The 72,089-nt window shown below is 52.3% G+C and overlaps 1 protein-coding gene across 1 annotated transcript; it reads right to left on the bottom strand.

Moving 5' to 3' along the window:
• Positions 1–53,311: 53,311 nt before the first annotated feature.
• LOC138249640 (uncharacterized) lies at positions 53,312–54,298 on the bottom strand. Its single transcript, XM_069203584.1, has one exon. The coding sequence runs from the start codon at positions 54,296–54,298 to the stop codon at positions 53,312–53,314; it is 987 nt and encodes a 328-aa protein (XP_069059685.1).
• Positions 54,299–72,089: the final 17,791 nt, after the last annotated feature.

Here is a 72,089-nt window from a genome sequence, read left to right as displayed (position 1 = left end):
GCATGGGCCTCCAACTCCACATCTGACCCAGCTGATGTCTCCAAATCATTCCCTAATAGACAGTCTACAGGTAAATCTGAAGCTACCACAACTTTCTTTGGACCAGTTACCCCCCCCCAGTTGAGATTTACCACAGCCATGGGGTGGCTTTGTGTTATGTTGTGAGCATCGGTAACTTGGTACTGGTGTCCAAGTATGTGTTGTTCAGGGTGCACCAGTTTCTCAATCACCATTGTGACACTGGCACCTGTGTCCCTGTAGGCCTGGACCTCAACACCATTTATTAGGGTTAGTTGCTTGTACTTCTCCAAGTTATGGGGGCAAGCAACCAAAGTGGCTAAATCAATAGCCCCTTCAGAGACTAAAGTAGCCTCTGTGGTCTCCCTAATCAGACCAACCCCAACTAAATTACCAAAAGTGAGCCCAGCTACTCCCTTGGATTGGCTATTAGTAGGTTTGCTCCCAACACCACTGCTATTAGTAGGGACACTAGGTGTAGCAGTAGGGGTTGTAGTGGTAGGAGCTGTGGTGCCTTTCTTTGGACAACTGGGATCTGTTGTCCAATGGCCTTTTATTTTACATAAATAGCACCATGGTTTCTTTTCCTTGTTCTGATTAAAGGAGGATTTGGACCCACCACCCCCACCAGAGTGTTTTTGTGGGCCTGATGAAGACTCATTTTTAGATTTGTCCCCACCCTCGTCAGAAGACTTACCATCCTTCTTTTTGTTGCCATCCTTGTCACCCCCTGTATGAACTTTTCTGTTCACTCTTGTTCTGACCCATTTGTCTGCCTTCTTTCCCAATTCTTGGGGAGAGGTCAGATCAGAGTCCACCAAGTACTGGTGCAACAAATCAGACACACAATTATTAAGAATATGCTCTCTCAGGATTAAGTTATACAGGCTGTCATAATCAGTAACTTTACTGCCATGTAACCACCCCTCCAAGGCCTTCACTGAATGGTCAATAAAATCAACCCAGTCTTGTGAAGACTCCTTTTTGGTCTCTCTGAACTTTATCCTGTACTGTTCAGTGGTTAAGCCATAACCATCCAGGAGTGCATTCTTAAGAACTTGGAAATTATTAGCATCATTTTCTTTCACAGTAAGGAGCCTATCCCTACCTTTTCCACTAAATGATAGCCATAGGATAGCAGCCCACTGCCTTTGAGGGACATCCTGTACAACACAGGCCCTCTCAAGTGCAGCAAACCACTTGTTAATGTCATCCCCCTCCTTATAAGGGGGAACTATCTTGTGCAGATTCCTGGAATCATGCTCTTTTGCAGGATGACTATGGGGAATACTGCTGCTGCCACCATGGGTTTCTAAACCCAACTTCTGTCTTTCCTTCTCTAATTCAAAAGACTGTCTATCCAAATCCAGCTGTTGCTTTTTAAGCTTCAGTCTGGTTTGTTCCACTCTCAACTTATTGAGTTCCCTCTCTAACATTCTGTCATCAAGGTTGGTGGGAGGGACATTTCTAGAAACAGAGCTATGATGGGAATGGACAGAAGGAGACCTGTCCCTTACAGAAGGCACCCTAACAGCTTGGTTTACAGAAACATTACTACCAGTATGGTGAGAATATATGCTTTTGCTATGATGTGAGACAACACTATTTATTTGGTGTGGCTCATCATCATTACCATCTATGCTAGATTGTCTAGTAATGGGCAGGCTAGGAAGTTTCTTTCCTGAATCTTTTCCTGGGGGAGTCCCTGAATCAGATTGGGAACTATTAGGTACTTTTTCAACAGATGGGGCACCTATGGCCTTATCCTGTTCTCTAAGCATGTTAAGTAACAGTTCCAAGGAAGGATTCTTCCCTACACTCAAACCTCTCTCTATACAGAGACTCCTTGCTCTTTTCCAGCTAAGGTTGTCATATGCAAGTTTGGACAGATCAACACTTTGGCCTGTGCCAGACATTTTTAGAGAGAGTTAAAGTGATAGAAAAAGAGAAAAAAGTTTTCAGAACTTTTTGGAAAGACAGAAAAAAACTTTTTAAACTTTTAAGAACTTTTTGAAAGTTTAGAAGTACTTTTCAGCACTTAGAAAAGAGTGAAAAGAGGAAATGCAAAACTTTTTGGCTATGTGTATATACACTGACCTTGTTTTGTATATTTTTCTCTTATGAAAAGTACAATGACAAGAGTGGTAAGTAGTCTCAAGCACTTATCCCACCACTGCACAACCAATGTAGGAGGCTGGACTGGCTTGTAGTGAGTACCAAGGGGTACTTGCACCTTGCACCAGGCCCAGTTATCCCTTATTAGTGTATAGGGTGTCTAGCAGCTTAGGCTGATAGATAATGGTAGCTTAGCAGAGCAGCTTAGGCTGAACTAGGAGACGTGTGAAGCTACTACAGTACCACTTAGTGTCATATGCACAATATCATAAGAAAACACAATACACAGTTATACTAAAAATAAAGGTACTTTATTTTTATGACAATATGCCAAAGTATCTTAGAGTGTACCCTCAGTGAGAGGATAGGAAATATACACAAGATATATATACACAATAGCAAAAATATGCAGTATAGTCTTAGAAAACAGTGCAAACAATGTATAGTTACCATAGGATGCAATGGGGAAACATAGGGATAGGGGCAACACAAACCATATACTCCAAAAGTGGAATGCGAACCACGAATGGACCCCAAACCTATGTGACCTTGTAGAGGGTCGCGGGGACTATTAGAAAATAGTGAGAGTTAGAAAAATAACCCTCCCCAAGACCCTGAAAAGTGAGTGCAAAGTGCACTAAAGTTCCCCTAAGGACAAAGTAGTCGTGTTAGAGGAATAATGCAGGAAAGACACAAACCAGCAATGCAACAACTGTGGATTTCCAATCTAGGGTACCTGTGGAACAAGGGGACCAAGTCCAAAAGTCACAAGCAAGTCGGAGATGGGCAGATGCCCAGGAAATGCCAGCTGCGGGTGCAAAGAAGCTTCGACTGGACAGAAGAAGCTGAGGTTTCTGCAGGAACGAAAAGGGCTAGAGACTTCCCCTTTGGTGGACGGATTTTTCTTGCCTTGGAGAGTCGTGCAGAAGTGTTTTCCCGCCGAAAGGACGCCAACAAGCCTTGCTAGTTGCAAATCGTGCGTTTGGTGTTTTTGGACGCTGCCGGGGCCCAGGAAGGACCAGGAGGTCGTAAATTGGACCTGAAGAGAGAAGGGACGTCGAGCAAGACAAAGAGCCCTCACTGAAGCAGGTAGCACCCGGAGAAGTGCCAGAAACAGGCACTACAAGGATGCGTGAAACGGTGCTCGCCGAAGTTGCACAAGGGAGTCCCACGTCACCAGAGACCAACTTAGAAAGTCGTGCAATGCAGGTTAGAGTGCCGTGGACCCAGGCTTGGCTGTGCACAAAGGATTTCCGCCGGAAGTGCACAGGGGCCGGAGTAGCTGCAAAGTCGCGGTTCCCAGCAATGCAGACCAGCGAGGTGAGGCAAGGACTTACCTCCACCAAACTTGGGCTGAAGAGTCACTGGTCTGTGGGGGTCACTTGGACAGAGTCGCTGGATTCGAGGGACCTCGCTCGTCGTGCTGAGAGGAGACCCAAGGGACCGGTAATGCAGCTTTTTGGTGCCTGCGGTTGCAGGGGGAAGATTCCGTCGACCCACGGGAGATTTCTTCGGAGCTTCTGGTGCAGAGAGGAGGCAGGCTACCCCCACAGCATGCACAAGCAGGAAAACAGTCGAGAAGGCGGCAGGATCAGCGTTACAGAGTTGCAGTAGTCGTCTTTGCTACTATGTTGCAGGTTTGCAGGCTTCCAGCGCGGTCAGCAGTCGATTCCTTATCAGAAGGTGAAGAGAGAGATGCAGAGGAACTCGGATGAGCTCTTGCATTCGTTATCTAAAGTTTCCCCAGAGACAGAGACCCTAAATAGCCAGAAAAGAGGGTTTGGCTACTTAGGAGAGAGGATAGGCTACTAACACCTGAAGGAGCCTATCAGCAGGAGTCTCTGACGTCACCTGGTGGCACTGGCCACTCAGAGCAGTCCAGTGTGCCAGCAGCACCTCTGTTTCCAAGATGGCAGAGGTCTGGAGCACACTGGAGGAGCTCTGGACACCTCCCAGGGGAGGTGCAGGTCAGGGGAGTGGTCACTCCCCTTTCCTTTGTCCAGTTTCGCGCCAGAGCAGGGGCTAAGGGGTCCCTGAACCGGTGTAGACTGGCTTATGCAGAATTGAGCACCTCTGTGCCCAACAAAGCATTTCCAGAGGCTGGGGGAGGCTACTCCTCCCCTGCCTTCACACCATTTTCCAAAGGGAGAGGGTGTCACACCCTCTCTCAGAGGAAGTTCTTTGTTCTGCCATCCTGGGCCAGGCCTGGCTGGACCCCAGGAGGGCAGCTGCCTGTCTGAGGGGTTGGCAGCAGCAGCAGCTGCAGTGAAACCCCAAGAAGGGCAGTTTGGCAGTACCAGGGTCTGTGCTACAGACCCCTGGGATCATGGGATTGTGCCAACTATGCCAGGGTGGCATAGAGGGGGCAATTCCATGATCATAGACATGTTACATGGCCATATTCGGAGTTACCATTGTGAAGCTACATATAGGTAGTGACCTATATGTAGTGCACGCGTGTAATGGTGTCCCCGCACTCACAAAGTTCAGGGAATTGGCTCTGAACAATGTGGGGGCACCTTGGCTAGTGCCAGGGTGCCCTCACACTAAGTAACTTTGCACCTAACCTTTACCAGGTAAAGGTCAGACATATAGGTGACTTATAAGTTACTTAAGTGCAGTGTAAAATGGCTGTGAAATAACGTGGACGTTATTTCACTCAGGCTGCAGTGGCAGGCCTGTGTAAGAATTGTCAGAGCTCCCTATGGGTGGCAAAAGAAATGCTGCAGCCCATAGGGATCTCCTGGAACCCCAATACCCTGGGTACCTCAGTACCATATACTACGGAATTATAAGGGTGTTCCAGTAAGCCAATGTAAATTGGTAAAAATGGTCACTAGCCTGTCAGTGACAATTTGGAAAGAAATGAGAGAGCATAACCACTGAGGTTCTGGTTAGCAGAGCCTCAGTGAGACAGTTAGTCACTACACAGGTAACACATTCAGGCACACTTATGAGCACTGGGGCCCTGGGTTACCAGGGTCCCAGTGACACATACAACTAAAACAACATATATACAGTGAAAAATGGGGGTAACATGCCAGGCAAGATGGTACTTTCCAACACAACCCCCCCCTTCAAACGAAGGACAATAAGACTAGCCATGACCTGATGAGTCTTCATTGTCTAAGTGGAAATATCTGGAGAGTCCATCTGCATTGGAGTGGCTACTCCCAGGTCTATGTTCCACTGTATAGTCCATTCCCTGTAGGGATATGGACCACCTCAACAATTTAGGATTTTCACCTTTCATTTGTTTTAGCCAAAGTAGAGGTTTGTGGTCTGTCTGAACAATGAAGTGAGTGCCAAATAGGTATGGCCTCAACTTCTTCAGAGCCCAGACCACAGCAAAGGCCTCCCTCTCAATGGCAGACCAACGCTTTTCTCTAGGGGTCAACCTTCTACTAATAAAAGCAACAGGTTGATCCTGGCCCTCAGAATTAAGTTGTGATAGGACTGCCCCTACTCCTAATTCAGATGCATCAGTTTGGACATAGAATTTTTTAGAGTAACAAGGGCTTTTCAGGACAGGTGCAGAGCACATGGCCTGCTTCAGCTCCTCAAAAGCTTTCTGACAGTTTGCTGTCCATAATATCTTTTTAGGCATTTTCTTGGATGTGAGGTCATTAAGAGGGGCTGCAATGGAGCCATAGTTCTTAATGAACCTCCTGTAATACCCAGTGAGGCCTAGGAAGGCTCTCACCTGAGTCTGAGTGGTAGGGGGAACCCAATCAATAATAGTTTGGATTTTCCCCTGAAGTGGTGCAATCTGTTCCCCACCAACAAGGTGTCCCAGATAAACCACCTTACCCTGCCCTATCTGGCACTTTGAAGCCTTGATAGTGAGGCCTGCCTTTTGCAGGGCCTCCAAAACTTTCCATAGGTGGACCAGGTGATCATCCCAGCTGGAGCTAAAGACAGCTATATCGTCCAAATATGCTGCACTGAAAGCTTCCAGCCCTTGCAGGACTGTGTTCACCAACCTCTGAAAAGTGGCAGGTGCATTTTTCAAACCAAAAGGCATTACAGTAAACTGGTAATGTCCTCCAATGGTAGAAAATGCAGTCTTAGATTTAGCATCTTCTGATAATTTGATCTGCCAATACCCTGCAGTCAAATCAAAAGTGCTTACATACTTGGCAGATGCCAGTGTATCTATAAGCTCATCTGCCCTGGGTATAGGGTGAGCATCAGTTTTGGTTACCAAGTTGAGACCTCTATAGTCTACACAAAACCGCATTTCCTTCTTTCCATCTTTAGAATTGGGTTTTGGTACCAGTACCACAGGAGAAGCCCATGGACTGTCAGAGTGCTCAACCACTCCTAGTTCCAACATTTTCTGAACTTCTTGCTTTATGCAGTCCCTGACATGGTCAGGCTGCCTATAGATCTTACTTTTGACAGGTAAACTGTCTCCAGTATCTATAGTGTGCTCACACCAAGAAGTGGTGCCTGGCACAGTAGAGAAGAGTTCTGAAAATTGTCCTAGGAGATTTATGCAATTGTCTTTCTGCTCAGCAGTAAGACAATCTGCCAAAACTACACCTTCCACAAGAGCATCTTGTTCTGTGGAAGAGAAGAGATCAGGTAGAGGATCACTGTCTTCCTCCTGTCCCTCATCAGTTGCCATGAGCAGGGTGAGATCAGCCCTGTCATAGTAGGGTTTCAGGCGGTTGACATGGAGCACCCTAAGGGGACTCCTGGCAGTGCCTAAGTCAACTAAATAGGTGACTTCTCCCTTCTTTTCAACAATTGTGTGGGGACCACTCCATTTATCTTGGAGTGCTCTTGGGGCCACAGGCTCCAAGACCCACACTTTCTGCCCTGGTTGGTACTGAACCAAAACAGCCTTCTGATCATGCCATTGCTTCTGGAGCTCTTGGCTGGCCTGAAGGTTTTTACTGGCCTTTTTCATGTACTCAGCCATCCTTGATCTGAGGCCAAGTACATAGTCCACAATATCCTGCTTAGGAGCTTTTAAAGGTTGTTCCCAACCCTCCTTTACAAGTGTGAGTGGACCCTTAACAGGGTGTCCAAAAAGAAGTTCAAAGGGGCTGAAGCCCACTCCTTTCTGGGGTACCTCCCTGTAGGCAAAAAGGAGGCATGGTAGAAGGATGTCCCATCTCCTGCGGAGTTTTTCAGGGAGACCCATAATCATGCCTTTGAGAGTTTTATTAAATCTCTCCACCAGTCCATTTGTTTGTGGATGATAGGGTGTTGTGAACTTGTACGTTACACCACACTCCTTCCACATGGCCTTTAAGTATGCAGACATGAAATTGCTTCCTCTGTCTGATACTACTTCCTTTGGGAAGCCCACCCTGGAAAATATTCCCAGGAGGGCCTTTGCCACTGCAGGTGCTGTAGTGGTCCTTAAAGGAATAGCTTCAGGATATCTTGTGGCATGGTCCACTACCACTAAGATAAACCTATTGCCTGAAGCAGTAGGAGGGTCAAGGGGGCCAACTATGTCAACCCCTACCCTTTCAAAGGGAACCCCAACCACAGGCAGTGGGATAAGGGGTGCCTTTGGAGTGCCACCTGTCTTGCCACTGGCTTGACAGGTTTCACAGGACTTACAAAATTCCTTTGTGTCCTCACACATCCTAGGCCAATGAAACAATGGAACCAATCTGTCCCAAGTTTTCATTTGACCCAGGTGCCCAGCTAGGGGAATGTCATGTGCCAGTGTTAGGAGGAACTTTCTGTACTCCTGAGGAATCACTAATCTCCTGGCAGCTCCAGGTTTAGGATCCCTATGCTCAGTGTACAAGAGGTTGTCCTCCCAGTAAACTCTGTGAGAGTCACTGACATCCCCATTAGCCTGTTTGACAGCTTGCTGTCTGAGACCCTCTAATGTGGGACAGGTTTGCTGTGCCACACTCAGCTCCTCTTTGGCAGGCCCCCCTTCACCCAAAAGCTCGGCAGTGTCTGCTTCCAGCTCCTCTGGTGTAGGTTCTGTACAGGGAGGGAATTCTTCTTCCTCAGAAGTTGAATCCACTGTAGAGGGAGGGGTAGTAGGAAGTGGTTTGCTTCTACTAGCCCTAGCTTTAGGGAGCACTTGGTCCATTGTTCCAGGATCCAAGCTTCCCTGTCCTTTTTGCTTTTTGGCCTGAGCCCTTGTCAAAGCAAAAATATGCCCTGGGATGCCCAGCATTGCTGCATGGGCCTCCAACTCCACATCTGACCCAGCTGATGTCTCCAAATCATTCCCTAATAGACAGTCTACAGGTAAATCTGAAGCTACCACAACTTTCTTTGGACCAGTTACCCCCCCCCAGTTGAGATTTACCACAGCCATGGGGTGGCTTTGTGTTATGTTGTGAGCATCGGTAACTTGGTACTGGTGTCCAAGTATGTGTTGTTCAGGGTGCACCAGTTTCTCAATCACCATTGTGACACTGGCACCTGTGTCCCTGTAGGCCTGGACCTCAACACCATTTATTAGGGTTAGTTGCTTGTACTTCTCCAAGTTATGGGGGCAAGCAACCAAAGTGGCTAAATCAATAGCCCCTTCAGAGACTAAAGTAGCCTCTGTGGTCTCCCTAATCAGACCAACCCCAACTAAATTACCAAAAGTGAGCCCAGCTACTCCCTTGGATTGGCTATTAGTAGGTTTGCTCCCAACACCACTGCTATTAGTAGGGACACTAGGTGTAGCAGTAGGGGTTGTAGTGGTAGGAGCTGTGGTGCCTTTCTTTGGACAACTGGGATCTGTTGTCCAATGGCCTTTTATTTTACATAAATAGCACCATGGTTTCTTTTCCTTGTTCTGATTAAAGGAGGATTTGGACCCACCACCCCCACCAGAGTGTTTTTGTGGGCCTGATGAAGACTCATTTTTAGATTTGTCCCCACCCTCGTCAGAAGACTTACCATCCTTCTTTTTGTTGCCATCCTTGTCACCCCCTGTATGAACTTTTCTGTTCACTCTTGTTCTGACCCATTTGTCTGCCTTCTTTCCCAATTCTTGGGGAGAGGTCAGATCAGAGTCCACCAAGTACTGGTGCAACAAATCAGACACACAATTATTAAGAATATGCTCTCTCAGGATTAAGTTATACAGGCTGTCATAATCAGTAACTTTACTGCCATGTAACCACCCCTCCAAGGCCTTCACTGAATGGTCAATAAAATCAACCCAGTCTTGTGAAGACTCCTTTTTGGTCTCTCTGAACTTTATCCTGTACTGTTCAGTGGTTAAGCCATAACCATCCAGGAGTGCATTCTTAAGAACTTGGAAATTATTAGCATCATTTTCTTTCACAGTAAGGAGCCTATCCCTACCTTTTCCACTAAATGATAGCCATAGGATAGCAGCCCACTGCCTTTGAGGGACATCCTGTACAACACAGGCCCTCTCAAGTGCAGCAAACCACTTGTTAATGTCATCCCCCTCCTTATAAGGGGGAACTATCTTGTGCAGATTCCTGGAATCATGCTCTTTTGCAGGATGACTATGGGGAATACTGCTGCTGCCACCATGGGTTTCTAAACCCAACTTCTGTCTTTCCTTCTCTAATTCAAAAGACTGTCTATCCAAATCCAGCTGTTGCTTTTTAAGCTTCAGTCTGGTTTGTTCCACTCTCAACTTATTGAGTTCCCTCTCTAACATTCTGTCATCAAGGTTGGTGGGAGGGACATTTCTAGAAACAGAGCTATGATGGGAATGGACAGAAGGAGACCTGTCCCTTACAGAAGGCACCCTAACAGCTTGGTTTACAGAAACATTACTACCAGTATGGTGAGAATATATGCTTTTGCTATGATGTGAGACAACACTATTTATTTGGTGTGGCTCATCATCATTACCATCTATGCTAGATTGTCTAGTAATGGGCAGGCTAGGAAGTTTCTTTCCTGAATCTTTTCCTGGGGGAGTCCCTGAATCAGATTGGGAACTATTAGGTACTTTTTCAACAGATGGGGCACCTATGGCCTTATCCTGTTCTCTAAGCATGTTAAGTAACAGTTCCAAGGAAGGATTCTTCCCTACACTCAAACCTCTCTCTATACAGAGACTCCTTGCTCTTTTCCAGCTAAGGTTGTCATATGCAAGTTTGGACAGATCAACACTTTGGCCTGTGCCAGACATTTTTAGAGAGAGTTAAAGTGATAGAAAAAGAGAAAAAAGTTTTCAGAACTTTTTGGAAAGACAGAAAAAAACTTTTTAAACTTTTAAGAACTTTTTGAAAGTTTAGAAGTACTTTTCAGCACTTAGAAAAGAGTGAAAAGAGGAAATGCAAAACTTTTTGGCTATGTGTATATACACTGACCTTGTTTTGTATATTTTTCTCTTATGAAAAGTACAATGACAAGAGTGGTAAGTAGTCTCAAGCACTTATCCCACCACTGCACAACCAATGTAGGAGGCTGGACTGGCTTGTAGTGAGTACCAAGGGGTACTTGCACCTTGCACCAGGCCCAGTTATCCCTTATTAGTGTATAGGGTGTCTAGCAGCTTAGGCTGATAGATAATGGTAGCTTAGCAGAGCAGCTTAGGCTGAACTAGGAGACGTGTGAAGCTACTACAGTACCACTTAGTGTCATATGCACAATATCATAAGAAAACACAATACACAGTTATACTAAAAATAAAGGTACTTTATTTTTATGACAATATGCCAAAGTATCTTAGAGTGTACCCTCAGTGAGAGGATAGGAAATATACACAAGATATATATACACAATAGCAAAAATATGCAGTATAGTCTTAGAAAACAGTGCAAACAATGTATAGTTACCATAGGATGCAATGGGGAAACATAGGGATAGGGGCAACACAAACCATATACTCCAAAAGTGGAATGCGAACCACGAATGGACCCCAAACCTATGTGACCTTGTAGAGGGTCGCGGGGACTATTAGAAAATAGTGAGAGTTAGAAAAATAACCCTCCCCAAGACCCTGAAAAGTGAGTGCAAAGTGCACTAAAGTTCCCCTAAGGACAAAGTAGTCGTGTTAGAGGAATAATGCAGGAAAGACACAAACCAGCAATGCAACAACTGTGGATTTCCAATCTAGGGTACCTGTGGAACAAGGGGACCAAGTCCAAAAGTCACAAGCAAGTCGGAGATGGGCAGATGCCCAGGAAATGCCAGCTGCGGGTGCAAAGAAGCTTCGACTGGACAGAAGAAGCTGAGGTTTCTGCAGGAACGAAAAGGGCTAGAGACTTCCCCTTTGGTGGACGGATTTTTCTTGCCTTGGAGAGTCGTGCAGAAGTGTTTTCCCGCCGAAAGGACGCCAACAAGCCTTGCTAGTTGCAAATCGTGCGTTTGGTGTTTTTGGACGCTGCCGGGGCCCAGGAAGGACCAGGAGGTCGTAAATTGGACCTGAAGAGAGAAGGGACGTCGAGCAAGACAAAGAGCCCTCACTGAAGCAGGTAGCACCCGGAGAAGTGCCAGAAACAGGCACTACAAGGATGCGTGAAACGGTGCTCGCCGAAGTTGCACAAGGGAGTCCCACGTCACCAGAGACCAACTTAGAAAGTCGTGCAATGCAGGTTAGAGTGCCGTGGACCCAGGCTTGGCTGTGCACAAAGGATTTCCGCCGGAAGTGCACAGGGGCCGGAGTAGCTGCAAAGTCGCGGTTCCCAGCAATGCAGACCAGCGAGGTGAGGCAAGGACTTACCTCCACCAAACTTGGGCTGAAGAGTCACTGGTCTGTGGGGGTCACTTGGACAGAGTCGCTGGATTCGAGGGACCTCGCTCGTCGTGCTGAGAGGAGACCCAAGGGACCGGTAATGCAGCTTTTTGGTGCCTGCGGTTGCAGGGGGAAGATTCCGTCGACCCACGGGAGATTTCTTCGGAGCTTCTGGTGCAGAGAGGAGGCAGGCTACCCCCACAGCATGCACAAGCAGGAAAACAGTCGAGAAGGCGGCAGGATCAGCGTTACAGAGTTGCAGTAGTCGTCTTTGCTACTATGTTGCAGGTTTGCAGGCTTCCAGCGCGGTCAGCAGTCGATTCCTTATCAGAAGGTGAAGAGAGAGATGCAGAGGAACTCGGATGAGCTCTTGCATTCGTTATCTAAAGTTTCCCCAGAGACAGAGACCCTAAATAGCCAGAAAAGAGGGTTTGGCTACTTAGGAGAGAGGATAGGCTACTAACACCTGAAGGAGCCTATCAGCAGGAGTCTCTGACGTCACCTGGTGGCACTGGCCACTCAGAGCAGTCCAGTGTGCCAGCAGCACCTCTGTTTCCAAGATGGCAGAGGTCTGGAGCACACTGGAGGAGCTCTGGACACCTCCCAGGGGAGGTGCAGGTCAGGGGAGTGGTCACTCCCCTTTCCTTTGTCCAGTTTCGCACCAGAGCAGGGGCTAAGGGGTCCCTGAACCGGTGTAGACTGGCTTATGCAGAATTGAGCACCTCTGTGCCCAACAAAGCATTTCCAGAGGCTGGGGGAGGCTACTCCTCCCCTGCCTTCACACCATTTTCCAAAGGGAGAGGGTGTCACACCCTCTCTCAGAGGAAGTTCTTTGTTCTGCCATCCTGGGCCAGGCCTGGCTGGACCCCAGGAGGGCAGCTGCCTGTCTGAGGGGTTGGCAGCAGCAGCAGCTGCAGTGAAACCCCAAGAAGGGCAGTTTGGCAGTACCAGGGTCTGTGCTACAGACCCCTGGGATCATGGGATTGTGCCAACTATGCCAGGATGGCATAGAGAGGGCAATTCCATGATCATAGACATGTTACATGGCCATATTCGGAGTTACCATTGTGAAGCTACATATAGGTAGTGACCTATATGTAGTGCACGCGTGTAATGGTGTCCCCGCACTCACAAAGTTCAGGGAATTGGCTCTGAACAATGTGGGGGCACCTTGGCTAGTGCCAGGGTGCCCTCACACTAAGTAACTTTGCACCTAACCTTTACCAGGTAAAGGTTAGACATATAGGTGACTTATAAGTTACTTAAGTGCAGTGTAAAATGGCTGTGAAATAACGTGGACGTTATTTCACTCAGGCTGCAGTGGCAGGCCTGTGTAAGAATTGTCAGAGCTCCCTATGGGTGGCAAAAGAAATGCTGCAGCCCATAGGGATCTCCTGGAACCCCAATACCCTGGGTACCTCAGTACCATATACTAGGGAATTATAAGGGTGTTCCAGTAAGCCAATGTAAATTGGTAAAAATGGTCACTAGCCTGTCAGTGACAATTTGGAAAGAAATGAGAGAGCATAACCACTGAGGTTCTGGTTAGCAGAGCCTCAGTGAGACAGTTAGTCACTACACAGGTAACACATTCAGGCACACTTATGAGCACTGGGGCCCTGGGTTACCAGGGTCCCAGTGACACATACAACTAAAACAACATATATACAGTGAAAAATGGGGGTAACATGCCAGGCAAGATGGTACTTTCCTACACCCCTCCACCCTAAAGGACGGACCGCGCCTGCTTACCAGACAGACCACCATATTTTATACCGGACTGAACATCATACCCTTTACCAAACAGATCACCCTTTTCCTTACCAGAGAGATCACCCTACACCTTACCAAGCAGACCACCCTACACCTTTTCAGATAAAGAAGTACCCTACAGCATGCCAGAGCTAGATTGAATACCCTATCCCTAACCATATGGAACACCTTACACCTTACCAGGCAGAAGACCCTACTCCTTGCCAGATGAACAATCCTATACCTTACCAAACAGATGACCCTACCCCTTACCAGATGTAACACCCTACATTTTAATATACAGAGGAGAATGATAGACCACCCTACCTATTACCAGAGAGACGATGCTACAGCTTACCAAATAGAGCAACCAGTCCCTAACCAGACAGAATGCCCTACCACTTAATACGAGACGGAACACCTTAAAACTTACCGGCAGAACACCTTCACCTTACCAGCTTGGTAGATGGCACATCCTACCCCTAACCATACTGAACACCTTACACGTTACCAGACAGAAAAACCTTCCCTTTACAAGACGAACCGTCCTACACCTTTCCAAACAGAACAACCTACCCTCGTACCAGAGGGAATGCTCTACCCTTTACCAGATGGAACAACCTATCTCTTACCACAAAGAAGACCCTACTCCTTACCAGACAAACCACCCTTATCTCTTACCAGATGGAAAACTCTACCCCTTACCAGATAGATCACCCTACTAGATGGAATTCCCTACCTCTTATTAGACAGACCGTCCTACCCCCTTACCAAACAGACACCCCTACCCTCTACCAGATGGAACACCCTACATCTTATTATACAGAAGACTTTACCGCTTACCACACACACCAACATACAACATATCCGCTAGACCACTTCCTATAGTGAATCATAATGTATCAGGTTGAGCTATTTTTAGGGCCTACTCACCCCTTCTGGCCAGTTGATAAGGATCAGGTGTTCTGCACAGTCTGAAAGTGAAGGAGCAACAAAGAGGCCTTTAAATCTTGTTCTTGTCACAATTGCTTTGTGTTCAGGGGCAGAGGTCAAAGGTCAGTTAGTCTTAAAACTAATTTTCCTTCTCACTGCAGAGTTCCAGGATTTTGTCAGGATTTTCCTAACACGCAACCTTTAAATAGCTAAGTCAGCTGTACAAATATTTCCTAAATATATTTCAGTAGTTGTGAAAGCCCATTTTTGTACTTCTGCGCAATGAGAATAATATTTTAATAGGATGAAAACAAATCAGAACACTTTACTTGGTTATGTGTAAAGAATAAATATGTTTTCTGAAACCTGAGCTTCACAGATTGTTAATACATTATATAGTTTTATCAGTAAACCTGCAAGTTAGTGGGAAGGTTTTTGGACATTTCTTGGAAATGTTCTGTCTATAAATGACAGTGTGTGACCACATCATGCTTTAGTAATATATTTATTAAAAATGAGTATTTATTAAAAATTAGTGTTTAACCAAACTGAGAAACACTCCTGCCCTGATGGCAAAGCTATTAGTAAACTAAAAGGCAAGTAATGGATCATGTGTTTCCTATATGTGGGTTGGATTATTTTGATACATGGAGCAAACATATAGGCCCTCATTCTGACCTTGGCGGGCGGCGGAGGCCGCCCGCCAAAGTCCCGCCGTCAGGTTACCGTTCCGCGGTCGAAAGACCGCGGCGGTAATTCTGACTTTCCCGCTGGGCTGGCGGGCGGTCGCCTTCAGACCGCCAGCCAGCCCAGCGGGAAAGAGGCTTCCACGATGAAGCCGGCTCGGAATCGAGCCGGCGGAGTGGAAGCTGTGCGACGGGTGCAGTTGCACCCGTCGCGTATTTCACTGTCTGCACAGCAGACAGTGAAATACATGTAGGGGCCCTCTTACGGGGGCCCCTGCAATGCCCATGCCAGTGGCATGGGCACTGCAGGGGCCCCCAGGGGCCCCGCGACCCCCCCTACCGCCATCCGGATCTCGGCGGTCCGACCGCCGGGATCTGGATGGCGGTAGGGGGGGTCGGAATCCCCGCGGCGGTGCAGCAAGCTGCGCCGCCGCGGAGGATTCAATGGGGCGGCGGTACACTGGCGGGACCCCGCCAGTGGTGCTGGTCCGACCGCGGCTTTACCGCCGCGGTCGGAATCCCCATTGGAGCACCGCCGGCCTGTCGGCGGTGCTCCCGCGGTCCTCCGCCCTGGCGGTCAAAGACCGCCAGGGTCAGAATGACCACCATAGTCTATTTAACCAAAAAAGAGGTTTTTTGTACAGAAGAAATGCTGAGCTCACATTTTTGATGGGGCACTCATATGTGACAATGAAGAAAAAAGGAGACTCTGTAAACTAAAATATTTGACTGGGATCACAAAATTTGAGACCTGTTTATGAGTCAAGTACATTGCAGTTGGGTCGAGTAGATTATTCAAGATACTCGACCTGCAGGTCTAGTAACATTTTAATGATTTTTTTCAAGGCATGTTATCAGATAGAGCACCCTACAGCATACTAGATGGCACACCCTACCTCTAACCGTACAGAACAACCTTACACATTACCAGACAGAAGACCCATCACCTTGCCAGACAACCCTACACCTTATGAGATCTGCATAGTTTATTAAATCCGTCAATCTGTGATTATCCAAGAAGACACAATAATTTGCATTGGATACACTGCACATTGGACGGTGTTTGTTTAAACTCTCAGGCAAGCAAAACAATTACAAATGGAATCTCAGTGAACATTCCCAGGTGAGCCCTCAACTAAACCCACATAAACAGGTCTTCCCGGCATCCACAACCGGTTAGCTGTGAAATGTAGAAATAACCGAGATGAACCGCTAGAGCCCCCCATTAATTTATTAGTCCTAGAGCCTGTTCTCGCCTCTGGAAGGAGGAGCATAGTCTAGTCTCAGCTTGTTCCTTCATCAGTCCTGGAATCTGACCCCAGCTCTGAAAGCAGGAGTGGTATAGTCTACTCTCAGCAATTTCCACTCCTCTCTGCTCCTGTATGAGCTTTGCTGAAGTTCGGCAGACAAAGTTAGTGGCAGATGGTGCCGAGCCAACCAGCCAGTCACATCTTGATGAGAACCAATAGCATCCAAGTTCATCTCTCAGCGGAGACAGTAAAGTTCAATCATAACTAGGCATCTCATAGCATGTGTCTTAATGCGTGTGGAGGTGGCAACCACCCCTTAGTGCTTGCAGCGGACGTACACTCTTCATAGTATGTGTCTTAAAGCGTGTGGAGGTGGCAACCACCCCTTAGTCCTTGCAGCGGACATACACTCTTCATAGTATGTGTCTTAAAGCGTGTGGAGGTGGCAACCACCCCTTATTGCAGTGGACGTACACTCTTCATAGTATGTGTCTTAAAGCGTGTGGAGGTGGCAACCACCCCTTAGTCCTTGCAGCGGACATACACTCTTCATAGTATGTGTCTTAAAGCGTGTGGAGGTGGCAACCACCCCTTATTGCAGTGGATGTACACTCTTCATAGTATGGGTCTTAAAGCGTGTGGAGGTGGCAACCACCCCTTAGTGCTTGCAGCGGATGTACACTCTTCATAGTATGTGTCTTACAGCGTGTGGTGGTGGCAACCACCCCTTAGTGCATGCAGCGGATGTACACTCTTCATAGTATGGGTCTTAAAGCGTGTGGAGGTGGCAACCACCCCTTAGTGCTTGCAGCGTATGTACACCCTTCATAGTATGGGTCTTAATGCCTGTGGAGGTGGCAACCACCCCTTAGTGCTTGCAGCGGATGTACACTCTTCATAGTATGGGTCTTAAAGCATGTGGTGATGGCAACCACCCCTTATTGCAGTGGATGTACACTCTTCATAGTATGGGTCTTAAAGCGTGTGGAGGTGGCAACCACCCCTTAGTCCTTGCAGCGGACATACACTCTTCATAGTATGTGTCTTAAAGCGTGTGGAGGTGGCAACCACCCCTTAGTCCTTGCAGCGGACATACACTCTTCATAGTATGTGTCTTAAAGCGTGTGGAGGTGGCAACCACCCCTTATTGCAGTGGATGTACACTCTTCATAGTATGGGTCTTAAAGCATGTGGTGATGGCAACCACCCCTTATTGCAGTGGATGTACACTCTTCATAGTATGGGTCTTAAAGCGTGTGGAGGTGGCAACCACCCCTTAGTGCTTGCAGCGTATGTACACCCTTCATAGCATGTGTCTTAATGCATGTGGAGGTGGCAACCACCCCTTAGTGCTTGCAGCGGACATACACTCTTCATAGTATGGGTCTTAAAGCATGTGGTGATGGCAACCACCCCTTATTGCAGTGGATGTACACTCTTCATAGTATGGGTCTTAAAGCGTGTGGAGGTGGCAACCACCCCTTAGTGCTTGCAGCGGATGTACACTCTTCATAGTATGTGTCTTACAGCGTGTGGTGGTGGCAACCACCCCTTAGTGCATGCAGCGGATGTACACTCTTCATAGTATGGGTCTTAAAGCGTGTGGAGGTGGCAACCACCCCTTAGTGCTTGCAGCGTATGTACACCCTTCATAGTATGGGTCTTAATGCCTGTGGAGGTGACAACCACCCCTTAGTGCTTGCAGCGGATGTACACTCTTCATAGTATGGGTCTTAAAGCATGTGGTGATGGCAACCACCCCTTATTGCAGTGGATGTACACTCTTCATAGTATGGGTCTTAAAGCGTGTGGAGGTGGCAACCATCCCTTAGTGCTTGCAGCGGATGTACACTCTTCATAGTATGTGTCTTACAGCGTGTGGTGGTGGCAACCACCCCTTAGTGCATGCAGCGGATGTACACTCTTCATAGTATGGGTCTTAAAGCGTGTGGAGGTGGCAACCATCCCTTAGTGCTTGCAGCGGATGTACACTCTTCATAGTATGTGTCTTACAGCGTGTGGTGGTGGCAACCACCCCTCAGTGCTTGCAGCGGATGTACACTCTTCATAGTATGCGTCTTAAAGCGTGTGGTGGTGGCAACCACCCCTTACTGTATGCGTCTTAAAGCGTGTGGTGGTGGCAACCACCCCTTAGTACTTGCAGCGGATGTACACTCTTCAAAGTATGCATCTTAATGCATGTGGTGGTGGCAACCACCCCTTAGTGCTTGCAGCGTATGTACACCCTTCATAGTATGGGTCTTAATGCCTGTGGAGGTGGCAACCACCCCTTATTGCAGTGGATGTACACTCTTCATAGTATGGGTCTTAAAGCATGTGGTGATGGCAACCACCCCTTATTGCAGTGGATGTACACTCTTCATAGTATGGGTCTTAAAGCATGTGGTGATGGCAACCACCCCTTATTGCAGTGGATGTACACTCTTCATAGTATGGGTCTTAAAGCGTGTGGAGGTGGCAACCATCCCTTAGTGCTTGCAGCGGATGTACACTCTTCATAGTATGTGTCTTACAGCGTGTGGTGGTGGCAACCACCCCTTAGTGCATGCAGCGGATGTACACTCTTCATAGTATGGGTCTTAAAGCGTGTGGAGGTGGCAACCACCCCTTAGTGCTTGCAGCGTATGTACACCCTTCATAGTATGGGTCTTAATGCCTGTGGAGGTGGCAACCACCCCTTAGTGCTTGCAGCGGACATACACTCTTCATAGTATGGGTCTTAAAGCATGTGGTGATGGCAACCACCCCTTATTGCAGTGGATGTACACTCTTCATAGTATGGGTCTTAAAGCGTGTGGAGGTGGCAACCACCCCTTAGTGCTTGCAGCGGATGTACACTCTTCATAGTATGTGTCTTACAGCGTGTGGTGGTGGCAACCACCCCTTAGTGCATGCAGCGGATGTACACTCTTCATAGTATGGGTCTTAAAGCGTGTGGAGGTGGCAACCACCCCTTAGTGCTTGCAGCGTATGTACACCCTTCATAGTATGGGTCTTAATGCCTGTGGAGGTGGCAACCACCCCTTAGTGCTTGCAGCGGATGTACACTCTTCATAGTATGGGTCTTAAAGCATGTGGTGATGGCAACCACCCCTTATTGCAGTGGATGTACACTCTTCATAGTATGGGTCTTAAAGCGTGTGGAGGTGGCAACCATCCCTTAGTGCTTGCAGCGGATGTACACTCTTCATAGTATGTGTCTTACAGCGTGTGGTGGTGGCAACCACCCCTTAGTGCATGCAGCGGATGTACACTCTTCATAGTATGGGTCTTAAAGCGTGTGGAGGTGGCAACCATCCCTTAGTGCTTGCAGCGGATGTACACTCTTCATAGTATGTGTCTTACAGCGTGTGGTGGTGGCAACCACCCCTCAGTGCTTGCAGCGGATGTACACTCTTCATAGTATGCGTCTTAAAGCGTGTGGTGGTGGCAACCACCCCTTACTGTATGCGTCTTAAAGCGTGTGGTGGTGGCAACCACCCCTTAGTACTTGCAGCGGATGTACACTCTTCAAAGTATGCATCTTAATGCATGTGGTGGTGGCAACCACCCCTTAGTGCTTGCAGCGTATGTACACCCTTCATAGTATGGGTCTTAATGCCTGTGGAGGTGGCAACCACCCCTTATTGCAGTGGATGTACACTCTTCATAGTATGGGTCTTAAAGCATGTGGTGATGGCAACCACCCCTTATTGCAGTGGATGTACACTCTTCATAGTATGGGTCTTAAAGCATGTGGTGATGGCAACCACCCCTTATTGCAGTGGATGTACACTCTTCATAGTATGGGTCTTAAAGCGTGTGGAGGTGGCAACCATCCCTTAGTGCTTGCAGCGGATGTACACTCTTCATAGTATGTGTCTTACAGCGTGTGGTGGTGGCAACCACCCCTTAGTGCATGCAGCGGATGTACACTCTTCATAGTATGGGTCTTAAAGCGTGTGGAGGTGGCAACCACCCCTTAGTGCTTGCAGCGTATGTACACCCTTCATAGTATGGGTCTTAATGCCTGTGGAGGTGGCAACCACCCCTTAGTGCTTGCAGCGGATGTACACTCTTCATAGTATGGGTCTTAAAGCATGTGGTGATGGCAACCACCCCTTATTGCAGTGGATGTACACTCTTCATAGTATGGGTCTTAAAGCGTGTGGAGGTGGCAACCATCCCTTAGTGCTTGCAGCGGATGTACACTCTTCATAGTATGTGTCTTACAGCGTGTGGTGGTGGCAACCACCCCTTAGTGCATGCAGCGGATGTACACTCTTCATAGTATGGGTCTTAAAGCGTGTGGAGGTGGCAACCATCCCTTAGTGCTTGCAGCGGATGTACACTCTTCATAGTATGTGTCTTACAGCGTGTGGTGGTGGCAACCACCCCTCAGTGCTTGCAGCGGATGTACACTCTTCATAGTATGCGTCTTAAAGCGTGTGGTGGTGGCAACCACCCCTTACTGTATGCGTCTTAAAGCGTGTGGTGGTGGCAACCACCCCTTAGTACTTGCAGCGGATGTACACTCTTCAAAGTATGCATCTTAATGCATGTGGTGGTGGCAACCACCCCTTAGTGCTTGCAGCGGATGTACACTCTTCATAGTATGTGTCTTAATGCGTGTCGTGGGGGCAACCACCCCTTAGTGCTTGCAACAGAAGTACACTCTTCATAGTATGTGTCTTAATGCGTGTGGAGGTGGCACCCACCCCTTAGTGCTTGCAGCGGATGTACACTCTTCATAGTATGTGTCTTAATGCGTGTGGTGGTGGCAACCGTCCCTTAGTGCTTGCAGCGGATGTACACTCTCCATAGTATGCGTCTTAATACATGCGGTGGTGGCAACCACCCCTTACTGCTTGCAGCGGATGTACACTCTTCATAGTATGTGTCTTAATGCGTGTGGTGGTGGCAACCATCTCCTAGTCCTCGCAGCGGATGTACACTCTTCATAGTATGTGTCCTAAAGTGTGTGGAGGTATCAACCAACCCTTAGTGCTTGCAGCGGATGTACACTCTTCATAGTATCCATCTTAATGCGTGTGGTGGTGATAACTATCCCTTAGTGCTTGCAGCGGATGTACACTCTTCATAGTATGCGTCTTAATAGGTGTGGTGGTGGCAACCGTCCCTTAGTGCTTGCAGCGGATGTACATTCTTTCAAGATGACCAACACCTGTGTTAGGCTGCTGGGTCTTTGGATCTCTTGAAAGACTGAACTCACAGCACGGTATGGGAGCAGGACACATCCTTTGACAAGGGTGAGTGAAGGTGAGGAACACATGCCTGCTTCTTGCAGGCTACAGGCTGACCTGGTTAATACTTCTCAACCCAGTGCTATAAAAACAAAAAAAATATTTTCTCCACTGTAGAGGTTCTGAATCAAAAACAGAAACACAACTACCTGAACCTACGCCAACATGTGCAGGGAGAGAGAAGAGTGTGTAATGTGTGGACTGGGGAATATGTGTACCAGCACGGCATACAACCTTCTTGCACAAATACACATGCACACATGCAAACATGCGTGGATACCCCGCTGAGCGGAGGCAGGAGCAATCAATCAGTATGTTTATACAACTCTTCTTGTCACCCATGAGGGTATCCAGGCCCTGGAAGGGTCTAGTTGATTAGCCGAATAGCCAGGTCTTCAAGGACTTGCAGAACTCTTGAAGAGATGGGGAGGTCTGGAAATGAAAGGGTAGTTTGTTCCATGTCTTCGAGGGTAGGTAGGAGGAAAAGCAACCTCACATCGGCTATGTCAGATGCAGGGGTAAGGTTTAGAGAAACGAAGCAGACTGGAAGTATCTGGTGGGCTGATGGAAGTTCAGGCGGTTGTTCAAGTAGTGCACATTCTGAATCATCCCTGAGGCCACCAGCTTCCCCTTTAGAAGTCGACACAATCCAGTCTGAGGCTCGTCATCTCCATTCTACGTTGGCAAGAGCTCCAATGTCTCTTCTCCCCTCGCCATTTTCCCCAGCTTCTCTGTTCACGTGTGTCGATTGCCAGCACCTGCAGAGAGATTTGGAAAAAAGTCGAGATTAACAGCAAATCCAGGCAGCGAACTAGAAGCTTGAGAGAAAAACTTGGTCATGAGGAGGTCTTTCCTAAAATATTGCAAGCTCCCAAGCAGTCTGTGAAGAAGGTTGCATTGGACATAGTGGATTTCCTAACAGGAGAAGGAACACTCTATGTTTGATGCCTTAGATTGATTTATTCTTGCATTGGCGTGAAGTAGAGTGTTTAAGTGATATTAGCTGTGGAATTGTTTTATGGTTTCAAGAAGTATTTTCCTGAGAGAAGTCCTAACCCTGATGCTGTCAAACAAGCTACAGTTTGTAGCGTAGAGATGGAGAACTTCTTGAGGGAAAATTGCTATGCACATCAAAAGTGTACTTTATACCACCTGCAGTACAACAAGGCCGTTGAAAGAGTCAACAAAACTTTCAAAGAGAGTACACAGCTTTTGAAAAAATGAGGAAGAGATTGGTAGATTATGGGCTGTCTCCACATCAGTGTGTTAACAAAAACTGCTATTTCAGCTAATTAGGGGAAGGAAAACAGATGCCAAGCTGGTTGTGAGGTGGATGAAGTGCCTAAAAGTTTGGGTGGATTTTATTGTGGACAGTGATCAGAGGTCCAGAGAATATAAACTGCAGAACAAAAGGAAAGAACACTATGATGAACAGAATAAGTGTTAAAAGGGGAGATTGGGGGAAAGTGAAGTCACCCAGCAAAACAGAAGCTTTATCAAAGTTCACAACACCCTTGAGGGTGGTAAAATGTTCTTCAATGAAACAAAAACAGACCATGGGATAATCTGAACCTGGAAGAGTGGCTACATGGAGGGTAGGGTGGGTGGGAGAGAGCTGTGCTGCTGTAAAGAATTGAGCTTTTAAGACTGCTGCAGAAATTGGAAAGATGGGAGGGCTTGTGGTGGGAGGAGTGATCGGAGATAATCTGATGAGGACGTTTGGAGCAGAGCGAGCAGAAACGAGGCGCCCTCACTCCGTCCTACTCTCAAGATCTTCACGCTTTCATTCTCAGTGAAAAAGGTGGGTCTGTGAGATCACTTACCCTGTACATTTGGTTTTAGTTTTTTCTGTATTTTTGCCAGTTCTTTTCTCTTATTAAATTTTATTTTTCCCACTCTTTATGTATGAAATCGTTTTTTTCTTGTTTCCCTGTTGGTTGTAAATACATCTTTTATTTTGTTGTAATGCAGGGTGATCGTTATTATTTGAATTATGATGGATGTTTATAAGCTGTGGTTGAGGTGTCTTAATTAATAAAACAACTTGAGAACCCAGATCGGATGATCTCCTGGTCTTTCTCGGAGTTCACAGAGCGCCCAGTGCATTGTGGGAAAGAGAGGCCACCTATCAGCTCACAGGCACCAGGAGCACTTTCATGTTTTTGTATTTTCATAACCTTCCCACCGGCTCTTTTCTCTTCAAAATAAAGGGAAGTTTCTCTTCTGACAGCCTGGGCACCTTGCAGCCGAAGTCCCCTCCTTTTGTTTACATTCTCACGGGGGGAGGGGTGCTGAACTGTGATCTGTGGCGATCAAAGTACAGGAGCTGGTAGCCCAAGGCAAGCGAACTTCACAGCAGGGCTTCCTTGGGGTGAAGTTCTGCGCATTACAAAACCCTCATGCGCACCAACATATCTGTGCTTTTCCGACCCTGCTCCTCGAGAGTACAACCTGACACCCGGAAACGCACTTAATGCAAGTATTCAAAGTCTGGAGCCAGAACAGTGCATGGTCCTGTTCTCAACTATTTGGTCATCTGCCTCGAATCTGCCTTTGAACATAGGACATAGGGCCCAGCTGATGGGAGAGGCCTCTGAGAGCATTCTAATGGGGTCTTGTGGCATGCTGGAGGGGACTGAGGGCACACCAAGGGTCTCTGACGGCACACAAGGGTCTCCCATGGCACACCAAGGGTCACTGAGGGCACACCAAGGGTCTCTGAGGGCACACCAAGGGTCTCTGACGGCACACAAGGGTCTCTGACGGCACACAAGGGTCTCCCATGGCACACCAAGGGTCACTGAGGGCTCACCAAGGGTCTCGGACGGCACCCCAAGGTTCTCTGAGGGAACACCAAGGGTCTCTGAGGGCACACCAAGGGACTCTGAGGGCACACCAATGGTCACTGAGGGCACACCAAGGGTCTCCGACGGCATCCCAAGGTTCTCTAAGGGCACACCAAGGGACTCTGAGGGCACACCAAGGGACTCTGAGGGCACACCAAGGGTCTCCGAGAGAACCCTAACTGTATCTGAAGGCACACCAAGGGTTACCAATGGAACACTAAGGGTCTCTGAGAGCACACCAAGGGTCACTGAGGGCACACCAAGGGTCTCCGACGGCAGTCCAAGGGTCTCCGACGGCAGTCCAAGGGTCTCTGAAGGCACACCAAGGGTCTCTGAGGGCACACCAAGGGTCTCTGAGAGAACCCTAACTGTATCTGAAGGCACACCAAGGGTTAACAATGGAACACTAAGGGTCTCTGAGAGCACACCAAGGGTCACTGAGGGCACACCAAGGATCTCCGACGGCACTCCAAGGGTCTCCGACGGCAGTCCAAGGGTCTCCGAGGGCACACCAAGGGTCTCTGAGGGCACACTAAGGGTCTCTGAGGGCACACCAAGGAACTCTTAGGACAAACCAAGGGTCTCCGAGGGAACCCTTAGGGTCTCTGAAGGCACACCAGGGTCACCAAGGGAACCCTAAGGGTCTCTGAGAGCAGACCAAGGGTCACTGAGGGTACTCCAAGGGTCCCCGATGGCACTCCAAGGGTCTCCCAGCCCAGCATTCCAGCGGGGTCTCAAGGGGGCTGGCAGTCGGTGATAAGACCGCCAGCATGAACACGGCGGGGATTCCCAAGGGCAAACCATGGGTCCCTGAAGGCACACCACGGGTCTCCGAGGGCACACTAGGGGTCTATGAGAGCACAATGGGAGCCTCCTGGGGCACACCAAAGGTCTCCGGGGGCACACCAAGAGTCTCTGAGGGCACGCCAAGGGTCTCCTAGGGCACACAAAGGATCGATGAGAGCACACCAAGAGTCTCCTGGGCACACCAAGGGTCTCTGGGGCACACAAGAGTCTCCAAAGGCACACCAAGGGTCCCTGAGGGCACACTAAGGGTCTCTGAGGATAAACCAAGGGTCTCTGATGGAACACTAAGGGTCTCTGAGGACACACCAAGGGTCACCAAGGACACATCAAGGGTCTCTGAAGGAACCCTAAAGGTCTCTGAGGGCGCACCAAGGGTCACTCAGGGAACCCTAAGGGTCTCTGGGGGCACACCAAGAGTCTCCAAGGGCACACCAAGGGTCTCTGACGGCACACAAGGGTCTCCGAGGGCACACCAAGGGTCTCTGACGGCACACAAGGGTCTCAGAAGGCATACCAAGGGTCTCCAACGACACCCCAAGGGTCTCTGAGAGAACCCCAAGGGTCTCCGAGGGCACAACAAGGGTCTCCAATGGCACACAAAGGGTCTCCGACGGCACACCAAGGGACTCTGAGGACAAACCAAGGGTCTCCGAGGGAAACCTAAGGGTCTCTGAAGGCACACCAATGGTCACCAAGGGAACCCTAAGGGTCTCTGAGAGCACACCAAGGATCACTGAGGGCAAACCAAGGGTCACTAAGGGCAAACCAAGGGTCACTGAGGGCAAACCAAGGGTCACTGAGGGCACACCAAGGGTCTCCGACGGCATCCCAAGGTTCTCTGAGGGCACACTAAGGGACTCTGAGGGCACACCAAGGGACTCTGAGGGCACACCAAGGGTCTCCGAGAGAACCCTAACTGTATCTGAAGGCACACCAAGGGTTACCAATGGAACACTAAGGGTCTCTGAGAGCACACCAAGGGTCACTGAGGGCACACCAAGGGTCTCCGACGGCACTCCAAGGGTCTCCGAGGGCAGTCCAAGGGTCTCCGAGGGCAGTCCAAGGGTCCCTGAGGGCAGTCCAAGGGTCTCCGAGGGCACACCAAGGGTCTCTGAGGGCACACCAAGGGACTCTGAGGGCACACCAAGGGACTCTGAGAGAACCCTAACTGTATCTGAAGGCACACCAAGGGTCACCAATGGAACACTAAGGGTCTCTGAGAGCACACCAAGGGTCACTGAGGGCACACCAAGGGTCTCCGACGGCACTCCAAGGGTCTCCGAAGGCAGTCCAAGGGTCTCCGAAGGCAGTCCAAGGGTCTCCGAGGGCACACCAAGGGTCTCCGAGGACACACCAAGGGTCTCCGAGGGCACACCAAGGGTCTCCGAGGGCACACCAAGGGTCTCCGAGGGCACACCAAGGAACTCTGAGGGCACACCAAGGAACTCTTAGGACAAACCAAGGGTCTCCGAGGGAACCCTTAGGGTCTCTGAAGGCACACCAGGGTCACCAAGGGAACCCTAAGGGTCTCTGAGAGCACACCAAGGGTCACTGAGGGTACACCAAGGGTCCCCGACGGCACTCCAAGGGTCTCCCAGCCCAGCATTCCCGCAGGGTCTCAAGGGGGCTGGCAGTCTGTGATAAGACCGCCAGCATGAACACGGCGGGGATTCCCAAGGGAACACCATGGGTCCCTGAAGGCACACCACGGGTCTCCGAGGGCACACTAGGGGTCTATGAGAGCACAATGGGAGCCTCCTGGGGCACACCGAAGGTCTCCGGGGGCACACCAAGAGTCTGTGAGGGCACACCAAGGGTCTCCTAGGGCACACCAAGGATCGATGAGAGCACACCAAGAGTCTCCTGGGCACACCAAGGGTCTTCGGGGCACACAAGAGTCTCCAAAGGCACACCAAGGGTCCCTGAGGGCACACTAAGGGTCTCTGAGGATAAACCAAGGGTCTCTGATGGAACATTAAGGGTCTCTGATGGAACACTAAGGGTCTCTGAGGACACACCAAGGGTCACCAAGGACACATCAAGGGACTCTGAAGGAACCCTAAAGGTCTCTGAGGGCGCACCAAGTGTCACTGAGGGAACCCTAAGGGTCTCTGGGGGCACACCAAGAGTCTCCCAGGGCACACCAAGGGTCTCTGACGGCACACAAGGGTCTCCGAGGGCACACCAAGGGTCTCTGACGGCACACAAGGGTCACAGAGGGCGCACCAAGGGTCTCCAACGACACCCCAAGGGTCTCTGAGAGAACCCCAAGGGTCTCCGAGGGCACAACAAGGGTCTCCAATGGCACACAAAGGGTCTCCGACGGCACACCAAGGGACTCTGAGGACAAACCAAGGGTCTCCGAGGGAAACCTAAGGGTCTCTGAAGGCACACCAGTGGTCACCAAGGGAACCCTTAGGGTCTCTGAGAGCACACCAAGGATCAATGAGGGCAAACCAAGGGTCACTGAGGGCAAACCAAGGGTCACTGAGGACAAACCAAGGGTCTCCGTCACTCCAAGGGTCTTCCAGCCCAGCATTCCAGCAGGGTCTCAAGGGGGCTGGCAGTCTGTGATAAGACTGCCAGCATCAACACGGTGGGGACTCCCAAGGGCACACCATGGGTCTCTGAAGGCACACCACGGGTCTCCGAGGGCACACTAAGGGTCTATGAGAGCACAATGAGAGTCTCCTGGGGCACACCAAAGGTCTCCGGGGGCACACCAAGAGTCTCTGAGGGCACACAAAGGGTCTCATAGGGCACACCAAGGGTCGATGAGAGCACACCAAGAATCTCCTGGGCACACCAAGGGTCTCCAATGGCACACCAAGGGTCCCTGAGGGCACACTAAGGATCTCTGAGGATAAACCAAGGGTCTCCGAGGGCACACTAAGGGTCACCGAGGACACATCAAGGGTCTCTGAGAGAACCCTAAAGGTTTCTGAGGGCGCACCAAGGGTCACCAAGAGAACCCTAAAGGTCCCTGGGGGCACAACAAGTCTCCAAGGGCACACCAAGGGTCTCTGACGGCACACAAGGGTCTCCGAGGGCACACCAAGGGTCTCTGACGGCACACATGGGTCTCTGAACGCACACAAGGGTCACCGAGGGCACACCAAGGGTCTCTGAGGGAACCCCAAGGGTCTCCGAGGGCACAACAAGGGTCTCCGATGGCACACAAAGGGTCTCCGATGGCACACAAAGGGTCTCCGATGGCACACAAAGGGTCTCCGACGGCACACCAATGGGCTCTGAGGACAAACCAAGGGTCTCTGAGGGAACCCTAAGGGTCTCTGAGGGCACACCAAGGGTCCCGGACGGCACTCCAAGGGTCTCCCAGCCCAGCATTCCAGCGGGGTCTCAAGGGGGCTGGCAGTCTGTGATAAGACCGCCAGCATGAACACGGCGGGGATTCCCAAGGGCAAACCATTGATCTCTGAAGGCACACCACGGGTCTCCGAGGGCACACTAGGGGTCTATGAGAGCACAATGAGAGCCTCCTGGGGCACACCAAGGGTCTCCGGGGGCACACCAAGAGTCTCTGAGGGCACACCAAGGGTCTCCGAGGGCACACCAAGGGTCTATGAGAGCACACCAAGAGTCTCCTGGGCACACCAAGGGTCTCCGGGGCACACAAAGTGTCCCTGAGGGCACACTAAGGGTCTCTGAGGATAAACCAAGGGTCTCTGATGGAACACTAAGGGTCTCTGAGGGCACACCAAGGGTCACCAAGGACACATTAAGGGTGTCTGAGGGAACCCTAAAGGTCTCTGAGGGCGCACCAAGGGTCACTGAGGGAACCCTAAGGGACTCTGGGGGCACACCAAGAGTCTCTAAGGGCACACCAAGGGTCTCTGACGGCACACAAGGGTCACAGAGGGCACACCAAGGTTCCCCAACGACACCCCAAGGGTCTCTGAGGGAACCCCAAGGGTCTCCGAGGGCACACAAGGGTCTCTGAGGACAAACAAAGGGTCTCCAAAGGAACCCTAAGGGTCTCTGAAGGCACACTAAGGGTCACCAAGGGAACCCTAAGGGTCTCTGAGAGCACACCAAGGGTCACTGAGGGCACGCCAAGGGTCTCCGACGGTACTCCAAGGGTCTCCGAGAGCACACAAGGGGTCTATGAGGAAACACCAAGGATCTCCGAGGGCACACCAACGGTCTCTGAGGACACACAAAGGGTCACTGAGGGCACACCAAAGGTCTCTGAGGGCACACCAAGGGTCTTCAATGGCACTCCAAGGGTCTCTGAGTGCCCAACAAGGGTCTCTGATGGCACACCAGGAGTCTCCGAGTGCACACCATGGGTCTCCGACGGCACACTAAGGGTCTCCGAATGCACACTAAGGGTCTCCGAATGCACACCAAGGGTCTCCGAATGCACACCAAGGGTCTCCTGGGCACACCAAGTGTCTCCAGGGGCTCACTAGGGTCTCCAAGGGCACACCAAGGGTCCCTGAGGGAACACCAAGTGTCTCCAGGGGCACACCAGGGTCTTAAGGGTACACAAAGGGTCCCCTAGGGCACACTAAGGGTCTCTGACGATAAGCCAAGGGTCTCTGATGGAACACTGAGGGTCTCTGAGGGCACACAAAGGATCACCGAGGACACATCAAGGGTCTCTGAGGGAACCCTAAAGGTCTCTGAGGGCACACCAAGGGTCACCGAGGGAACCCTAGGGGTCCCTGAGAGCACACCAAGGTCACTGTGGACACACCAAGGGTCTCCCGCGGCACTCCAAGGGTCTCTGAGGGCGCACCAAGGGTCGCTGAGGGCACACCAAGGGTCTATGGGGGCGCACCAAGGGTCTATGGGGGCGTACCAAGGGTCTCTGAGGGCACACCAAGGGTCTATTGGGGCACACCAAAGGTCTCTGAGGGCACACCAAGGGTCTCTGAGGGCACACCAAGGGTCTCTGAGAACACACTAAGAGTCTCTGAGGGCACACCAAGGGTCTATGGGGGCGCACCAAGGGTCTCCCGCGGCACTCCAAGGGTCTCTGGGGGCGCACCAAGGGTCTCCCGCGGCACTCCAAGGGTCTCTGAGTGCCCAACAAGGGTCTCTGATGGCACACCAGGAGTCTCCGAGTGCACACCATGGGTCTCCGACGGCACACTAAGGGTCTCCGAATGCACACTAAGGGTCTCCGAATGCACACCAAGGGTCTCTGAATGCACACCAAGGGTCTCCTGGGCACACCAAGTGTCTCCAGGGGCTCACTAGGGTCTCCAAGGGCACACCAAGGGTCCCTGAGGGAACACCAAGTGTCTCCAGGGGCACACCAGGGTCTTAAGGGTACACAAAGGGTCCCCTAGGGCACACTAAGGGTCTCTGACGATAAGCCAAGGGTCTCTGATGGAACACTGAGGGTCTCTGAGGGCACACAAAGGATCACCGAGGACACATCAAGGGTCTCTGAGGGAACCCTAAAGGTCTCTGAGGGCACACCAAGGGTCACCGAGGGAACCCTAGGGGTCCCTGAGAGCACACCAAGGTCACTGTGGACACACCAAGGGTCTCCCGCGGCACTCCAAGGGTCTCTGAGGGCGCACCAAGGGTCGCTGAGGGCACACCAAGGGTCTATGGGGGCGCACCAAGGGTCTATGGGGGCGTACCAAGGGTCTCTGAGGGCACACCAAGGGTCTATTGGGGCACACCAAAGGTCTCTGAGGGCACACCAAGGGTCTCTGAGGGCACACCAAGGGTCTCTGAGAACACACTAAGAGTCTCTGAGGGCACACCAAGGGTCTATGGGGGCGCACCAAGGGTCTCCCGCGGCACTCCAAGGGTCTCTGGGGGCGCACCAAGGGTCTCCCGCGGCACTCCAAGGGTCTCTGAGTGCCCAACAAGGGTCTCTGATGGCACACCAGGAGTCTCCGAGTGCACACCATGGGTCTCCGACGGCACACTAAGGGTCTCCGAATGCACACTAAGGGTCTCCGAATGCACACCAAGGGTCTCTGAATGCACACCAAGGGTCTCCTGGGCACACCAAGTGTCTCCAGGGGCTCACTAGGGTCTCCAAGGGCACACCAAGGGTCCCTGAGGGAACACCAAGTGTCTCCAGGGGCACACCAGGGTCTTAAGGGTACACAAAGGGTCCCCTAGGGCACACTAAGGGTCTCTGACGATAAGCCAAGGGTCTCTGATGGAACACTGAGGGTCTCTGAGGGCACACAAAGGATCACCGAGGACACATCAAGGGTCTCTGAGGGAACCCTAAAGGTCTCTGAGGGCACACCAAGGGTCACCGAGGGAACCCTAGGGGTCCCTGAGAGCACACCAAGGTCACTGTGGACACACCAAGGGTCTCCCGCGGCACTCCAAGGGTCTCTGAGGGCGCACCAAGGGTCGCTGAGGGCACACCAAGGGTCTATGGGGGCGCACCAAGGGTCTATGGGGGCGTACCAAGGGTCTCTGAGGGCACACCAAGGGTCTATTGGGGCACACCAAAGGTCTCTGAGGGCACACCAAGGGTCTCTGAGGGCACACCAAGGGTCTCTGAGAACACACTAAGAGTCTCTGAGGGCACACCAAGGGTCTATGGGGGCGCACCAAGGGTCTCCCGCGGCACTCCAAGGGTCTCTGAGGGCGCACCAAGGGTCGCTGAGGGCACACCAAGGGTCTATGGGGGCGCACCAAGGGTCTATGGGGGCGCACCAAGGGTCTATGGGGGCGTACCAAGGGTCTCTGAGGGCACACCAAGGGTCTATTGGGGCACACCAAAGGTCTCTGAGGGCACACCAAGGGTCTCTGAGGGCACACCAAGGGTCTCTGAGAACACACTAAGAGTCTCTGAGGGCACACAAAGGGTCTCTCAGGCCACACCAAGGATCTCCAAGGGCACACCAGGGGTCTCTAAGGGCTCACCAAGAGTGTCTGAGGACACACCCAGGGTCTCTGAGGGCACACCAAGGATCTCCAAGGGCACACCAGGGGTCTCTGAGGGCTCACCAAGAGTTTCTGAGGGCACACCAAGGGTCTCTGAGGCACACCAAAGGTCTGTGAGGGCCCACCAAGGGTCTCCGAGGGTACACAAAGGGTCTCTGGTGACATTTTCATGGGCTCTTGTGGCATGCTGAATGTGTCTGGGGGCACACCTAGGGACTTTCAGGGCTCACCAATGGTCTTCGAGGGTGTCTCAGGGCACACCAAGAGTCTCTGAGGGCACACAAAGGGTCTACGAGAGCACACCAAGGGTCTCCCGAGGGTACACCAGCCAGCTCTCAGGGCACACCAAGGGCCTATGAGGGAACACCGAGGGTCTCCAAGGACCAAGAGTCTGTGAGGGCACACCAAAGGTCTATGGGGGCACGCAAAGGGTCTCTGAGTGCACAACAAGGGTCTCCAATGATACACCAAAGGTCTGCGAGAGCACACCAAGGGTCTTTGAGGGCACACCAAAGTTCTCTTAGGGCCCATTAAGGGTTTCTCAGGCCCACCAAGGGTCGCTCAGGGCAAAACAAAGGTCTCTGAGGGCACACCATGGGTCTCTGAGGGCACACCAAGGGTCTCTGAGGGCACACCAAGGGTCTCTCAGGGCACACTAAGAGTCTCCAAGGGCACACTAAGGGTCTCCGAGGGCAAACCAAGGGTCTCCGAGGGCACACCAAGCGTCTCTGAGGGTTCCCCAAGCGTCTCTGAGGGTACACCAAGTCTCTGAGGGCACACCAAGGGTCACCGAGGGAACCCTAGGGGTCCCTGAGCGCACACCAAGGTCACTGTGGGCACACCAAGGGTCTCCCGCGGCACTCCAAGGGTCTCTGAGGGCTCACCAAGGGTCGCTGAGGGCACACCAAGGGTCTATGGGGGCGCACCAAGGGTCTATGGGGGCGCACCAAGGGTCTATGGGGGCGTACCAAGGGTCTCTGAGGGCACACCAAGGGTCTATTGGGGCACACCAAAGGTCTCTGAGGGCACACCAAGGGTCTATGGGGGCGCACCAAGGGTCTCCCGCGGCACTCCAAGGGTCTCTGAGGGCGCACCAAGGGTCGCTGAGGGCACACCAAGGGTCTATGGGGGCGCACCAAGGGTCTATGGGGGCGCACCAAGGGTCTATGGGGGCGTACCAAGGGTCTCTGAGGGCACACCAAGGGTCTATTGGGGCACACCAAAGGTCTCTGAGGGCACACCAAGGGTCTCTGAGGGCACACCAAGGGTCTCTGAGAACACACTAAGAGTCTCTGAGGGCACACAAAGGGTCTCTCAGGCCACACCAAGGATCTCCAAGGGCACACCAGGGGTCTCTAAGGGCTCACCAAGAGTGTCTGAGGACACACCCAGGGTCTCTGAGGGCACACCAAGGATCTCCAAGGGCACACCAGGGGTCTCTGAGGGCTCACCAAGAGTTTCTGAGGGCACACCAAGGGTCTCTGAGGCACACCAAAGGTCTGTGAGGGCCCACCAAGGGTCTCCGAGGGTACACAAAGGGTCTCTGGTGACATTTTCATGGGCTCTTGTGGCATGCTGAATGTGTCTGGGGGCACACCTAGGGACTTTCAGGGCTCACCAATGGTCTTCGAGGGTGTCTCAGGGCACACCAAGAGTCTCTGAGGGCACACAAAGGGTCTACGAGAGCACACCAAGGGTCTCCCGAGGGTACACCAGCCAGCTCTCAGGGCACACCAAGGGCCTATGAGGGAACACCGAGGGTCTCCAAGGACCAAGAGTCTGTGAGGGCACACCAAAGGTCTATGGGGGCACGCAAAGGGTCTCTGAGTGCACAACAAGGGTCTCCAATGATACACCAAAGGTCTGCGAGAGCACACCAAGGGTCTTTGAGGGCACACCAAAGTTCTCTTAGGGCCCATTAAGGGTTTCTCAGGCCCACCAAGGGTCGCTCAGGGCAAAACAAAGGTCTCTGAGGGCACACCATGGGTCTCTGAGGGCACACCAAGGGTCTCTGAGGGCACACCAAGGGTCTCTCAGGGCACACTAAGAGTCTCCAAGGGCACACTAAGGGTCTCCGAGGGCAAACCAAGGGTCTCCGAGGGCACACCAAGCGTCTCTGAGGGTTCCCCAAGCGTCTCTGAGGGTACACCAAGTCTCTGAGGGCACACCAAGGGTCACCGAGGGAACCCTAGGGGTCCCTGAGCGCACACCAAGGTCACTGTGGGCACACCAAGGGTCTCCCGCGGCACTCCAAGGGTCTCTGAGGGCTCACCAAGGGTCGCTGAGGGCACACCAAGGGTCTATGGGGGCGCACCAAGGGTCTATGGGGGCGCACCAAGGGTCTATGGGGGCGTACCAAGGGTCTCTGAGGGCACACCAAGGGTCTATTGGGGCACACCAAAGGTCTCTGAGGGCACACCAAGGGTCTCTGAGGGCACACCAAGGGTCTCTGAGAACACACTAAGAGTCTCTGAGGGCACACCAAAGGTCTATGGGGGCGCACCAAGGGTCTCCCGCGGCACTCCAAGGGTCTCTGAGGGCGCACCAAGGGTCGCTGAGGGCACACCAAGGGTCTATGGGGGCGCACCAAGGGTCTATGGGGGCGTACCAAGGGTCTCTGAGGGCACACCAAGGGTCTATTGGGGCACACCAAAGGTCTCTGAGGGCACACCAAGGGTCTCTGAGGGCACACCAAGGGTCTCTGAGAACACACTAAGAGTCTCTGAGGGCACACAAAGGGTCTCTCAGGCCACACCAAGGATCTCCAAGGGCACACCAGGGGTCTCTAAGGGCTCACCAAGAGTGTCTGAGGACACACCCAGGGTCTCTGAGGGCACACCAAGGATCTCCAAGGGCACACCAGGGGTCTCTGAGGGCTCACCAAGAGTTTCTGAGGGCACACCAAGGGTCTCTGAGGCACACCAAAGGTCTGTGAGGGCCCACCAAGGGTCTCCGAGGGTACACAAAGGGTCTCTGGTGACATTTTCATGGGCTCTTGTGGCATGCTGAATGTGTCTGGGGGCACACCTAGGGACTTTCAGGGCTCACCAATGGTCTTCGAGGGTGTCTCAGGGCACACCAAGAGTCTCTGAGGGCACACAAAGGGTCTACGAGAGCACACCAAGGGTCTCCCGAGGGTACACCAGCCAGCTCTCAGGGCACACCAAGGGCCTATGAGGGAACACCGAGGGTCTCCAAGGACCAAGAGTCTGTGAGGGCACACCAAAGGTCTATGGGGGCACGCAAAGGGTCTCTGAGTGCACAACAAGGGTCTCCAATGATACACCAAAGGTCTGCGAGAGCACACCAAGGGTCTTTGAGGGCACACCAAAGTTCTCTTAGGGCCCATTAAGGGTTTCTCAGGCCCACCAAGGGTCGCTCAGGGCAAAACAAAGGTCTCTGAGGGCACACCATGGGTCTCTGAGGGCACACCAAGGGTCTCTGAGGGCACACCAAGGGTCTCTCAGGGCACACTAAGAGTCTCCAAGGGCAAACCAAGGGTCTCCGAGGGCACACCAAGGGTCTCCGAGGGCACACCAAGCGTCTCTGAGGGTACACCAAGCGTCTCTGAGGGTACACCAAGTCTCTGAGGGCACACCAAGGGTCACCGAGGGAACCCTAGGGGTCCCTGAGCGCACACCAAGGTCACTGTGGGCACACCAAGGGTCTCCCGCGGCACTCCAAGGGTCTCTGAGGGCTCACCAAGGGTCGCTGAGGGCACACCAAGGGTCTATGGGGGCGCACCAAGGGTCTATGGGGGCGCACCAAGGGTCTCTGAGGGCACACCAAGGGTCTATTGGGGCACACCAAAGGTCTCTGAGGGCACACCAAGGGTCTCTGAGGGCACACAAAGGGTCTCTGAGGACACACTAAGAGTCTCTGAGGGCACACCAAAGGTCTCTGAGGGCACACCAAGGGTCTCTGAGGACACACTAAGAGTCTCTGAGGGCACACCAAGGGTCTCCAAGAGCACACCAAAGGTTTCTGAGGATACACCATGGGTCTTCGAGGGCACAGCAAAGGTCTTTGAGGGCACACAAAGGGTCTCTGAGGACACACTAAGAGTCTCTGAGGGCACACCAAGGGTCTCTGAGGGCACACCAAAGGTCTCTGAGGGCACACCAAGGGTCTCTGAGGGCACACAAAAGGTCTCTGAGGGCACACCAAAGGTCTCTGAGGGCACACAAAGGGTCTCTGAGGACACACTAAGAGTCTCCAAGAGCACACCAAGGGTCTCTGAGGACACACTAAGAGTCTCTGAGGGCACACGAAGGGTCTCTGAGGGCACACCAAAGGTCTCTGAGGGCACACCAAGGGTCTCTGAGGGCACACCAAGGGTCTCTGAGGGCACACCAAGGGTCTCCAAGAGCACACCAAAGGTTTCTGAGGGCACACCAAGGGTCTCTGAGGGCACACCAAGGGTCTCTGAGGGCACACCAAGGGTCTCTGAGGGCACACCAAAGGTCTCTGAGGGCACACCAAAGGTCTCTGAGGGCACACAAAGGGTCTCTGAGGACACACTAAGAGTCTCCAAGAGCAAACCAAGGGTCTCTGGGGACACACTAAGAGTCTCTGAGGGCACACCAAGGGTCTCTGAGGGCACACCAAAGGTCTCTGAGGGCACACCAAAGGTCTCTGAGGGCACACCAAGGGTCTCTGAGGGCACACCAAGGGTCTCTGAGGGCACACCAAGGGTCTCTGAGGACACACTAAGAGTCTCTGAGGGCACACCAAGGGTCTCTGAGGACACACCAAAGGTCTCTGAGGGCACACCAAGGGTCTCTGAGGGCACACCAAGGGTCTCTGAGGGCACACCAAGGGTCTCCAAGAGCACACCAAAGGTTTCTGAGGATACACCATGGGTCTTCGAGGGCACAGCAAAGGTCTCTGAGGGCACACAAAGGGTCTCTGAGGACACACTAAGAGTCTCTGAGGGCACACCAAGGGTCTCTGAGGGCACACCAAAGGTCTCTGAGGGCACACCAAAGGTCTCTGAGGGCACACCAAAGGTCTCTGAGGGCACACCAAGGGTCTCTGAGGACACACTAAAAGTCTCTGAGGGCACACCAAGGGTCTCCAAGAGCACACCAAAGGTCTCTGAGGGCACACCAAGGGTTTCTGAGGGTACACCAAGAGTCTCCTGGGCACACCAAGGGTCTCTGAGGGCACACAAAGGGTCTCTGAGGACACACTAAGAGTCTCCAAGAGCACACCAAGGGTCTCTGAGGACACACCAAGGGTCTCTGAGGGCACACCAAGGGTCTCTGAGGGCACACCAAAGGTCTCTGAGGGCACACCAAGGGTCTCTGAGGGCACACTAAGGGTCTCCAAGAGCACACCAAAGGTTTCTGAGGGTACACCAAGGGTCTCTGAGGGCACACCAAGGGTCTCTGAGGGCATACCAAAGGTCTCTGAGGGCACACCAAGGGTTTCTGAGGGTACACCAAGGGTCTTCGAGGGCACACCAAGGGTCTCTGAGGGCACACCAAGGGTCTCCGAGAGCACACCAAAGGTCTCTGAGGGCACACAAAGGGTCTCTGTGGACACACTAAGAGTCTCTGAGGGCACACCAAGGGTCTCCAAGAGCACACCAAAGGTTTCTGAGGGTACACCAAGGGTCTCTGAGGGCACACCAAGGGTCTCTGAGGGCACACCAAGGGTCTCCAAGAGCACACCAAGGGTCTCCAAGAGCACACCAAGGGTCTCTGAGGGCACACCAAGGGTCTCCAAGAGCACACCAAAGGTTTCTGAGGGTATACCAAGGGTCTTCGAGGGCACACCAAGGGTCTCTGAGGGCACACCAAGGGTCTCTGAGGGCACACCAAGGGTCTCTGAGGGCACACCAAGGGTCTCTGAGGGCACACGAAAGGTCTCTGAGGGCACACCAAGGGTCTCTGAGGGCACACCAAGGGTCTCCAAGAGCACACCAAGGGTTTCTGAGGGTACACCAAGGGTCTTCGAGGGCACACCAAGGGTCTCTGAGGGCACACCAAGGGTCTCCAAGAGCACACCAAAGGTTTCTGAGGGTACACCAAGGGTCTCTGAGGGCACACCAAGGGTCTCTGAGGGCACACCAAGGGTCTCCAAGAGCACACCAAGGGTCTCCAAGAGCACACCAAGGGTCTCCAAGAGCACACCAAGGGTCTCTGAGGGCACACCAAGGGTCTCCAAGAGCACACCAAAGGTTTCTGAGGGTACACCAAGGGTCTTCGAGGGCACACCAAGGGTCTCTGAGGGCACACTAAGGGTCTCTGAGGGCACACCAAGGGTCTCTGAGGGCACACCAAGGGTCTCTGAGGGCACACCAAGGGTCTCCAAGAGCACACCAAAGGTCTCTGAGGGCACACCAAGGGTCTTCGAGGGCACACCAAGGGTCTCTGAGGGCACACCAAGGGTCTCTGAGGGCACACCAAGGGTCTCCGAGGGCACACCAAGGGTCTCTGAGGGCACACCAAGGGTCTTCGAGGGCACACCAAGGGTCTCTGAGGGCACACCAAGGGTCTCTGAGGGCACACCAAGGGTCTCTGAGGGCACACCAAAGGTCTCTGAGGGCACACCAAGGGTCTCTGAGGGCACACCAAGGGTCTTTGAGGGCACACCAAGGGTCTCCAAGAGCACACCAAGGGTTTCTGAGGGTACACCAAGGGTCTTCGAGGGCACACCAAGGGTCTCTGAGGGCACACCAAGGGTCTCCAAGAGCACACCAAAGGTTTCTGAGGGTACACCAAGGGTCTCTGAGGGCACACCAAGGGTCTCTGAGGGCACACCAAGGGTCTCCAAGAGCACACCAAAGGTTTCTGAGGGTACACCAAGGGTCTCTGAGGGCACACCAAGGGTCTCTGAGGGTACACCAAGGGTCTCTGAGGGTACACCAAGGGTCTTCGAGGGCACACCGGGTTTGTTTAAGTACCAGACGGTAGTGTCTTACGGCAGCTGAGGGACAACAGGGGGTGTCTTCTAGCAGGAGTGGTACAAATACATCAAACCTTCACCTGTTAGGACACCAGCATGCCTGGGTCACCCCTAAGGGAGGGTGTGCACTAGTACTTCACCCCTGTGTGAGGTGGGTCATGCTGGAGGTGTAGAGGTGCTCCACGGCGTGTCTTCTAATGCAGGCTCCGATTGGGCAGCGGGGAGGAAGTGAGTGTCCCCAACCCTGCAGGCTGTGACACTACGGAATGCAGCCGGTGGAGGTCAGCAGCGATGTACGGTAGAGTAGGGCAGTCTGATGTACCGCAGCCAGTACCGTGACCCTTGGGCGGGGATCTGGGCGAGGGTAGGAATCCACAGCGAGTACCACTGACCCTTGACAGGGATCCACAGCGAGTACCACTGACCCCTGAGCAGGGATCCACAGCGAGTACCACTGACTCCTGAGCAGTGATCCACCGTGAGTACCACTGAGCCCTGGACTGGCATCCGTGGCAAGTACCACTGACCTTGGGCATGGATCCATAGTGGGGACCACTGACCCCTGAGCAGGGATCCACAGCAAGTACCACTGACCCTGGGCAGAGATCCATAGTGGGTACCACTAACCCCTGAGCAGGGATCCACAGCGAGTACCACTGACCCTTGAACAGGGATCCACAGCGAGTACCTCTGACCCTTGACAGGGATCCACAGCGAGTACCACTGACCCCTGAGCAGGGATCCACAGCGAGTACCACTGACCCCTGAGCAGGGATCCACAGCAAGACCACTGACCTCTGAGCAGGGATCCACAGCGAGTACCACTGACCCCTGAGCAGGGATCCATAGCAAGTACCACTCACACTTGACAGGGATCGACAGCGAGTACCACTGACCCTTGACAGGGATCCACAGCGAGTACCACTGACCCCTGAGCAGGGATCCATAGCAAGTACCACTGACCCCTGAGCAGGGATCCACAGCAAGTACCACTGACACTTGACAGGGATCCACAGCGAGTACCACTGACCCTTGACAGGGATCCACAGGGAGTACCACTGACCCCTATACAGGGATCCACAGCAAGTACCACTGACCCCTGAGCAGGGATCCACAGCGAGCACCACTGACCTCTGAGCACGAATCCACAGTGAATACCACTGACCCTTGACAGGGATCCACAGCGAGTACCACTGACCCCTGAGCAGGGATCCACAGCGAGTACCACTGACCCCTGAACAGGGATCCACAGCAAGACCACTGACCTCTGAGCAGGGATCCACAGCGAGTACCACTGACTCCTGAGCAGGGATCCATAGCAAGTACCACTGACCCCTGAGCAGGGATCCACGGCAAGACCACTGACCTCTGAGCAGGGATCCACAGCGAGTACCACTGACACTTGACAGAGATCCACAGCGAGTACCACTAACACTGGGCAGGGATCTACAGTGAGTACCACTGACCCCTGAGCAGGGATCCACAGCGAGTACCACTGACACTTGACAGAGATCCACAGCGAGTACCACTAACACTGGGCAGGGATCTACAGTGAGTACCACTGACCCCTGAGCAGGGATCCACAGCGAGTACCACTGACCTCTGAGCACGGATCCACAGTGAATACCACTGACCCTTGACAGGGATCTACAGCGAGTACCACTGACCCCTGAGCAGGGATCCACAGCGAGTACCACTGTCCCCTGAACAGGGATCCACAGCAAGACCACTGACCTCTGAGCAGGGATCCACAGCGGGTACCACTGACCCCTGAGCAGGGATCCATAGCAAGTACCACTGACCCCTGAGCAGGGATCCACAGCAAGTACCACTGACACTTGACAGGGATCCACAGCGAGTACCACTTACCCTTGACAGGGATCCACAGCGAGTACCACTGACCCCTGAACAGGGATCCACAGCAAGTACCACTGACCCCTGAGCCGGGATCCACAGCGAGTACCACTGACCCCTGAGCAGGGATCCACAGCGAGTACCACTGACACTTGACAGAGATCCACAGCGAGTACCACTAACACTGGGCAGGGATCCACAGTGAGTACCACTGACCCCTGAGCAGGGATCCACAGCGAGTACCACTGACCTCTGAGCACGGATCCACAGTGAATACCACTGACGCTTAACAGGGATCCACAGCGAGTACCACTGACCCCTTAACAGGGATCCACAGCAAGACCACTGACCTCTGAGCAGGGATCCACAGCGAGTACCACTGACCCCTGAGCAGGGATCCATAGCAAGTACCACTGACCCCGGAGCAGGGATCCACAGCAAGTACCACTGACACTTGACAGAGATCCACAGTGAGTACCACTGACACTGGGCAGGGATCCACAGTGAGTACCACTGACCCCTGAGCAGGGATCCACAGCGAGTACCACTGACCTCTGAGCAAGGATCCACAGTGACTACCACTGACCCTTGATAGGGATCCACAGCGAGTACCAATGACCCCTGAACAGGGATCCTCAGCGAGTACCACTGACCTCTGAGCAGGGATCCACAGTGAGTACCACTGACCGTTTATAGAGATCCACAGCGAGTACTACTGACCCCTGAGCAGAGATCCCCAGCAAGTACCACTGACCCCTGATCAGGGATCTACAGTGAGTACCACTGACCTCTGAGCAGGGATCCACAGTGAGTACCACTGACTCTTGACAGGGATCCACAGCGAGTACCACTGACACTGGGCAGGGATCCACAGCAAGAAGCATTAACTCTGGGTGAGGCATCTGTGGCGAGTTCCACTGCCCCCCTCTGCCCCCACCATGATCCCTGGGATATGATCTGCAACAAGTACCACTGACCCTGGGCGGGCATCTGCGGTGAGTGCCACTGACCCCTGGGTGGGCATCTATGGCGAGTTCTACTGACAGCCTGCACTCCCACCCCCGGGAGACCCTCGGGATGTGATCCACGGCAAGTACCACTGACCATTGGGCAGGAGATCTGCGGCGAGTACCACTGATCTGATCCACGGACCCCCTGTGCTAAGCCCAGTGAGTCAAGTTTCCGCCTTCTTTACAGATGAGCTGCCGGGCACTTGCTACCTCCTGTGGTAACATACAGAATAGCCAAAGTGTTTGGAATTTATTCGGGTGAATTAATTATCACCCATTCAAATTTATGATGAGTAACATAATTCTGGTCAGTCCTTAATTTGAGCCGGAGGCTGCCGGTGGGGGCCATGGCACTTATTTTTGGGCACCAGCACTTATTTTCCCCCATCAAACTTTCACCCGGAACAAGGGAGAGAAAAACACAAAAAGCAGAAAGACAGAGGAAGACAAAGGTGGAAAACCCGTCATAAAGGGGGAACGCAGGAAGCTGCAAGAGTGAGATAAAGGGGCAGGGAGTGTCTGGTAGTGGGTTGAGGAGGCCTGAGGTGAACTGAAGCCTACTCAGTTTTGTATTCGGCTCGCTGACTCGTAGCTGCGTCGGCCGTATCCGTCTGGGCAGAGCTTTGGGCCCCGGCACTCATTCATTTACAAATTAGGCACCGATTCGGTCCTTTCTGCACATAAATCCGAATGTTCCAGTAAATACCAAGCGTGTGTCACCTGTAAAGTCCTGGCAGGTTTGAGCTGCAGATATTTAACACAGGATGTTATAGTTACCTGGTGTGGTAAACAGGCACCACAATTGCAGTCCCTGCAACAAATGTTTTTGAAGGGTCGCAGTCAGGCCGAAAAAACAATCCAATGGTTGGGGTGGGGGGGGGGGGCATTACTTTTCCAGTAAACTAAGTGGTGCCCAGAAAATAAGGTAAAGGCTCACTGGGCTGGAGAATGGACTCATAAGCTACATTCTTGTGCAACTTTTGCATAGTCCTATGGAAAATGTTGCCACTTGTGCATAGAAATGCTTTACAAAAGGTGAACTTGCAGAAACATATTCTGTCTGTATCCAGCCCAGCGGGGTTCAAACTGAGAGCACAAGAAGGGGAAGAGAACAGCTATGCTCTCGTGGATGGAAACTGATAGAAATAAAACTCTGTTGGGATTACTCAATGACAATTTGACAAAGGTTTTTACAGCTTCTATTTTGTCACTGAGATCATCATAGAAATTTATTGAACAGATTGTTTCTGCTGAAAGAACAGTTTGTGTGCAGTTTTATTGCAAGTTCAAGATGATGACGCTCAGGAATAGTCAATCTTTTTAACTCATGAACCTTATGACTGGGAGAGGAATTATTCTGTCACTAAGAGAACATCTTGCGATGGAGCCACCTGGTTCTGAGTGGATGCATTTATTATCACTAGAAGCTCATTTTCCATTTGAACTTTAAATAAATCATCAATAATTACAAATGTTATGTCAGCATCATTCTCTTAACAGGGACCAACCACAATCTGTGAATATTCCTTCACTTACCCTCCAGGAGCTGGTAAGGTCACCGTGAAGGTCTTACCTCGAAGCCACACCCAAGGCGTTCTATGAATGACCTACCTGGGGAAGATCTGAGTGACCTGCCTGGAACATACCAGTTGAGAAGCGCAGAGGGGTGTTTAGAGTCCTCATGATAAAGGGCTAGAAAGACCAGGGAAATTGCTTCAAAGGAGATCCTCTTCCTAAGGGAGTCAGTGTGGAGAAGGAATGCCCTCTCTGAGGGACACTCATTTAGGGGTGCTGAGAAGGCGGCGAGCAGCCACATTTGTACCACTTGCAACCTATTCAGCGAGGAGGCTTTACTGTTCAGGTAAAGGGCATGCAGCGGTCCAGTCTGGAGGAGATTAAAGGAATGACCACCGAGTGACGCAGTCCAAGTGGAATAAATGGAAAAGCCTCTGAGTCCTGAGTATGTGGAGGGGTGTACTCGTAGTCCATTAACCGGTTACTCAAAATTCAGAGAGGTGTCAAAGCTAACCCGAGATTTTTAGTCGCTTTCACAGGGGCAGGTAAAGGGCCACATTCCTCTGGTCACCACCTGTTGGTCGATATAGATTCTTGAGAACCGAACGCCAAGACCTCCGTTTTATCAGTATTAAGTTTTAGACAATTTTCTTCCATCCAGATGTTTATCCTGGTCATGCAAATTTTAAACCTGTTAGCTAGAGAGGCCACATTATCAGAGATGGATACAATGATCTGTGTGTCGTCAGCATATGAAAGAGTACAACAGTTTGAGAAGCGGGGTGACATACAGATAAAAAAAAGAGTGGGGGTAAGCGGGGACCCCTGAGGAACCCTGCATCGAAGACTAAGAGCCGAATTTAAGAAAAGTGGGGCTGCACCCAGAGCAGCGCCCCTTTTCATGCGCCCCCCTGCACCCCTATAACCTCACGATGTGTGCGCCGTACTGATGATACGGCGCACCGTGGCACTATTAGGAACAATAGCGCCAAAATGTTTGACGCTACTGGGGCGCTTTACTCCACTAGCATAAAAATGTTTACACTAGTGGAGCAAAGTGCAAGGAGGCCCATTGATTCCAACGGGTGCGTCCTTTTAACGCACGCTTTCAGCAGGCGTTAAAAATGACGCCAAGATTGGCACAATGAAATCCTGTAGATGTCATTGTGCCATTTTTGCGGGCCTCCTTGCACCCGAACGTCCTCTTTGCATACATTATGCATGGCTCATGCACAATGTGGCACAAAGGGTTGTAAAGTGCGCAATGTATGCATTGCACCACTTTGTGAATGTGGCGTGGGGAAAAAGCCACCCTAGCACCACTTTAGCATAAAAAAATGACAATAAGGCAGCGCTAAAGTGGCACAAGGGGGTCTTAAATCTTAGCTTTAGAGCCACCACAACTGACAATTTGCACCTGGTTGGTAAGGAAGGAATGGCAAAGATCAAGGGCCTTCCTGGTAGCACCAGCCTGATGACGTTGGTGCACCGGGCTTCGAGTGAGACGTGCCAGCACGGGGACAGCCGCCTCGCCCTGACCATCCAGGCACAGGATGCTATCAGTGGTGGAGGCGAGTGCTGTCTCTGTGCTATGACCACTTCTAAAGCCATTCCGAGAAGGATCAGGAATGCCACCTGTGGCAATGAGCTTCACTGGTTCCTGGTTAAGATACTTGTCCCATATGCTGGCAGGTGTGGGCAGACGTGACATAGGGCAGAAGGTTTTCATGGCATCAGGGTCAACATTAGCTTTTTTGCAAAGTAGAATAACAGTAGCTTCCTTCCACACTTTTTGGAAAAAATACCTGAACCTAGGACATGATTGAGCCTCCCCGTGGAGTCCTGGAAATGCAATCAGGAGCCAACTGCAGGGTTTTAGTGGACAAGGGTCCACAGGGAGGCCAGCCTGAGATTCATTAGGAGGTCCTCGGTGGTCTGTACAGAAGTAAGGGGAAAACGGACAATGTAGAAGGCCCGGGTGAGAAGGCAATTGCTTCCATCAAAACATGCGTTTGACAGAAGAGGGGAATTCAGAATAGACGCTAACAATGTCGCCTCAGGAGTAAATGGCATGTTTGCTGCAGAACTCTTGTTAAGGGTCAGTGAGTCCTGGAATTAGTGGCTGAGACAGCTCCTTAACTACCCTGAGAGGTCCCTTAGAAGAGCCACCTCCTACTCTTACTTTTCTGAATAGAAGGCAGAGTTAGCAGGGAGGATGGCAAGTTTATATTGATGCATAAGAGCTTTGTGCCCCTCCCTTGTCAATGGTGTCACATTCCAATTGCCACTTGCCTAGGACCAGTCCGCTGCAGCTTTTTTAGATCGCCTGTAAACCAGGGCGCGGAGGGTTTGGATCTGGTGCAGCGCTTGGTTGTCAGAGGAGTGACAATGTCAAGAGTGACCCCCATCCAATTCTAAAAACCTTCAGCTGAGAGATCAGGACAATATCAAGAGTGACCCCTATCCAATTCCGAAAGCCTTCAGCTGAGAGATCAGGACAATGTCAAGGGAAGCCCATATCCAATTCTGAAAGCCTTCAGCTGAGAGATCAGGACAATGTCAAGGGAGGCCCCCTATCCAATTCCGAAAGCCTTCAGCTGAGAGATCAGGACAATGTCAAGGGAGGCCCCCTATCCAATTCTGAAAGCCGTCAGCTGAGAGATCAGGACAATGTCAAGGGAGGCCCCTATCCAATTCTGAAAGCCGTCAGCTGAGAGATCAGGACAATGTCAAGGGAGGCCCCCTATCCAATTCTGAAAGCCTTCAGCTGAGAGATCAGGACAATGTCAAAGGAAGCCCATATCCAATTCTGAAAGCCTTCAGCTGAGAGATCAGGTGGAGTGCCTGCAGTAATATGAGCCTGGTTATGTGCCTGTTCAAAGCCATCAGAAGTGATTTTTCTCCAATTAACTTTGGCTTAGAAGATACCAAACCCCTCACCTTAGGCAGCAGTGACAGGCAGCTAACTTTAAAAGTGACAACATTATTAAAGGAAGCTGGCCTGGCGTGAGGTGAGCACCTATGGCATTATCTCCTTGTGCCAGGTAGCCCCTCTTAGTGAAGTGTTGGCAGTATCCAGGAAGTCAGGCTCTCTAGAGGTAGCTGTGGATGAGCAGCCGAGGCTTATCTAGGAGACATGCAAAGCTCACGCAATACCACTTTAGTCACACAGCACTTACACACATGAAAGAAAATACTCAGTGTTACAGAAATAAAGGTACTTTATTATAGTTACACAAGCACTAAAATACTAAATAGAAAATACCCCAACTGGAGGTGAGTAATCACACTATTATGTACATATTAGAAGTCAGGAATTTGGATAAAAGGCAATAGAAAACAGTGAAAGCAATAGCAAGTACTGACGGCCCCGGGGGGACCAAACCATATACTAAGAAAGTGGAATGGAAAGTCAGGCCCCCACCCAGGGAAGTGGAATCAATAGAAGGGAGCTGGAGGAATTAGAAATCCCAAAAGGTAAGTACCAGGGTGCCGCCCAGCGACCAGGAGAGCAGAGGTAAATACCTCCTTTTTCCCCAAACCCACAGGAGAACTCTGGAAAAGGACTTTGCAAGACCCAGACAAGACTGGAGCAAGCCAAAGGTGGATCCTGACAGAAGAGGTCCTGCAAAGGGAGGGGACAAAGTCCAGTTCCAGTTGGAGTGTCCGGCTGTGGCAGGAGCCACTACCCACCCTCCTGGGAATGCAGGACCAGGTCGACGGTGGATGAAGAAAGTCAACAGTGCAGCACAGGAGCAAAAGAGTAGTTCCGGAAGTGATGCAAGTGATGTCCCATGTCGGTGGTCATGATGCAGTCAGTCAGTCGTGTTGGAAAACCACCAACAAGCCTTGGCAAATTCAAGAGTCAGAGAAGAAGGTTTTGCAAGGCTGAAGAGGACCAGTAAAAACCCAGGGGACTCAACCCAAGGAGGGGAGTCCAAGGTGATCCTCAGCAGCTGGGAGAGGCACAAGAAGAGGAGGCAGCACCCATAGGTGACCTACGGGCAGCAGGCATATGAGTCGCAGCGAGGCCCACTCAGCACAATTGAAGAGTGCTCCACTTCGCTGGAGAAGTAGACAAGAGACTGTGCTTTACAGAAATGAATGCTGAGGGCTTGGGCTACACGGAGCCAGAAAATCACTTGGAGGAGGAACAAACAAGGCTTGGTAGCTGCAAGAATCACGGTTCACAGGGGCACTGTCCTGCAAGGAAAGGCAAGGGCTTACCGTCTCCCAAGTTGGAGAGCTGGTATAGAAGACAAAGGGAACCAGTGCAGACCACCACCTATGATGCAGGATCCACACAGCTCTGGAGAAGAGAAGATCCACGCAGCCGGTCATCATTGCAGTTGGTGCCTGCGGATGCAGGGGAGTGACTCCTTCACTCCAAGGGAGATGCCTTCTTACTTCTTGTGCAGGCTAAAGACTCATCACCCCCAGAGGATGCACACCTGGGGAAATGTTGCAGTTGCTGGAAGGAGAAGGAGAAACAATGTTACAAAGCAGAGTCACTACTGCAGTTGCAGATTGTCGGTTCCTGGAAGGTCCAGTTGTAGTCCCAGTGGCCAGAAGATGAAGAAAAAAATGCAGAGGAGTCCTGCTGGAATCCTGCAAGTGACATCTGAGGACCCACCCTAGAGGGAGACACTAAATAGCCCAGGAAGGGGGATTGGTCACCTAGCAGGGTGCCAACCTATCAGGAGGGGGCTGTGCCATCAAATGCCTGGCCTGGCCACTCAGACGCTCCCAGGGGCCTCTGCCCACCTTGGATTCAAGATGGCAGAATCAAGTGGCCATCTGGAGGAGCTCTGGGCACCACCCCTCCATTGTCCAGTTTTGCGCCAGAGCAGGGACCTGGTGTCCTTGGACTGGTGCAAGAAGGGCACCAAATGTGCCCTTCAAAGCACACCGGTAGCTTGGGGATGCTGCCCCTCCCAAGCCAAGTAACACCTATTTCCAAAGGGAGAGGGTGTTGCCTCCCTCTCCAAAAGGAAATCCTTTGTCCGCTTCCTCTGCTTGAGCTGTTCAGAAGTGCAGAAACCTGTCTAAGGGGTGGCAGCAGTGCGGACTGCCTGGAAAACCCTGAAAGACTGGTAGGCGCAATGCTGGGGTCCTCTAAGGAACCCCCAGAGTGCAAAACACACTGACAGCAGGCAAAAGGTGCTGGAACCAGGCCAAAAAGAGGGCAGTTTCCTACAATTGTGATCCACCAAACTAAGCGAGATGGCTTCATTGAATGTCAAGGCACACAAATGAGAAAAAATGCCATCTAGAGTGTGCCCGCTATGTGAGTGGGGACTTTTACCACTTGAGAGAAGGTACAGTTCAACATAAAGTTATTGAGGCTAAAGAGCCCCCATTAGGTGTGTCTTCTAAATGAAGATTGACATTTGTAAGAACGGCAAACGTTTGCTGGGCCAACAAGGGCTCACGCACTTGAAACCAAGCTTCAAGGAACTCATAACGTGGGCCTGGAGGGTGCAAAACTAGAAGACCAGTGAATACGGGGTTGTCAGAAAGTTTCAGTCTAAAAGAGGTCACCCCTGTGACTTCTGAAGCGTGGAGCACGACAGTTTCTGAAGTGCAATTAAATGAGTCCCTAATAATGATTGCCAGGCTGCCCTTTCTCTGGCCAAGGTGATCTTGCAGTGATGTGGCACAGCCTGCGCAAATTGTGGCTACCGAATCGGGGCCCGAACCTTCCAATGCCCAAGTCTCAGTGGCAAAAAGGCAGTCAAGATGGAGAGAGGTGAGGAGCTTGTGAATTTCACTGTTATGTTTGCTGAGGGAACTCCTCGCCAATGGATGCTTCGTTTCTTTTCCCTTCACCTGGAACATTCATCTGGATTTTCACATAATTAAGCCTCATGTTTGTGCAGGGGACATGCTAGTGGGGAGCTGGTGGGGAAAGGGAGTGGTGATAACTTGATCCTGCTCACAGAAGACGAGTACATATTTGGCCAATTGTGGACCAGATCACGGCTGGTGTTTGAGGACCTGCTGAACTGATGTCTAAGAACCACCCATTGGGCCTTATTTACGAGGAAATGGCACAGCGCGGTGCCGAAAGCAATTTTGCTGCGCCAAGGTGCGTCATTTCCAAAACACAGAGAAGCACCATATTTACCAGAACACAGCGCATCCCTGTGTTTCTGCCAGCTCTAAATCAGCTGCCTACCACCAACGCAGCCACACTTGTGCCACAGTGCAAGGATGCGTGCGTTGGGGAGGTGATTGTTTATGTGCAGGAAGGGCCACCTTCCTTCACAAAAACAATCATTAATGGTGATTTGCTCCTTCGATGTGTGCTGCAGGATTCCTCAGGTTTACGTTTTCTGTCAAAAAGCAATGGGTTATGCGTGGTTATGCCCACAGCAACACCCATTGCATGCCCCTTTGCCACAGAAAACTGCGTTGGGGTGGCCCATATTTACAAGGCCAAGTAAAGCCTTGAAAAGTGGCGTAAAGCCGCCTTGGAAATATGGAGCAGGGCACAGTGTCACTGGAGTGTCCGGAGCGACAAGGAGCTTGTAAATGAGCTCCATGGTGTCTAAAGACTGGATGACACTCTTAGGAGAAGCTGGATATGTCTGGAGAAGAGGACTGTAGCCCGGCTGAGGGTCTCTGAGGATAAACAAGGGCCTGCTCGAGGATTTTGATCGCCCACTGAGGATCACTAAGGGTTGGGTGGTGGAGGGTGAGGACAAGCGGAGGCTGATTAAAGACTCCTGCTCACGTAATTTGGGGGAACAAATCCTACCACAAGAGCACATTTGGCGAGTGAGAGCAGCTGCTTGCGCTCGCTAGTTGTATCCGCAGGGGTGCATTTGTGCACTAAGAAATAGAGCTAAATGCAGAATCACTCTTCTTGCATAATCCTGCATAATCTCGCAGAATTCTTAGGTAATTCCAAGTGATTACACTACACTTAATTGCACAAGTTATGCCCGCTCTATTAATAAAATGATGCATCAACTAAGTCCTTTGTTGCAGAGTCACGAAGTGCCTTTCACAGGGCCCAATCACTACTGGGTCTTGTCATTTCCACCAGGTCCTGTGTGGTGTTACGTCATATTCCTGGATTACGACAATGATGCTTGTAAAAGAGAACGGACGAGAGCTCTGTGCGTCATTTTGAGGATGATAACACAATATCCTTGCATGATGTTACTGTCTGCCATTCACAGAAACAGTTAGGATGGCTTTAGTGTGCAGCCATCAGCTTACCTGGCTTCAGGTCTACTGTCAGAGCCAGCCAGGGCAGAAGAGGTTCAGACAGCCAAACCTTTCCAATGGTAGCCCCCACCTTTGCTTCAAGTCACTGGAGACCATGGCACAAGTGCCTCAGCAAAGTGGGTGCTTTGTGTGCTTATGTAATGTATCGTTCCAGATCATCATTAACCTCAAGGACAACCCGTGACTTCCTGCATTCATTGGGGATCTCTAGTCATTCATTGGTTTTGGAGATCGCCTCGCTGATATATTGGTTGCAAACCTCTTCAGAAGAGTGCAGTGTTTTAGTGGCATAAGGAAGACCCCACTGTGTATGCACAAAGTAGCAGGACTTCTACTTATGCACATAAGAGCAAGACCACTGCTTATGCGTGTAGGAGCAAGACCTCTGCTTGTACATTAAGGAGCAAGACCACTGCTTATATGCGTAGGAGCAAGACCTGTGCCTGTACATTCAGGAGCAAGACCACTGCTTATGCACACAGAAGCAAGACCACTTCTTATATGCGTAGGAGCAAGACCTCTGCTTGTACATTCAGGAGCAAGACCACTGCTTATATGCGTAGGAGCAAGACCTGTGCCTGTACATTCAGGAGCAAGACCACTGCTTATGCACACAGAAGCAAGACCACTGCTTATACATTGAGGAGCAAGACCTCTGCTTACATGCGTAGGAGCAAGACCTCTGCTTGTACATTCAGGAGAAAGACCACTGCTTATGCGCAAGACCTGTGCCTGTACATTCAGGAGCAAGACCACTGCTTATGCACACAGAACCAGGACCACTGCTCATATGCGTGGAAGCAAGACCTCTGCTTGTACATTCAGGAGCAAGACCACTGCTTGTGCGCCTAGGAGTAAGACCTCTGCTTGTACATTCAGGAGCAAGACCACTGCTTATGCGCATAGGAGCAAGACCTCTGCTTGTACATTCAGGAGCAAGACCACTGCTTATGGACACAGAAGCAAGACCACTGCTTAAATGCACAGGAGCAAGACCTCTGCTTGTACATTCAGGAGCAAGACCACTGCTTATGCACACAGAAGCAGGACCACTGCTTATATGCGTAGGAGCAAGGCCTCTGCTTGTACATTCAGGAGCAAGACCACTGTTTATGCACACAGAAGCAAGACCACTGCTTATGCACGTAGGAGCAAGGCCACTGCTTGTACTTTCAGAAACAAGACCACTGCTTATGCACACAGAAGCAGGACCACTGCTTATATGCTTAGGAGCAAGACCTCTGCATGTACATTCAGGAGCAAGACCACTGCTTATGCGCGTAGGAGCGTTGCCTCTGCTTGTACATTCAGGAGCAAGACCATTGCTTATGCACACAGAAGCAAGACCACTGCTTATATGCGTAGGAGCAAGACCACTGCTTATGCACACAGAAGCAAGACCACTGATTATATGCGTAGGAGAAAGACCACTGATTATATGCGTAGGAGAAAGACCACTGCTTATGCACGTAGGAGCAAGACCTCTGCTTGTACATTCAGGAGCAAGACCACTGCTTATGCACACAGAAGCAAGACCACTGCTTATATGCATAGAAGCAAGACCTCTGCTTGTACATTCAGGAGCAGGACCACTGCTTATGTGCGCAGGAGCAAGGCCTCTGCTTGTACATTCAGGAGCAAGACCACTGCTTATATGCATAGAAGCAAGGCCTCTGCTTGTACATTCAGGAGCAAGTCCACTGCTTATGCACACAGAAGCAGGACCACTGCTTATATGCGTAGGAGCAAGGCCTCTGCTTGTACATTCAGGAGCAAGACAACTGCTTATGCACACAGAAGCAGGACCACTGCTTATTTGCGTAGGAGCAAGACCTCTGCATGTACATTCAGGAGCAAGACCACTACTTATGCACATAGGAGCAAGACCTCTGCTTGTACATTCAGGAGCAAGACCACTGCTTAAGCACACAGAAGCAGGACCGCTGGTTATATGCATAGGAGCAAGACCTCTGCTTGTACACACAGAAGCAAGATGATTGCTTATGTGCTTATGCACACAGAAGCAAGACCACTGCTTATATGCGTAGGAGCAAGACCTCTGCTTATATGCATAGGAGCAAGACCTCTGCTTATACATTCAGGAGCAAGACCACTGCTTATGCGCATAGGAGCAAGACCTCTGCTTGTACATTCAGGAGCAAGACCACTGCTTATGCACACAGAACCAGGACCACTGCTTATATGCGTAGGAGCAAGACGTCTGCTTGTACATTCAGGAGCAAGACCACTGCTTATGCACGTAGGAGCAAGACCTCTGCCTGTACATTTAAGATAAAGACCACTGCTTATGCGCTTAGGAACAAGACCTCTACTTGTACATTTAGGATAAAGACCACTGCTTATGCGCGTAGGAGCAAGACCTCTGTTTGTACATTTAGGAGCAAGACCACTGCTTATGCACACAGAAGCAAGACCACTGCTTATGCACATAGGAGCAAGACCTCTGCTTGTACATTCAGGAGCAAGACCACTGCTTAAGCACACAGAAGCAGGACCGCTGCTTATATGCATAGGAGCAAGACCTCTGCTTGTACACACAGAAGCAAGATGATTGCTTATGTGCTTATGCACACAGAAGCAAGACCACTGCTTATATGCGTAGGAGCAAGACCTCTGCTTATATGCATAGGAGCAAGACCTCTGCTTGTACATTCAGGAGCAAGACCACTGCTTATGCGCATAGGAGCAAGACCTCTGCTTGTACATTCAGGAGCAAGACCACTGCTTATGCACACAGAACCAGGACCACTGCTTATATGCGTAGGAGCAAGACGTCTGCTTGTACATTCAGGAGCAAGACCACTGCTTATGCACGTAGGAGCAAGACCTCTGCCTGTACATTTAGGATAAAGACCACTGCTTATGCGCGTAGGAACAAGACCTCTGCTTGTACATTTAGGATAAAGACCACTGCTTATGCGCGTAGGAGCAAAACTTCTTTTTGTACATTCAGGAGCAAGACCACTGCTTATGCACACAGAAGCAAGACCACTGCTTATGCACATAGGAACAAGACCTCTGCTTGTACATTCAGGAGCAAGACCACTGCTTATGCACACAGAACCAGGACCACTGCTTATATGCGTAGGAGCAAGACCTCTGCTTGTACATTCAGGAGCAAGACCACTGCTTATGCGCGTAGGAGCAAGACCTCTGCCTGTACATTCAGGAGCAAGACCACTGCTTATGCACACAGAAGCAAGACCACTGCTTATGCACATAGGAGCAAGACCTCTGCTTGTACATTCAGGAGCAAGACCACTGCTTGTGCGCCTAGGAGTAAGACCTCTGCTTGTACATTCAGGAGCAAGACCACTGCTTATGCGCATAGGAGCAAGACCTCTGCTTGTACATTCAGGAGCAAGACCACTGCTTATGCACACAGAAGCAGGACCTCTGCTTATGCACACAGAAGAAAGACCACTGCCTTTGCACGTAGGAGCAAGACCTCTGCTTATGCACACAGCAGCAAGACCGCTGCTTATGTGCAAATGAGCTAGACCCGGCTTATGCACATAGGAGCGAGACCACTGCTTATGCATGTAGGAACAAGGCCACTACTTTTGTACACAGGTGCAAGACCACTTCTTAGGCATGTAGGTGCGAGACCACTGCTAACGCACATAGGAGCAAGACCACTGCTTATGCAGAAAGGAGTGTGACCACTGCTTATGCACGTAGTAGCAAGATCACTGCTTATGCAGACAGGAACAAGAGCACTGCTTATGCACCCGGGAGCAAGAGCACTGCTTATGCACACATGGGTAAGACCACTGCTTATGCACAGAGGGGCAAGATCACTGCTTATGCAGACAGAACAAGAGCACTGTTTATGCAGACAGAACAAGAGCACTGCTTATGCACCCGAGAGCAAGAGCACTGCTTATGCACCCGGGAGCAGGAGCACTGCTTATGCACCCGGGAGCAGGAGCACTGCTTATGCACCCGGGAGCAGGAGCACTGCTTATGCTCATGGGAGCGAGACCACTGACCAGTGTGTACCCAGGAACGACTGGGTGTAGTAAACGCCGCACAACATAGAATTCTGGCTCGCATACAACGAGGGGTTTGCATAGGGATGGAGAATTAGCGGACCCACTTGTAAGCAGGGTCTAACTGCATCTCGGGGAGTTCTCATTCACTGTTGTCGCTTCCTGAAAATATCTGCGGGGATGAATTAATCAGATTTAAAAGCCGGTTTGCAGCAGCACCAACCCAGGACATCTTTGGAAGCGGGATCTCTGCAAGTCCTCTCACTGCAGGGGGGGCCCGTCCTGACAGGGGCCACCTTCTGTTTAATTCCCACAGGCCTGTCACCACTTGGCATCATTTAAGCCCCCTGACACTGAGTTATTAGTGCGGGAACTGCACACGTAGGGGCTTCTTTAATTATGGGAGGGCCGCACCCGCCTCACCAGAGCTGAAGAGGGGTGTACCCTGCGGCCTCGGCGGACCACGGCCCACCTTCTGCCGGAGATGTCTGCGCCTTCAGAGGTGCAGCCCCCTGGCAGCCCCCTGGCAGCCCCCTGGTAGCCCCCACTGCTGCCCCAGTCCCCTGGCAGCCCCCCTGGCAGCCCCCCACTGCTGCCCCAGTGCCCTGGCAGCCCCCACTGCTGCCCCAGTCCCCTGGCAGCCCCCCTGGCAGCCCCCCACTGCTGCCCCAGTCCCTGGCAGTCCCCTGGCAGCCCCCACTGCTGCTCCAGCCCCCTGGCAGCCCCCACTGCTAAACGTGCCTGCAGCGCCGGGAGGTTTCTCTAGGTTTGTGGGGGTCATTTATTCTTTGGGGTCTTTATTCTTCTGTTCAGGACAACCCGAGATCCCGTGTCAGCTCCAGACAGGGACACTGGGATGTCGGAAGGTGCTCAGGTGCTTTGGCCGATGCCCCAGGGCCAGTTGTTCGGTCACATGTACCCCCCCCCCACCCCGGCTCTGAATCTGGAGGCAGCAACATGGCGGTTCCCATCCCTAAAGGGGCCGGGTGGCCCCGAGCGTGGCTGACAGGGGGGTCCCCCGTCTCCTCCAGCTGAGTTGATAAACCTTTAGGAGTTCTGCCATCATTCGTGGGCTTTACAGGGCCTGGTTCAGAGAGAAGAGGAAACTGTCTATGAACTTTCAACTTTACCCCCCTCCCTTCGCGAACCAGGTGATCGCTACCCCTACAAGAATATTGTATGTGAATGGGAAACATCCCACCCGGAAGAATGCAAAGGCACTTACTGGTTTCTCTCCATCGGCAAACTAAGAGAGGATTGGATCAATATCTTGATTTGTCAGATAAAAGCCGGATACTTTTTTTCTCTAATGAATAACACATAAAAAGCCTCTCCCTAGGTATCTGGAGAGCTTTGTGTCTTAAGGAGGGACCTCAGGCCCTGCTGACGGTCTGCTTGTTACAAACATTCAAATACATGGAGGAGAGCCCCCCACTCTCATCCCGTCCCCCCCGCTCTCATTCATGAATCGCGCCTTGACGTGGCTCCACCTGGTTGGTATCACCCTGGGGGTCCTTGCAGACCTGGCATGACCATTCTTACAACATCTCCACCCTCATCACCTGCAGCCACATCTCAGTACCCCCTGGGCATCAGTGTCCCCCACATCTAACAGAAATCACCTCCAACCTTAAGTCATCCAGTTGAAGAGTTCCCTGGTTCTCCACCTCTGGATGAGAGGGTCTCTGTGCGAGGACAATCCTCCGTATTTCTTCTCCTTGAAACTAATTTAACTTATAATTATCTCTTCAGTGACTCGTGGGCTTAGGCACTTAATAAGTCATCACATATATACTCTGTCATTCATCCATGCACTCATTCATCCATAAACCCGCCCACTGGCTCATTCTTACATTCACCCACTTACATGACCGCAATAAAACATACTTAAAACCAACAATATATACAAGGTGTATTATTATTTTAAAGGTCCAGTGTGGCTCCCTGACTCAGAAACACGTTGGCCATCTCGGAATGGTAAAACAATGATAAACGATAGGCAATACCATTCCATGATGGCCTCTGGTTTACAGGCAGTGGATACATGGAAGGCAATGCACTGAATTCACTGCAAGGCAAGAGAGAGAAAAAAAGAGAGAGAGAGAGAGAGAGAGAGAGAGAGAGAGAGAGAGAGAGAGAGAGAGAGAGAGAGAGAGAGAGAGAGAGAGAGAGAGAGAGAGAGAGAGAGAGAGAGAGAGAGAGAGAAAAAGAGAGAAAGACAGAGAAAGACGCAGTCAGAGAAAGAAAGACAGAGAAGAAGAGACAGAAAGAAAGAGAGAGGGGAGAGAGGGAGAGAGAAAAAGAGAGAAGAAGAGAGAAAGGGAAAGAGAGAGGGGCAGTGAGAGGGCGAGAGAATGAGAGAAAGATAGAGAGAACGAGAGAGACAGAGAGAGAGGGAGAAAGAAGAGAAACCGAGAGAAAGACACAGACAGAGAAAGAAAGAGAAAAACAGAGAGAGAGGGAGAGAGAAGAGAGAGACAGAAATACAGAGAAAGACGCAGACAAAGAAAGAGAGAGAAGGACAGACAGAAAGAAAGAGAGGGGGAGAGAGAAAATGAGAGAAAGGGAGAGAGAGGGACGTTGAGAGAGCGAGAGAATGGGAGAGAGATAGAGAGAACGAGATAGAGACAGAGAGAGAGAAGGAAGGAGGGAAAGAGAGAGAGAAGGCGAGAGAGGGAGAGAGACAGAGAAAAACAGAGAGAAGGAGAGAGGGAGTGAGAGAGAGGGATCACTTTTTTAATGAATATTTTCATTAAATCCTGGCAGACAACTAAGCCTATTAGAGCTTTAGAAGAGATTCAAGCTAAAACGATGACAGTGCATCTCTACCCCAGGAGTCTGTCAGAGTGGGCAATCAATACAACATCCTTGCTGACGGTGCAACTCTGCGTCACATCCGGCATGCACAGGCCGTCACACGGAGATGGGAGGGTGCAGGTCTGCGCCCACAGCCCACGAGCTCCGCACTACTTTACAGGCCACAAAGTGCAGTTTGTGGATTGGGTGGGAAAGTGCCGGCGAAGGAAGACAGACACCAGGCCCACCTACCGGAAGTACAGAAAACAGCAGCTTTCTAGCCAGCTGGACTCTGTGGGCAAACCCCTACCCCCCTCTGCAAGCTCTTAACAGAGGTAAGACTATGTGAGTCCCACCCAAACCCTGCTCCCCATGAGGCCCCCCAAACCCTGCCCTCCCTCTGCAGGCTCTTAACAGAGGTAAGACCATGTGAGGCCACCCAAACCCTGGTCCCCATGAGGCCCCCCAAACCCTGCTCCCCACTGCAAGCTCTTAGAGGTAAGACTATGTGAGGCCACCCAAACCCTGCCCTCCCTCTTCAAGCTCTTAACAGAGGTAAGACTATGTGAGTCCCACCCAAACCCTGCTCCCCATGAGGCCCCCCAAACCCTGCCCTCCCTCTTCAAGCTCTTAACAGAGGTAAGACTATGTGAGTCCCACCCAAACCCTGCTCCCCCTGAGGCCCCCCAAACCCTACCCTCCCTCTGCAGGCTCTTAACAGAGGTAAGACCATGTGAGGCCACCCAAACCCTGCCCTCCCTCTGCAAGCTCTTAACAGAGGTAAGACCAATGTGAGTCCCACCCAAACCCTGGTCCCCATGAGGCCCCCCAAACCCTGCTCCCCACTGCAAGCTCTTAGAGGTAAGACTATGTGAGGCCACCCAAACCCTGCCCTCCCTCTTCAAGCTCTTAACAGAGGTAAGACTATGTGAGTCCCACCCAAACCCTGCTCCCCATGAGGCCCCCCAAACCCTGCCCTCCCTCTGCAGGCTCTTAACAGAGGTAAGACCATGTGTCACCCCCAAACACTACTCCTCTCTGCAAGCTCTTAACAGAGGTAAGACCACGTGTCACCCCCAAACCCTGCTCCCCACGTGCACTTATCCACCCACGAGCAGAAGTAAAATTACAGATCAGCACAATGTTCAGGTTCTCAAGAAACGGGGCACAAGAGACACAAAAGCTGACAGTGAAGAACCCAACAACCTGACTCACCGCAGAGCTGGAAAGCCCCTCAGAGGGGGTGTAAATGAGCAGGGCCGCCTCTTTACACACCCCGCATTAGGGGGACACAACCAGCCCTGAAGAGGATGAAAGAGCTGGAACCAACCCGGAATCAAGACAATTAAACAAAAAGCGAACCCTGGGCCAGACAGAGCAGCTAATAGAGAGAAATCGCTTCTCAGCTCAGACGCGAGGGGCGGCGGGAGGTATTTAACTCTTGTGTGGGAATTTGTGAAACCATTGTGCGGCTGCGCTTCGAGGAGCTATAATGAAGGTGACGAATATGGCGCTCTCGTGCACTTTCCTCATGAATGTTGTTGTTTTTTAATCACCCCATTTTTACCCCTTGTATTCGGTGGAGGGGGAGGATCTCACTCAGTGGAGCATGGAAAAGTAGATTCAGTCTCAGACCCCCCCCCCCCGGCCCCCTCCCACCTGGCTCCCCCTCACCAGACTTACTTTTTGCCCCAGTCCATGGTCTAAAGTCACTGACAAAGATGGCGGGGGGGGGGAGGGGCTCCTGATGAAAGGTGACAATTTAAGGACACAGGTGTGGCGATGACGTCACATTCCGGGGAGCTGCCGCCATCTCAGGTTGGTTTCTGGTATTCAGGTTACCTGTGCGCCTGGAGGACGGGACGCGCCTCTCAGGAGCTCACGGACTCTTGAACGCTGTCCCGCGTGGTTTGTTGGTTTCCCTTTGCTGCAGCCTGTCCCCCACCCCAGCTTGCCTCCTCGGCCTTGTTCCTTCTGCCCCTTTTCAGGACAGTCTGAGCCTCAAAGATTTCCAATGAGTAGGTTTGACCTACTCCGGTCTTACTCCTGGGTGTCAGGAGTACTAGAAGATTTAGGGCCGATGTACGAAGTTGTTTTCAGCTCGCAAAGGGCCCGATTCACAGAATCGAGACCAGTGGGTAACAAAGGCACCCACGGCACCCGCGAGGCGGGGGCGCCTCAGAGGGCCCCCTCAGCACACTAGACTGTGCACCAGGCCCCCGACTGGGTCCGGGGGGGGGCGGGGGCTTCCAGGGACTTTGCAGGGATGGGAGTGGGGAGCTCAAGTTTCATTACACCACCGCTGGGGAAAAGTCACCCAAGACCAACTAACCAGCACCCTCGTCAAAAACCCACCACCCGTCGCAACCGACCCGAGCGATGCCGCCATCAACCTCCACCAATGGATCCTCGACTGCGCCAACACCTTAGCCCCACTCAAGAAACCCACCGCCAACCAAGGAAAGAAAAAACCAGCCTGGTTCACAGACGAACTGACCGCCTCCAAAAGCCTCTGCCAGAAGCTCAAGAAAAAATGGATCTTAGAGCGCACACCCGACAACCTCGCCTCCCTCAAAGACGCCAACCGTGAACACCACCAACGGATCCGCGTCGCCAAGCGCGCCCACTTCACCGAACGCATCAACAACAACGCCCACGACTGCAAAGAACTCTTCGGCATCGTGAAGGAACTCTCAAATCCCAACGCCAACTCCAACGACATCCCGCCCTCCCAGAAACTCTGCGACGACCTCTCCACCTTCTTCCACCAGAAAATCACAACCATCCACGACAGCTTCAACACCGCTCCGCCGCCAGGCCCCACCCCTGACATCTCCGCCCACGCCTGCCACCTCACCACCTGGACCCACGTGGACGATGCCGAAACCATAACAACCATGAACACCATCCACTCAGGCTCCCCCACGGACCCATGCCCACATCATGTGTTCAACAAAGCCAACGCCACCATCGCCCCCAAACTCCGCGAGATCATCAACCTCTCCTTCAACTCCGCCACCTTCCTGGACAGCTGGAAACACGCAGAAATCCAACCCCTCCTCAAAAAACCCAAGGCTGACCCCAACGATCTCAAAAACTTCCGACCGATCTCTCTCCTCCCTTTTCCAGCAAAAGTCATCGAAAAGATCGTCAACACACAGCTCGCCCACTTCCTCGAAGACAACTCCATCCTAGACTCCTCGCAATCCGGATTCAGACGAAACCACAGCACCGAGACTGCACTCCTCGCCGCCACAGATGACATCAGACATCAAATGGACAATGGCGAAACCTCGGCCCTCATCCTCCCCGACCTATCAGCCGCTTTTGACACAGTCTGCCACCGCACCCTACTGACCCGCCTCCATGAAGCCAGCATCCAAGATAAAGCACTCAACTGGATCTCATCCTTCCTCTCCGACAGAACTCAGAGAGTCCGACTCTCCCCTTTCCGCTCCAAAGCCACCAACCTCATCTGCGGCGTCCCCCAAGGCTCCTCCCTCAGCCCTACGTTGTTCAACGTCTACATGGCCCCCCTCGCTAAACTGGCCCGCCAACACCACCTCAGCATCATCTCCTACGCCGACGACACCCAGCTCGTCCTCTCCCTGACCAAAGACCCACTCACCGCCAAAACCAACCTCCACGAGGGACTAAAATCCATCGCCGAGTGGATGAACAACAGCCGCCTGAAACTCAACTCCGACAAGACGGAAGTCCTCATCCTCGGGCGCACCCCCTCGGCCTGGAACGACTCCTGGTGGCCCACTGACCTCGGACCCCCACCCACCCCAGCCAGCCACGCAAGAAACCTCGGCTTCATCCTGGACTCCGCCCTCACCATGTCCAAACAGGTCATCGCCGTCTCCTCTTCCTGCTTCAACACCCTTCGAATGCTCCGCAGAATCTTCAAGTGGATCCCAACAGGAACCAGAAAGACGGTGACCCAAGCCCTCGTCAGCAGCAGACTTGACTACGGCAACGCACTCTACACAGGCATCCCAACTAAAGACATCAAAAGACTCCAGCGTATCCAAAATGCATCCGCCCGCCTGATCCTCGACATACCCCGCCGATGTCACATCTCCCCTCACCTGAAGGACCTCCACTGGCTCCCTGTGGACAAGAGGATCACCTTTAAACTCCTCACCCACGCTCACAAGGCTCTTCACAACAACGGACCTACCTACCTCAACTCCAGACCCCAGCAGGCCACCATCCCTGTAATATTTGGGTCTAGGTACCCATATGTGCAGTGATCTATAGTAAAACTTTAGTTACCTATAGAAACTTGCCTTCACTATATTTTCACCCTCGATATTTTTGACACAAAGGGGGTCATTCTGACCTCAGCGGTAAAAGGCGCTTACCGCCGGTCAGAAGACCGCCATAATACTGCCGCGGCCGCGGTAAGCCGCCACGGTCATTCTGACCCACAACTGCCAAACCTCCAAAAATCCGACCTCCACTGCAGTCCGCCACATCAGCGGCCAGCGATAAACTGGAGATGACCAAACCTCCACCGCCACGCCAACAGAAATACGCCCATGCCATTACGACCCACAAATCCACGCGGCGGTCATTCAAACGCGGTATTCCATTGGCGGTACACACCGCCGCGGTCAGAATACACACCCAGCACCAAAACACAGCCACATTGGACAATTTGAAATACACACACCTGATACACATACATGCACCACTCCCACACATCCAACCAACTATAAAACACACACCCACATCACCCACAAACCCCTACAACCATAAATCAGAGACAAAGGACAGAGAGAGACACCATAGAATAGAGCGCAACATCACACAGAGGCACACTACACCATCACCCACACCACATCTACGCACAAAGCACCACACACCAACACACTCATCACCACATACACCACCCCACACCTCATCCACACCACCCCATGGCATCCCAAAGACACCCACGGTTTTCGGACCAAGAACTCAGGGTCATGGTGGAGGAGATAATAAGGGTAGAACCCCAGCTCTTCGGCACACAGGTGCAGCACACCACTATAGCCAGGAAGGCGGAGCTATGGCAACGTATCGTAGACAGGGTCAACGCTGTGGGACAGCATCCCAGAAATCGGGAGGACATCCGCAAACGCTGGAACGACCTACGGGGGAAGGTGCGCTCGATGGTGTCAAGGCACAACATCGCTGTGCAGAAGACTGGCGGCGGACCCCCACCCACCCCACCCGAATTCACAGCATGGGAGCAAGAGGTCTTGAACATCCTGCATCCTGAGGGCCTCGCTGGAGTAGCCGGAGGAATGGACTCTGGTAAGTCGAATCTCAACTACTACATCCCCCCCACCCCACCAGCATGCCAACCCACACCCCCACCCTCACCCCCAATCCCCCATCACACATCCTCCCTGATAATGTCTCACCAGCACAACCCACCCAACCCAACACCAACCCCTGAATGCCAACACAAACCATGGACACCCATCACCTAAGCATGGCCACTGCACATACCCATCCCCCCCACAAACCACACTCACAAATCCTCCCAACAAGGGAATGGCACCACTGGGGGACAAGGGCACACACAAATCGCACGCCATGGCACACACACAACCAATAACCATACTCTTTCACGCCTGCAGGACCCGAACGCCAACACACCGGTCAGGAGGGTCCAGAAATGTCCATCCCACCCACCGAACAGGCCCCCAGTGATGACAGCAGCTCTGTCGACCTGGAACCTGATGACCAGCCCGGACCATCGGGGACCTCTGGGCAGTGGGTTCCCCACACACAGACACAGGCCACAGCAGACCCAACCCCCTCTGGGAACACCAGCACAGCTCCCACCCAGCGGGCCCATGCCTCTGTCTCTAGGACAGGTCAATCAGCGGTGTGTCCGCCACTACAGGGCACCCAGGCTGACCCACCACCCCAACAACAACAGGGACCTGGGGGCAGTGGTAGTGGGCACACCGTCCAGGGGACAGAGGCCCGGGGAAACAGGGCAACTCGGAGGGCTGCTGTGCGACAGGGGGGGGAGGAGAGGCCCAGGGAACCCACTCTCCAAGAGGCCCTCACCACCATCATGGGAGCGTACCACCACTACCAAGAGACGATGGCGACGGTACTGGCCAGGTTCCAGGAGATCCAGGCACAGCAGGAGGAACGCTACATGGGGTTCAGAGATGAACTCAGGAACATCAGGTCCGCAATGGGGACCATCGTCCTGGCCCTCAACCGGATAGAAAACACATTGCGGGACCATGTGGCACCACACAGGGCCCCTGTCACTAGCCTGGACCAGGAACAGCCTACCACCTCCGCCGGCGCTAGTGGACAGGAGGCCCCCACACAACGACAGGCCACCAGAACCCCACCTCCTGCTGAAGAACAACCACCCCGCAAGAGGAGCCTGAGATCACAAAAGAGGACAGAGTAGGATGCCAAGACCCCCGCCAGCATGAGATACCCCCTGAAGTCATCCCACTGTCCCACATTGCCACCCTGTCCAACCTTGAACTGCCACTGCTCCATCCTTCCACAGGCATATGGACAATGCACCTGTGAAACTGAGAACTGGACTCTGCCATGGACATTCCTCCACCCCCACCCATCACCGTTTTACTATCATGTACCAATATCTAGCACTAAAAATAAATCACTCATTGCACTGAAATCAAACTGGAGTCAGCCTGTATTCTTAACAAATGTATTACACATTATGGTTCAATAATGTTCTGTCAATTTGTGATGACAACATACCGATGTCAATACGCTGTAGTTCATGGGCAAACCAAGCAGAAGTCACGCACTGAGTCATACAGCACTGAAAAGGGAAGGGAAAATCTAAAATCAGTTAAAAAGAACTTGGGGGAAATACAGAAAGTATAGATGCAGGAGGCTTTAAATAAATGTAAAATGGCGTGGGTGATTCTTACCTGTGTGCTACAGAAAATACTGTTGTATCACTCTGTCCCTATTGTCTGTGTCGTCCTCTTCGTCTTCCTCCTCTTCACTCTCCGCAGGCTCCACAGCTGCTACAACACCACCATCTGGACCATCCTCCTGCAGGAAAGGCACCTGGCGTCGCAAAGCCAGGTTGTGAAGCATACAGCAGGCCACGATGATATGGCACATCTTCTTTGGTGAGTACATGAGGGATCCACCTGTCATATGCAGGCACCTAAACCTGGCCTTCAGGAGGCCGAAGGTCCTTTCTATGATCCTCCTAGTTCGCCCATGGGCCTCATTGTACCGTTCCTCTGCCCTGGTCCGGGGATTCCTCACTGGGGTCAGTAGCCAAGGCAGGTTGGGGTAACCAGAGTCACCTATTAGCCACACACGTTGTCTCTGTAGCTGTTCCATCACATAAGGGATGCTGCTATTTCGCATGACATACGCGTCATGCACTGACCCAGGGAACTTGGCATTTACATGGGAGATGTACTGGTCAGCCAAACAGACCACCTGCACATTCATAGATAGGTAATTTTTCCTGTTTCTGTACACCTGCTCATCGTCTTTTGGGGGTACTAAAGCCACATGGGTCCCATCAATTGCACCAATGATGTTGGGGATATGTCCAAGGGCATAGAAATCACCCTTCACTGTAGCCAAATCACCCTCCTCTGGGAAAACAATGTAGCTCCGCATGTGTTTCATCAGGGCAGACAACACTCTGGACAAGATCTTTGAAAACATAGGCTGAGACATTCCAGATGACATGGCCACTGTTGTCTGGAATGAGCCAAATGCCAAAAAATGGAGGACTGACAGAACCTGCATTAGAGGGGGAATTCCTGTGGGTTGGCGGATGGGGGACATCAGGGCTGGCTCCAGCTGGGCACACAGTTCATGTATAGTGGCTCGGTCAAGTCGGTATCGTAGTATAATATGGCGTTCTTTCATTGTCGACCGGTCCACCAGCGGTCGGTACACGCGAGGATTCATCCTTCTCCTCGCAAGTCCCAGCGGACGGTGCCTAGGAAGGACAACATGGAGTATGGAGTCAAGCAACTCACAGGTACGTTCACCACAGCTTGCACAGCACACGATTATGTATGTATTGAAATGCGTGTATGTGTGGCAATGCAAGGCCTAGGCCTGTGTGACGCAGTAGAAATTAAGCCATGTGGGCCCTTGAAATGGCGGCTGCCTGACCTGTGAAGTGGGACAATGGGATCTAAGGAAAATGCGCTGGCGTGGCAGACCGTGGCGGTAGGCGGTCGAAGACCGCTGTGCGAAGCTGGATTGGATAACATTGAACCCAATGGGTTTCAGGGAGCCAATGACGATGTGCGCCGGCGGTCGCGGTACGCACCGCCGCTGTACGCACCGCCGCGGTACGCACTGCCGCGGACGTGACCGCCATTTTCTATCTGCTTAATCACTTGAGACCTGATCATCCACAGGAGAGGACCTATACTGCAAGTGCTGCTGTGACCTCGGTCTGGAAGAGACAATGGCTGCTGCGACTGGGGAAAGGGCCCCTGCCTTCACTTCTGAAGAGTTGGAGAAACTAGTGGATGGGGTCCTCCCCCAGTATGCGCTACTGTACGGTCCTCCAGACCAACAGGTAAGTACACAGGGTGCACGTTGGATGATGCATGTGTTGAGTGATTTGGATATAAGAAGTTTGGGGGGGGGTGAGAATGACGAGTGCAAGGCACGACAGATGAGAGCATGTGCCACATGGCAAGGGTGGGGAGGGGGGGCCAATCACATCTAACATGCAGAAAAATTATGATATTTCCTTTCCCACCCTGTACATGTCAAATAGGTCAGCGCCCATCAGAAAGTCGACATTTGGCGTGCCATCGCCAAGGAAGTCCGGACCGTGGGGGTCTACAACAGACTGGGCACCCACTGCCGCAAGAGGTGGGAGGACATCCGCCGCGGAACCAGGAAGACCGCCGAGTCACTGCTGGAGATGGCCTCCCAACCTAGGAGGGGTGCCAGTCGTACCCTGACCCCCCTGATGTCCCGGATCCTGGCGGTGGCCTACCCTGATTTGGATGGGCGCGTGAGGACATCACAGCAGACACAAGGGGGTGAGTACCAGCTAATTCTGCTATTTTTACGCGCAGTGGAGGTGCCTGGGTGGGGGAGGAGGGCTGTGGGTGACATTAGGCCAGGGCGCTTTCTGTAGTGTAGTCCTCTCCTTTAGCCATGGCCCTGTGCATCACCCATGTGCGCATTTGTTGTCCCTAGACCTGTAGGCCTAGTCACAAGTACTGAGTAGTGTACCCTGATAGCGCGGCTTAGTGCATGAGGCTCCTGTGTCTGTCCTCTCCGCCAACGGTGTTGACAATGCATGCACTCAACTTTTATTTTTCTTCTCCCCCCACCCTTTTTCTTTATCTACTTTTCCATGTGTGAATTAGCATCATCAGGCGGAGGAGATTTGGCACCGGAGCAGGAGGGAGCTGCGACTCACAATGCCCCGGTGGGCCATGGTACAGACACCGAGGCCACCAGTGATACAGAGGGCGAGGGGAGCTTCACAACGGGGACCCGTGGTGATACCAGCGACACCGACACGTCCTCGGATGGGAGCTCCCTAGCGGTGGTGGCAAAATCCCTGCCTCCCGCCTCTACAGGTACAGCCGCCACCCAGCGCACCAGCTCCGCCCTCCCAGCAGCCCCTCAGCCTACGCTCCGTGCCCGCTCTCCCAAGAAGGCGGGCATCTCCTTCGCCCCAGGCACCTCAGGCCCTGCCCCTGTTACCCCTGCTGCCCTCAGTGAGGAGGTCATTGACCTCCTACAGACCATCATTGTTGGGCAGTCTACCCTTTTGAATGCCATCCAGGGTGTGGAGAGGGAGGTGCATCGTAGCAATGCATACCTGGAGGGCATTCATTCGGGTCAGGCTGCCCATCAACGATCGTTCAATTCTCTGGCCTCAGCACTGACGGCAGCCATTATCCCTGTCTCCAGTCTCCCTCTTCTAACTGCCTCCACCCTGTCTCTGTCTCCTGTTCCTCAGCCTATCCCATCCACACCATCAGACCAGCCTGCACACACCTCAACACCCAAGGGCAACTCACACAGACATAAGCACCACAAAACACACAAACACTCACCCAAGCAACACACAGATGCAGACATGCCAACAGTCACTACCACCTCTGTGTCCCCCTCCTCCTCGTCTACCTCCTCCCTCCCTGTGACGTCTACACTCACACCTGCATGCACACCACCAACAGCCAGTACACCCATCACCTGCACACCCTCCAGTACAGTCCGCACACGTGCAGTCACCACCCCCACTGCCATTTACACGTCCCCTGTGTCCTCTCCCACTGTGTCTGTCACCCCCCCTTCCAAGACACACAAACGCAGGCCGGCACCCAAACAACAGCCATCCACCTCACGACAGCCTACGTCACAATCACCTGCACCCAAAGACAGCACACCTGCCTCTCCTACAACCACATCCTCTTCCTCCACTCCCATCACCACTACTCCCACCCTTTACCTTGGTCCCAAAAAAGTTTACCTCTCCAATCTCAATCTCTTTTCCTCCCCTGACCCACCCCCTCCATCTGCTAAGAGTCCCAAGAGCACCTCGGCCACCACCAGCCCAGCTTCTAGTGTCACTGTAGTGCATGGGTTCTGGAGTCCACCCTTTGGCAGCAGTGACACATCTGTCAGCAGCAAGGGGACTGCCAGCCCCCCCACCCCCCCTGGCAAGAGGACCCGGAAACTCAAGGGCCGCCGTGAGAAGACTGACACAGCTGCCCCCAAGGACCAAGGTTCGGCTACTTCACCTGCCACAACATCCAGGGGAGGCAGGGCCCAGAGAGCCTCATCTAAGGAGCGAAAGGGCAGCAGGGCGGAGAAGTCAGCCAGCAGGAGTGCGGAGCAGGAGGGCCCCACAAGCCCAATCCCGGGTGTAAGTGAGGACACACAAGGGGCCAGGACTCCGTCACCGAAGGGTCCAGCAACTGCACGGTCGGAGGGCGACTGAGCAGGGAGGCCAGGTCTGGCTCCCTTGGATTACTGGAGAAGCACTGCTGAACATGGCCCCGCTGTGCAGAAGAGCACCGCTGAACAGGGCCCGCCGTGCAGAAGAGCACCGCTGAACAGGGCCCGCCGTGCAGAAGAGCGGGGCCTGTGCAGAAGAGCACTGCTGAACAGGGCCCCGCCGTGCAGAAGAGCACAGCTGAACAGGGCCCGCCGTGCAGAAGAGCACCGCTGAACAGGGCCCGCCGTGCAGAAGAGCACCGCTGAACAGGGCCCGCCGTGCAGAAGAACACCGCTGAACAGGGCCCCGCCGTGCAGAAGAGCACCGCTGAACAGGGCCCCGCCGTGCAGAAGAGCACCGCTGAACAGGGCCCCGCCGTGCAGAAGAGCACCGCTGAACAGGGCCCCGCCGTGCAGAAGAGCACCGCTGAACAGGGCCCCGCCGTGCAGAAGAGCACCGCTGAACAGGGCCCGCCGTGCAGAAGAGCACCGCTGAACAGGGCCCCGCCGTCTCAAGCACCGCTCCGCTGGGCCCTTCATCTCAAGCACCGCTCCGCTGGGCCCTTCATCTCAAGCACCGCTCCGCTGGACCCTTCATCTCAAGCACCGCTGAACAGGGCACCGCCGTCTCAAGCACCGCTCCGCTGGGCCCTTCCTCTCAAGCACCGCTCCGCTGGGCCCTTCCTCTCAAGCACCGCTCCGCTGGGCCCTTCATCTCAAGCACCGCTGAACAGGGCACCGCCCTGCTGGGCCCTTCATCTCAAGCACCGCTCCGCTGGGCCCTTCCTCTCAAGCACCGCTCCGCTGGGCCCTTCATCTCAAGCACCGCTCCGCTGGGCCCTTCATCTCAAGCACCGCTGAACAGGGCACCGCCGTCTCAAGCACCGCTCCGCTGGGCCCTTCATCTCAAGCACCGCTCCGCTGGGCCCTTCATCTCAAGCACCGCTGAACAGGGCCCCGCCGTCTCAAGCACCGCTCCGCTGGGCCCTTCATCTCAAGCACCGCTCCGCTGGGCCCTTCCTCTCAAGCACCGCTCCGCTGGGCCCTTCATCTCAAGCACCGCTCCGCTGGGCCCTTCATCTCAAGCACCGCTGAACAGGGCACCGCCGTCTCAAGCACCGTTCCGCTGGGCCCTTCATCTCAAGCACCGCTCCGCTGGGCCCTTCATCTCAAGCACCGCTCCGCTGGGCCCTTCATCTCAAGCACCGCTGAACAGGGCACCGCCGTCTCAAGCACCGCTGGCCCAATGACAGTGCCGAGTCTGTGTCGACCTACTGTTCACGGTTCACTGTGCCCACCATGCCTCCTCCATGACCAGTGGTCTCTGTAATCCACCTGATGGACTGTGGCTTTGCACTCCCCAGGATGGCACAGTGGGCAAGCCACCCACTGTAGAGACTTGTGAGACTGTGGCTTTGCACTCCCCAGGATGGCACAGTGGGCAAGCCACCCACTGTAGAGACTTGAGAGACTGTGGCTTTGCACTCCCCAGGATGGCACAGTGGGCAACCCAGCCACTGTAGAGACTTGTGAGACTGTGGCTTTGCACTCCCCAGGATGGCACAGTGGGCAACCCACCCACTGTAGAGACTTGAGAGACTGTGGCTTTGCACTCCCCAGGATGGCACAGTGGGCAACCCACCCACTGTAGAGACTTGAGAGACTGTGGCTTTGCACTCCCCAGGATGGCGTCGTGGACTCATGTGGCTGTGGTGCCCCCCCTTCCCTTCCCCCTGAGGTGCCTGTAGTTTTATCATCAGATGCCCCTGCAGTGTTCTCTCCAACGGACTCAGGTCTCCTGTGTGGGCTTTGCCCTTGTGTTGATACACTTTGGCCCACGGACACTTGGAAATTCGTTAAATGTGCAGGACTAATTGCCTCGGTTTATCGATTGCACAAAATATTTAATTTATTTTTTCATATTTATATTGCTATTTGACCATGACTTCTCAGAGGCTATTTTTTACATAAATTTTGTTTCTCACTTTAATAATGTCTTTTCATTATTCCGGGGGGTTTGGGTGGTGTCACTGTGACTTGTTGCTCTGCATTGGTGTGTAGATAGTTTGGGGGGGGTGGGTGTCGCATATGTGTGTGACCGTAACCTTTCGTCCTCCCCCCTCCCCTGTGTCGTAGGTGCAGTACTCACCGTTGGTGTCCGCGCCGGCGTTCGAAATCGTGGTAGATGAGCAGGTAGACGAGAGCAGGTAGGATGTTTAATTCGGGTTCCATGCTGTCCTCCTTCCTCGTGGAGTGCGTAGAGGTGAGCGTTTTCCCGTTCGTAGTCTGTTTCCGCCGTGTTTTTATCGGCGGGGCTCCCGCCCCGGAAAAGGTGGCGGATTGGTGGGTCGTGATAGGGTGGGCGGTACATTGTCTGCCGCCTGGCTGTTGGCGGTGACCGCCGCGCTGTTTGTTTGTGCCGCCGTGGCGGTCGGAGTGTTAAAGTGGCGGCCTGTGTTGGCGGTTCCCGCCAGGGTCAGAATTCCATTTTTTGGACCGCCGGCCTGTTGGCGGTTTGGCCGCCGCTTTTTCACCGACCGCCAGGGTTAGAATCACCCCCAAAATTCAGTTTTACGATATTTGTGTTTCTGATATTTTGTCTATATAGCGCCTTGACACCTGAAGCTGTACTATTTGAACTGATTAAAATATGTTTACAACCACAGTATACTAAAAGGCAATGTCAATTTTATTATACTTCAAAATTAAGTTCAAACTATGAGCAATTGTAAACCCACTGCCATCTACTGAGTGTAACGTGCTAGTGTTTCGTGGTCATTCTAACATAGAGTCCTGAATGTGGCCATCAGGGGCCATATACCCTTGTATCCTGGCACTCATGAAGTGAAACTTTGGTGGCATTGCACTAGTTTGCTCAGGAACTGCTTTCTTTTTTGATGGTGGTGAACACCATCCACTGATTCTCAAGGTATCGGCCAGGCACCTGCTCTTGATTAGAAATGCCAAGGAGCAGAACATCCACTTCCAAGGCGAAGACGCACCCAAGCAGGGCCAAATCCCTACACAATAGTCGGACAAAGTTTTGGAGACATACAGCGAGACGCTGAGGACACAAGTACTCCATTGGCTCAAAATCCTTTAAGGCGGGGTTCAGTGGGTCAGGAAGTGCCCGACCAGGGGCTGGCAGGGTAGTTGGCCAATGGAGTTACCGGCCAACAGGTCGCCATCTCGCCTTGGACTCTCAACCAGCCCTGAGCTGTTCCTTCAGGTCGAGCCAGCAGCGATGAGACTTGAGACACCAAATACATTTTTGTTGGACTAGAGAGAAAACTTGTATGAGGTCTGTTTTGAACACTTCCCAATAAACTAGAGAGTCTGCATAGGAACTAGAAGAGACTTCACCATGCTGCTTAGGAACGCATGGGATTTAGAGTTTTGCAACCCCCCTGAGCATCCTTGCATCCCTCAGAAGAAAGGAGACACTGATTAACCAATAGTCCATGTATGGGAAACCATGGATGCTCTGTGGGTGTAACATAACCACGAAGGAGCCCAGAGCTTTGTGCCGACTGTGGGGTGGTCACCGGGCTGAGTGGCAGAACCTGGACCTGGAAGTGACTTCTCC

This window comes from Pleurodeles waltl, chromosome 8 (genome assembly GCF_031143425.1).
Source record: "Pleurodeles waltl isolate 20211129_DDA chromosome 8, aPleWal1.hap1.20221129, whole genome shotgun sequence".
NCBI classification, from domain to species: Eukaryota; Metazoa; Chordata; class Amphibia; order Caudata; family Salamandridae; genus Pleurodeles; species Pleurodeles waltl.
The sequence above is the reverse complement of the archived record's forward strand: the minus strand, read 5'-3'. Positions and strand labels throughout refer to the sequence as shown.

What these genes read in the sequence shown, in the direction of transcription:
- LOC138249640 (XM_069203584.1), bottom strand. Translation starts at nt 54,298, where the DNA reads ATGCATAAGCAGTGGTCTCGCTCCTATGTGCATAAGCCGGGTCTAGCT.